Source organism: Quercus suber, unplaced genomic scaffold (genome assembly GCF_002906115.3).
Source record: "Quercus suber isolate HL8 unplaced genomic scaffold, Cork oak 2.0 scaffold_375, whole genome shotgun sequence".
In the NCBI taxonomy this organism is placed as follows: Eukaryota; Viridiplantae; Streptophyta; class Magnoliopsida; order Fagales; family Fagaceae; genus Quercus; species Quercus suber.
Window position 1 is genome coordinate 198,399 of NW_027069827.1, and position 72,089 is coordinate 270,487.

General features: G+C 37.6%; 3 protein-coding genes and 1 pseudogene across 3 annotated transcripts; 2 read left to right on the forward strand and 2 right to left on the reverse strand.

Annotated features, from left to right (window-relative positions):
• The first annotated feature begins 31,934 nt into the window (after positions 1 to 31,934).
• On the forward strand, positions 31,935 to 33,188 carry LOC136062038 (uncharacterized). Its single transcript, XM_065760623.1, has 2 exons — positions 31,935 to 32,074; positions 32,774 to 33,188. Exons 1-2 carry the CDS (start codon positions 31,935 to 31,937, stop codon positions 33,186 to 33,188), a joined length of 555 nt encoding a protein of 184 aa, XP_065616695.1.
• An 8,497-nt stretch (positions 33,189 to 41,685) lies between these two features.
• On the forward strand, positions 41,686 to 43,974 carry LOC112000433 (exocyst complex component EXO70B1). The gene has a single exon (XM_024032553.2). The coding sequence runs from the start codon at positions 41,938 to 41,940 to the stop codon at positions 43,828 to 43,830; it is 1,893 nt and encodes a 630-aa protein (XP_023888321.1). The 5' UTR covers positions 41,686 to 41,937; the 3' UTR covers positions 43,831 to 43,974.
• Positions 43,975 to 46,537: 2,563 nt separating this feature from the next.
• On the reverse strand, positions 46,538 to 48,117 carry LOC112000453 (GDSL esterase/lipase At2g30220-like; annotated as a pseudogene).
• Positions 48,118 to 65,451: 17,334 nt separating this feature from the next.
• Positions 65,452 to 66,865, reverse strand: LOC112000454 (GDSL esterase/lipase At2g30220). The gene is made up of 3 exons (XM_024032597.2): positions 66,251 to 66,865; positions 65,752 to 66,016; positions 65,452 to 65,672 (listed from the first exon to the last, which is right to left on the reverse strand). Exons 1-3 carry the CDS (start codon positions 66,863 to 66,865, stop codon positions 65,452 to 65,454), a joined length of 1,101 nt encoding a protein of 366 aa, XP_023888365.1.
• Positions 66,866 to 72,089: the final 5,224 nt, after the last annotated feature.

Here is a 72,089-nt window from a genome sequence, read left to right on the forward strand (position 1 = left end):
CAACATAGACCACAAAAGCAGAGCAAAATAGATAGAAACTCAAAAATCAGTAACAGGTTAGTAGTACTAAAAAGAACAGAAAATTATACCAACATTCAGTTCATACACAGTTCAGAAAAAATCATGGAATGAGAAAACTCAAATCAGAAAAGTACAGAACAATTTATCATCAATTTTTAGGCATAACACATTTTGACAATGAGCACAGAACCCATCATGAACAACTTAGGGTACACAGCCAAATACATACACCAACATGCAATAATCAACCATTGTGAAACAACCACACTCACAAACAGTGTATATCACATTAAACCCACAAAAATAGGCATATGTCTGTGAAACATATCTTAATGGGTATGAGATGATCAAACCAACACAGAACATTAAACCAACTCAAAATAGAAACTCAATCAAGATATCAATACTATCCATCATCCTAAAAATTAAGATCAATGAAACCCAAACATCCAATCACAACAAAATAGACTAAACCCATGATCGAACACCATAAATCTCAAGCCCTAATAACAACTCTAAAATCCGAGAACGCAGGGCTATAATCGTGAAATACTTAGCGAAAATAAGAAAACCCTTACCTTTTCTTGAATATACAGACAATGAACAGGCATAAATGTTCGAGGGAAAACTGAAAAGTTTTGAAAACTGCCCTTAAAGTACAAAACACGCAATTTTCGCGACTGAGTCAAGTCTCATTCAAGTAGCAAGGTAAGTCACGAGACACCTAGAAATCAAAAATTTTGAATTTTTTTTTTAAGTATTTTGCGCAACTGGAAGGTCTACCCGCGAGGAAGTCACGAGGTAAGTTGCAAAAATTTATGTTTACCCCTCACGACTGGACCTTCCACCCGCGAACAAGTCACCACACTGAACCGCGAGAAACATAAAAACCCAAATTTTGAAAAATATTCTAAGTATTTTTCGCAACTGGGACATTGACCCGCCAATGAGTCTTGAAAAATCTCTGTGTGGGCTCGCGATTGGGGCATGCGACTGGACCAACCTGCGACTGAGTCACCAGAACAGGGCAACATTGTTTTTGAAGATTTTGACAAATTTTACAAAAACAAAATACTTTCCAAAAATAACTAAAACACACAAAAATCTTTTTTTGTTTGATCAACAAGGATTGAGAATGTGAAAACACATTTAAACAAGTACAATCCCACAAATGAATAAGGCATTCATTGAATATAGACATGTGTGATGTGTGTGTGTACCAAAAATGAGATAATCCTTAGTCCAATGTGAAGCTTCAATGATCAATTCAACCAAAGTATACACAATTAGTACTAGATAGAGTGACCCATCTCAATTATAGAAATCAATTATAGAAATATGTATATATGATCTCCCACATAAACTTGATAACATAATTTTGAAGCTTTTCATTTGGCTTCATATACAACATATCATTTGATTTTTTTGAATCAATACATCTCATTGTAAGATTGACACCTGAAATTTTTGATATTTTAATTTGATGAGTAAGCCTTTGGCTTTTTGGGCATCATACATTTTATTTTTGGTCGCTTTCCCTTTTTCCTAGTTAAATACTAGTATGTACGATAGGCTTTTGCAGCTCAAAATCTCTTTTCATTTGGAGATTTACATTTGGTGAGCTCTTTAAGCTAAAAACAATAAAATAAAGAGTGGGAAGATATATAGGCACAAGTCTTTGCATGTCTCAAGATCAACAAAACCATTCACTAATTCATGACAAGGTTGAAGATCTATTTACAACAGTCACATAGATTTTAAGATTTCTCCCACAATGATATGAGTGCATAGGGAACAAGCTAAGCTCGTAGATGCACAGAGCCATTAGTACAAAGGTAAAAGACAAAACATGTTTTGAGACAAAACTCAACAATGTCGATCAAAATTTTTGGATTTTCTACTTTTTATGTGTTTTTAGATTTTTGACATAGAAGCAAGAAAAGACTGATCAAAGACAACAATGTAAAAACATTCAAAACAATTGCAAACAAACATACAAAATTTTCAGCACAAGCTGGACCAAAAACAAAAAGCACATAACCAATCAAAGTCACAAAGCATTGGAAGTATTAATGCACGGACATGTTATAATGCTTATGCATGAGTACCCTTCTTCACCCACATGTCACGTACGTTTGGGGTGATATCCCTATAGGATTGGGTACGAGAGTTAGGACTCTCAAACCTTCTAGGGAAGCTTTCCAAGCAACTGGTGAGTGCACCGATCATCTTCATCATGTCCATCACACTAGGATCACCATTTCGACCTCTTGATGACTTAATAGCCAAAGTCCTCTTGTCATTTCTTGGTCCTCTTGACCCTCAATCAGTTGCATTGTTCAATGCTCTAAGCTTATGACAATTTGGTCTGGTGTGTCCTTGAAGTCCACAATGATGGCAAAAATGGTTCGTTCTAGGACCTCTTTGTGATCTTGGAAAAGATTTCCCTTTAGCTTCAGGTTTGATCATTGATTGGTTACGGGGCTTATTCAACACCAGTTGGTCAGCCACATTCTTCTTCTTTTCATCCTCTACTTTCTTAGGTGTAGAGGCAGCCACTACTAGTTCTTTGGCTTGCACGAACTTCACTTCCTTGGTGATTTTGATAGCTGAACTACTTTCTCCGGTATATCCTAACCCGGATTTGTCTGAGAAATGTTTTTAAGAGGAAATGACATCATCTAGCTTCTTGGTAGAGACCTTCTCTACCTTGGCATTTGCTTGAACTACCTCAAGCTCAAGGAATCTAATTTTTAGGTAAGCTTCTGACAACTCTCCATTCAGCTTCTCTATCTCACACTTGGCCTCTTTATGTCACACTAGGAGACTTCTATAGTCCTCCTCTGCCTTTTTCATCTTTTTCACGGTTGCCTTGGCCACACGTGCATATTCTTCTGATTTATCAAGGAGTGAATTGAAGTTTTCTTGAAGACCCTCTGTACTCTCATCTTCTTCAACATTTGATTCTTCTATAATTCCCATTGATTCCTCATCACTATGCTCTCCAAGCTCTTGTACAAGCATATTCAAGTCCTCCAAAGACTCATCATGAGCAATAGTCATAAAAGCAGAGTAATTCCCTTCTCCGTCACAGCTTTCCTCAGAATCAGAATTAGATGAATCCGAGTCACTAAGAGTTGTAGCATACACCTTGCTCTTCATTCTCAAATAATTAGGACATTCTTTCTTGAAGTGTCCATGCCCGTTGCACTCGAAGCAAGTGATTCCTTATGTAGATTGGGATCCCTTTCCGTCTTTCCCTTTGAATTCCTTTTACTCCTTCCCGGAACTTTGGAATTTCCCTTTATCACCAAATTTTCCATTTTTCTTGAATTTCAAGAACTTTTGAAAATTCTTCACAAGATATACCATATCTTTGTCGACAACATCCTTATCCGATGAGTCATGAGTTTCAACCCTTTCATTAATTGTCTTAAGAGCAAGAGATTTGCTCTTCCTTTGTGTGGGCAATGACAGTTCATAAGTCTAAAGTGAACCAATCAATTCTTGGACTTTGATATCATCAAGGTCCTTACTCTTTTTGATTGCTGTCACCTTGGTACGGAAGCTTTCTAGTAATGACCGAAGGATCTTCCTCACTATCTTGGAATCCTCGATTTTCTTCCCCAAATTAAACTTGCCAATGACCACCTCATTCAGCTTGCTATAGAAAGAGTCAAATGACTCGTCCTCACTCATTTTTAGCTCCTCAAACCGAGTGGTCAGCATCTGCAACTTAGTATCTTTCACCTTCTTCATTCCTTCATAAGTGGTTTCCAATATCTGTCATGCCTCCTTGGTAATAGAGATGTGAGATATCCTGTGGAACTCATCTAGAGATACACTACAAAAAATAGCGTTCAGTGCTTTGCTATTTGCATTAGATGCCTCGAGGGTTGCCTTATCCCACGTGGATTTAGCAACCTCTGGACTAGTCCATCCAATATCCACCGCATCCCAAACGGTTTCATCCATTGAACACAAAAATGCCATCATCCTGACTTTCCAAAAGGCGTAGTTGCTACAATCAAAATATGGTGACGCATTTAAAGATTGAGACCGGTTCATCTCAATATGAGGTCAAGGATTGCACTATGATGTTTAAACCCCACGTGGATTTAGCAGCCTTCGGCCTGGTCCATCCAATATCCATCGCATCCCAAACGGTTTCATCCATTGAACACAAAAATGCCCTTATCCTGACTTTCCAAAAGGCATAGTTACTACAATCAAAATATGGTGGCGCATTTAAAGATTGAGACATATTCATCTCAATACGAGGTCAAGGACTGCATTACGGTGTTTAAATCATAAAGAGTGCACCCGTTCTGATACCAATTGAATGTTCAAATAGCATTTAAAATACTATGAACGTTTAGATCCCCAATTACAAAATTATCAATTCAAGCTTAATGTCAAACAATATATGTGCAGAAAATGAACATAAGCTAATAACAGAATTGATAAACAATCTAAACCAATTAAAATCACATCCACAGCAGAAATTAAATGGCAAAGATTAAGAAAAGATAGATGCAAATACAAGGACAACACAACGATATGTTATTGAAGAGGAAACTAAAGCCTTCGGTGTAAAACCTCTCTGCCGCCCTACAAGCGGTCAATAATCCACTAAAAAATGTAGTTGGGATACTTAAACAGCAATAAACCCTCCAAGCCTAATTTACTTAGTGTACCTAAGCCCTCTAAGCTTCTTGCTCCAACGAGGTTATGCCGACCCTTTGTCTTTTCTAGCTTACCGAATTCCGCTATAGCTCATAGCATCAACCAGTAATCATTGGTCCCTTCCTAACTGCTTCCCAAAGTGTCAAAAAACCTTCTCACAGATGTGGGTATGGTGAGAAAAGGATTTGCGTGATGAACCTCTCAAGGATGTAACAATGGAGATGGTGAGAGTTGAGGAATTTGAAGAGTCTTTATGTAAAGTGTGGATAAGTCAATCTTATTTTTTTTCTAGGGTTTCTCTCTCAAAATTCTCTCTGGAAGCTCTCTACATTTCATGGGTATAAGGGGTATTTATACTGGGGTGAGAAAGGAATGCGAAGAGTTAGTTTTTCCAAAACAGAGCTAGCTGGCGACTTAGCCTCGCGACTTGACTGAGTTGTGAGTTCAAGCCACAAGCTAACTAAATGGCCAGTCGGGATTTTTTGTCCTGTAGTGCTATAGCTGGCATGACGGTTCAGCTTCTCTGCATGCTTCACTCATGTGCATCTTCTGGCGGCTTGCCAGTCGCGAGCAACCCGCGAGATCCAATCACAAGTCCCTGCTTCATTGCACAGTCTTAAGCATTTCTTCACACTCTCTCACACACTAGCCTTACATGATTCCCACCTAAATACAGGGTTTCTAAATGCTGAATTACAAGTAAATTTGGCTCGGAATAAAGCCAACAAGATGGTTGGTTAAATTCAACCTTACAGTTTTAGTTTCCATAGATATGATGCTTTCTTTTTTATTTAAATAATCATTTTTCTCATATGTTATCACATGTTTCCTTTTGTTTTCAAAAAATTTCACATATGATTAGTTGATAAGCATGTCCAGATCTAGGGTTGAATCTTTCTTTAAGGTTTTATATCTGCAAATTTTCTCATGATTTTCTTAAACTAAAATCAATTTTGCAATTTTTCTCCATGTTTTTAAAAATTAAATATACATTTGAACATTTTTCTAAATAAAAATTGATCTGTACTTTCATTAAATACAAATATGAAAATTTTTATAGATAAAAACTAAACGATATTTTCATTAAATATAGATCTAAAATGTATTGTGAATAAAAAAAATGATCTATATTTTCATTACATACAAATCTGAAATTTTTTATATAAAAATTGATCTGTATTTTCATTAAATACAGATTTGAAATTTTTTTCTAGATTAAAAAAATCTGTATTTTCATTAAATATAGATTTTCAATTTTTTCTGCACATAAAAATAGATCTACATTTTCATTAAATAAAGATTTGAATTTTTTTGGCATAAAAAAAACTGGTCTGTATTTTCATTAAATAGAGATCTGAAATTTTTCTGCACATAAAAACATATATGTATTTTTATTAAATACAGATATGAATTTTTCTGCACACAAAACTGGTCTATATTTTCATTAAATACATGTCTGAATTTTTGTACCTATAAAAACTAATCTGTATTTTCATTAAATACAGATCTGAAATTTTTCATAATAATAATAAAAAAAATGTTCTCTTCAATATAAAATACCAACAATTTTTGTATTTCTTAAATAAAAATTGCAAATTTTGAATCCTTAAAGAGTGAATTAATCTTAAATTTAGGAATTTCAATACATAATTATAATGTCATGCATCATTTCAATGGGTATATAAATGGTCATTTAGAGTCTAGAAGACCAGACATCATCTGGGCAAAATAGTTGCCTAACATCTTCCCATTCTATAACCTAGCCCTCGAATCTTGATTTTGGTTCGTAGAGAATGCATTATCCTTTTCCTTTTTAGATTGTAATCTAGGAAGCAAAGTCTTGTAATTTTCCTTTTTTAGATTGTAATTTAGGAAACAAAGCTTTGTAATTTTTTACTAGATTGTAATCTAGGAAACAAAGCCATGTATATTTCATTTTATTAAATTGTAATTCATTTAAATAAATGAGAAGTTTTTTTATTCAAATATGTATAACATGTATTTTCTTTCTTTTTTCTTATTTTTTGTAACAAAAAATAAGTGGCAACTCCACACATAATCCTGAAAGGGGAAGGTGTCGATGCCTAACCCCTTTTCTGAGAGCACCCTTAGGTTTTTACTCTGGTCTCTCATAGTGGCGACACCACTGGGGATGTCAAGGGCTAAATTTCATGTTAGACTTTAAATGACCAATTATATACCCTTGTCTTTCGTATGATATTTTTTGTTTAGTTCTTTATGTCTTGTATTATTTGTATAGTAATTTGTTTGAAGTTGCCATGTTGATTGTTAAAAGCTTTCCTTAACTGTCATAGTATGTGCCATCAAAATAACAAATATGCATGTACCCATCTCAACATATGGTGGTAGTAAACATGGATCACCATTCTTCATTAGATTCGGATACCTAGTGGTGAACTCACCAACTCATAGCCCAAAGTCACTGGATCATTTCTTGTTGACTAAAAATGATAGACCATGCCGTTTGGACCAACGTAATGTTCATCATATTACAAGTTAAAAGGTATAACGTCCTAGCTATAGGAAACAATAAAACAACAAACCCACCCTACAATGGAATGACTTAGAACCTATCCTTAAGCTAGTCCATGTTAAAATTGCATTGCATTCCGTGTGTGTTTGTTTGGTTGATAGATTGATATAGATGGGGACCTAGCTTTGTTTGACCCAACCAAGCCTTTTCTTAAGGGAGAATTTGGTTAAGATTAGAGGGAAGACTCCAAAGAGAATCTAAGAATGATAGCCAACCTAGCAGCTCCAGTTCCAAGCTTATCACCATACTGAAGCCCGTAAGTATAGAAGGCACTCCACAGCTACAACATCTCAACCCTGTGTTTGACTTGCAAGACAACCCAAGCCATGAGAAATTCAAAGACTCTGTCACCATGGCAAAAGGGGAAGAGCACCCAAACACTAAAGAGCTAATGAACACTCAAGAGCTACTAAACACTATGGTGGGAATCTAGATTCAGTTAAGGGAAGACATGAATCTTATTGTACAGTAGTTTTAGAACCTAAAAGGTTTCCAAGAGAAAAACAAGACTGATCAGAATCCCCCTATCTCGAAGAGTGAGAAGAAGATTAATGAGAAGATAAGTAAGATGCAGGAGATGATCAAAAGGGCCCACAAGATGCAAGATGCCAGTCTTGGACAAGTTCGATGGCATAGGCTGCCCCAAATCCCACCTAAGGATGTACATGAGGGCTATGCAGCCCCTGGGAGCTACTGAAGAAATGTTTGCACAAGTGTTCCAAAACACCTTAACTAGCGTTGCTCTCAGATGGTTCCTTTATGTTAAAGACAATAGAGCAAGAAATTAGGAAGATATTTGTAGGGGGTTTCACAACTAGTACAAGTTCAATATAGAAGTGGACGTGACGATGAGAGATTTAGAGACCACTAAATAAGAGCCAAAAGAGTCCTTCTCTGACTTCATTGCCAAGTGGAGGTCTAAAGCCCCGTAGATGATGAATAGGCTGAATGAAGAAGAGCAATTAACCATGGCTGTAAAAAACTTGTTACCTATATACCATAAATATTTGTCTACTCAATACTTTCCGAATTTTAAAGCTTTAATTGCTGCTAGCACCTAAATTGAGGATGCATAAATAATGGAACCATAAAAAATAAAGATGCACCTAAGTTTAAAAGAATTTTGGGTCTAATTCTAAAACTGCAAAAGTATCTAATATATATAAAAATGATCCATGCCAACTTATTGCCCTAGTACAAATATCACAAGGGCCGCCTTCAAGGCCTAGGAGGGAATTCATGAGCTGTATATGTCAATAAGTCAAGTGTTTGAAAAATTGAAGGCAAAGGGGTTACTAAAACCCTTAGACCAAAAACCAGTACCAAACCCATTACTTGCAAGGTTTGATGTGAGTAAAAGGTGTGCCTATCACCAAGGCCCAGGCCATGACACTAACAGGTGTTATAACCTTTGTCATGCAATCCAAGATTTAATAGAAACTAAGGTGATTTCACCACCTACAAGGCCTAGTATCACCAACAACCCCTTGCCCAACCATAATTTTGGGAAAGGACCAAGGAGTAATTGTTTGATGTCTAAAGGAGAAGGGGAAGAGGACTCATCTAAGTTAATCTATGACCTACCTAAATGCTTTATTATGAATTCGGAAGAGCTAATGGGTATGACATTCACTACAGCGTATTGTTAGGTCATATGTGATTCACTTGTTAGAAACATATGTCACTATTTTATGTAGTTGGCCAATCTTTTGAGAAAACACACTTTACTTGTAATTGGGTAGACCTAGGATGTGTTTAATACTTCAAGAAACATGTTGTTCAAGTCTAGTATTAAAGCCATGAAGATTGGACCAAGAAACAAGTGAAGAAAAGCTGTTCAATAAAGCTAGATAGATAGCTCGACACCTGCGGACAGATAGCTCGATAACTGCTTGACACCTCTTGATAGCTAGGCTATCTATCGAGCTCTTCAGTTGACTGTTATCACAATCTTGACACCTTCTCAACAGCTGGTGGATCGATCAAGAAATCTTCTGTCCCATCGACAACTCCTCGATAGCTTCTCAATAGCTGTATATGTCGAAGTTTAAAGCTCGACACCTTTCAATCGATTGAGGTTACGAGAATTCAGATTTTAGATCTGATTTTTGGCCCATGATGACATGTATGTGTAAAGTTTCTTTTCTCACAACCCTAGACCTATATAAGGCTTATTTTAGAGGCTGTCACATAAGAGAATAGAAGGAGAACATATGCAAAAGGTGATTGATTCCTTATTCTCTTTAAAAGAAGCTACCGCATCTTTGTGCCTTAGGGTTTTGTAACCAAGTGCTTCTTGATTTTCATTGTTGATAAAGTAAAGAACTTTGTAGCCAACATCTTCTTCTAGTTAGTGTGTTAGTCACGTACTGGGAGCCATGCATCTTTGGTTAGTCACATACTGGGATTCGTGCATAAAAAAGGGTGGCGTTCATATATTGAAGAGTTCAGAGGTTTTGAAGCGGTAGAAGGTTTCTGCTATGAGTTCATCTACGGGGATTATAGAGTCTAGGGATATATGTTTTGTACTAGATCTGAAACTTCTCTTTACTATAGTGGATTGCTTTTTGGGAATGTTTCCCCCCAGGATTTTTTACTGTGAAACTAATTTGTTTCGTTGGTTTTCCTGAGTTATCATATCTTGTCTTATTTACTTTGTCGTTGCATGATTTTGACATGATATTGATGTTTGTTTGTTTTAACAAGTTTTATTCATAATAAATCTAATTAACAACTTGAGTTTAAAACTTGTTAATTCTATCAACCGGGGTCTAAATTTCCTAACACATATGATATAGGGAGTGAGCATACTATAGAAATCCCAACATTAACATATGGGGGGAGACACTTCAAACCCCAATCAAATTATCCAACATTCACATATGGGGGGAGACACTTCAAACCCCAATCAAATGACCTAACACCCATATACAAGGAGAGACACTTCAAACCTTAAGACACTAAATCAAATGACCCATAAAAAATTGCCCACATCATAAGGGTGGAGACATTTCGAACCCCTACATCTGGAGACAGACAATCCGATAGAGGCCTTGAACAAGTCTACCCAACAAACACCCAATGAAGAGGATGAGGTCCTCAAGCAATGGCAGAAGACGCAAGCCAATATATCTTTATGGGGTTTACTTATGGCCTCATATAAGCACCGCCAGAATTTGGTAGACCTCCTCGATCAAATCCAAGTCCCTACAACCACTACTTCTCAAGATCTAAATGCCATGATTAGGTCTGTAAGTAGGGAACTTACCATTTCCTACTCAGACAAAGATTTGACAAAGAAGGAGAAGCACCACAATGATCCATTGCACATTACTGTAGATGCCAAAGGCAAGAGGAACCCAATGGTCCTAATTGATGATGGAAGTTCCTTGAATATGTGCCTTTTAAAGACCGCAAGCTACCTAGGCTTGAGCATTGAGGATTTTGTGCCAACTAATCAGCATGTGAGAGCATATAACAATAATAGAAGGGAAGTTTTAGGACTTGTGACATTGGAGATCACCATAGGGCCAATGATCAAGAAAGTAGAATTCCAAGTGCTAAATATAGCTTCATGCTTCAATATGCTCCTTGGACAACCATAGATCAGCGATACAGAGGTTGTACCCTTCATCCCTATACCAAAAGGTTTGGTTTTTTCATGAAGGAGCCATAGTTAGCATATATGGCGATACTTTGACCATACCAAAGCCCATTTTTGGTATTGATTCTGAGAAGGAGCCATTAACCCTAGATGGCTTTGAGATTGAGAAACCTAGATTTGAAAGAAGCGAAGAAGAGGTTGAAAAGATTCCTATGAACTTTAATCCCGATAGCAATAATAATGTGGTGGAAATTATGAGAAAAATGAATTATTTTCTAGGGATGAACTTAGGGAAGACTGTGAAAGAGGCAACTGCTCAAGTTCTGACAATTCCTATTGTCACACCACCTTTTGGGCTAGGTTAAAAACCTACGAATGATGACTTGTTAGAAATGGAAGTGAGGAGGATGACCCATGCAAAGGCCAAAGCAAAGGACATCCTTATCCCTTAGAACCCTTGAAACCTTACACTTCCATTGAATGAAAAGTTTGTCAAAGCTGGAGATAATCGACACTATTGGGGATTCCTTGAACTGAGATACGATCCTGAGTTTAAAACAATGGTGCCTAGATTTGAGATATTCTTTTATTGTCACAACAAACTCCCAAATTTGAAAAAGGAAGACTTAAATTGGGTTCCGACTGATTGGGCTGATTATATGGATCCTGATGTAATGACTACGCTTTTGGGAGATGCTATCTGCAATATAGAGGAAGAAGAGTACTGGGAGGCTTGCCAACATGCCTTGAAAAACCCATATGACACAAGAATAGATGATGAAAATGAGGAAGGGGGAGAAGCCCTTAGTGATGATAATGAAGGTAGCAACAGCGAAAGTGATAATAGTGATGGTTGTAGCAGTAGTGACAACGGAGATAGTGGGGACAATAACAACAGTGATAGTGATAGTGAAAAGAGAAGTAGTGAAGATTATGATAACAAGATGGTGGTAATGATAGGGGAGAACTCCCTAGTGATAGAGAGGATGAAGAAAGGGGATCTTTTGTGAAGACCAGTTTGATGATGATGTGGATTACTATGATGGAGATATAGAGAATGATGCAGAAGCTAAGGATGAGGATATAAAGAATGATCCAGTTTGAATGTTTTTATTTCAGATATTGGAAAAGAAACTTTTAATAATGAGGAATTAAAACAAGGGCATGTAGAACCTATAAAAGAAGAAACCTAACCTGTTAACCTGGGAACTGATGATGAACCTAAGATGGTACAAATGGGTAATACCTTAGCCTCCTCTAAGAGAGATGCTTTAGTCGCACTGTTGAAGGAATTCAAAGAGATATTTGCATGGTCATACAAAGACATGCCTGGGATTGATACAGATATAGTGCAACATTATATTCCAACAGATCCAGCCATAAAGTTAATCAAGCAAAAGCTGAGAAGGATAAAGCTAGAGTGGACTCTTAAAATCAAAGAAGAAGTTGAGAAACAATACAATGCGGGATTTTTGAGGGTGGTGAACTACCCAGAATGGTTAGTTAATGTGATTCCAGTGCTGAAGAAGGATGGAAAGGTGAGAATGTGTCTAGACTTCAGAGACCTTAATAAAGCTAACTTGAAAGATGATTTTCCCTTGCCTCATATTAATATCCTAGTTGATAACACAGCAAGACATGCCTTGCTATCATTTATGGATGGCTTTTTGGGTTATAATCAAATAAAGATGGTTCCAAAAGAAATGGAGAAGACCTCCTTCATTATTCCATAGGGGACGTATTGCTATAAGGTCATGCCATTTGGCCTTAAGAATGCTAGTGCCACTTACCAGTGTGCAACCACTACTCTGTTGCATGATTCGATACACAAAGAAGTATAAGTTTATGTGGATGAAATGATAATGAATTCCAGAAATGGTGAAGGGCACACACCAGCTTTATGAAAGTTCTTTGAAAGAATCCAATTCTATAAGTTGCGGTTGAATCCAAAAAAGTGTACTTTCGGCATGACATCCGAGAAACTATTGAGATTCATGGTAAGTCTAAGGGGTATTGAAGTAGATCCTGACAAGATCAAGGCAATTGTGGAGATGAAGCCTTTGAGGACTAAGAAGGAGATTCGAGGGTTTTTAGGGAGGATACAATACATAAACAGATTCATAGCCCAGCTCACCATGACATGTGAGTCACTATTTCGACTGCTCAGGAAAGAAATTCCCATGGTATGGAATGAGCATTGCCAAGAAGCCTTTGAGAAGATTAAGAGTTATTTGATGAAGCCACCAATATTGGTTCCACCGGTACTTGAAAAGCCATTATTGTTATATCTTACAACCACAGATACAACAATGGGGGCTTTACTTGCTTAGTACCTAGAGGAGTCTAGAAATTCAATTTATCATACTAGCAAGAAGATGTTGGATTATGAAGAGAAGTATTCACCACTTGAGAAAACACGTATAGTGCTTGTATGGGCAACTCGAAAACTTAGACATTACATGCTTGCTTTCAAGGTCTTGTTGATTGCAAGAATAGACCCTTTGAAATATCTAATAGAGAAGCCGGTGCAAGATGGGAAGACGGCTAAAGGATATGGCGACTCGTGATAATCTCATTTTTCATTCTACTATCATGCGACTTCTTTTTTCTGTCTCCTATCTCGAGTCTCCCCACGTCACGTTCATGTGTGCCATCGATGCAGCTACCGTGAAGAGGAGTGTTGCACAGTTTTGCTCGAGGTGGACTCAAACCGAGACAGCCGCTCCTCCGACTTCTACCGCTCCATCCATCTCCGCTCCTTCGTCTTCAGCGGATGGAGTGACACTTGGATGCTCGCCTTGACACTCTCAGTGATGAGTTGGGTCAGGTGAACACCCGTGTTGGTCGTATCGCATGACGACAGGCTATCATGGGTGGTTTCATGGTTGCTTCTTCTCTATCTCCATCGGCATCTAAGGATAAGAGTGACGATGGCACCGGCAGTGATGATGCCAATGAGGATGATGATGCTGGCTTGCTTAGTGATAATGAGATGTCTACTTGATGTACTTACCCTGTAAAGTTATTATTTACAACTATATATTTTGTTGGCTTATATTCTGTGCCAAATTTGATTGTAATTATATTCAATCTATTGTACCCTTTATTTGTTGTGGGATTTCTTTGTAAGGGTTGTGTGTTAGAATAAGAGAGTGTGAAGACTCAAGTATTTGAAGACTGAAGATTTTTCACGGGTGTCTCGTGACTTAGCTTCTCGCGAAATGATTCATGTGCCCTGTACATGCTGGAATGCGAAGAGTCAGGCCAGGTGGAGACAGCTATGTCTCGCGAGTATCTCACAGGTAAGGCCTTCTCGCGAGACACCTGCGAGGCATTCTGTTCTGCCAGCTTGTACAGTCTGAGTCACACTTTCTGTGCCCACACTATTTATACCCACATTACCCACAAATTGAGGTGAGAGCCTCTGAGAGAAAACCCTAGCCAAACACCTTAAGAGTTAGAGATTATTATACCCACAATCCTCTACACATATGTTTTGGGAATTTCCTCATCTCCTACCTCTCCATTTCCATACCATTGAGAGGTTGATAGCCCAAACACTTACCATACCCTTTCAGAGTGTGAAGTGACGTTTTGATGCTACTGGGAAGCATTGGAAGAAGTTGATGATGGCAGATGCAACATGGAGCTTGTTGCGGGATCCAGAGAACTAAGACAAGACACGATTCCGAGAAGCCTTGTTGGAGTAGGAGCTTAGAGGGTTTAGGTACATTAGGTAGATTAGGCTTAGAGGGTCTCTTGCTAACCCATGTATCCCAACTGATTGTCTAGTGGATCGATTTTCACTTGGAGAGCGGCGGAGAGGTTTTTCGCCGAGTTCTTCAGTTTCCTCTTCGATAACACGTCTCGGTGTTATCTGTGTTTGCATCTCTCTTCCCTACTCTTGTTCATTTCATTTTTACTACTGTGTTGCTTTAAATATAGATTAGAGTAGTTTTTGTGCTTATACGCTTGTGTTTACACTATTCTGCACTTAGTATTAAGTTAGTGTAAAATCAACCAAGCTGTAACTTTAATTTGGGGGTCTAAACTGCTCGTGTGTTTTCAACACATTTTCGAGCTTTTATACCCCTTTGTCACTCGTGACAAAAAAGGGGAGCAGTTTTGAGATGAAAGTAGTCATACTCATAAGGGGAGGGTTAGTTTAGGAGATAAGGGGAGTGTTTATGAGGGATTTTTTGTATCTTTTCTTTTCTTTCTATTTTAGATACATTATCTCTTGTACATTGGTCTTGTGACCATTTGACATACATTGTACTTCTATTTGGTCTATATATTTTTTGATGTATGTTATTTCACCTATCTCTCCATGTGTTGTTTCTTTTCTCTCTTTATATGCATGTTTCTTATTTATTATATGCAATCTATTGTTTCTATTTCCTACTAAGATGCCATGATGAGTTTTGTTTAAAGTGTTTTAAAAATACAGGTTGTCAAAGTTTACTTGCCATAAACTCTCTTCTTGTAAAGTTTTTTAAGAGTTTGTGTTAGGATATATTTTATTGTATTCAACAAGTGAATATAAGTTGAGTTATTTATAACTTCTCTTATATGTTCATTTGTTTGTTGTGGTTTTGTCACAGATTGACAAAAGGGGGGATTGTTAGGACATCTGTGATTTGATGTTAGGAACATATGTTATCATTTTATGTAATTGGCTAATCCTTTGACAAAACACACTTTACTTGTAATTTGATAGATCTAGGATTTGTTTAATACTTCAAGGAACAAGGTTTCAAGTTGAAGTGTTAAAGTCATGCAAATCTGTCCAAGAAACAAGCGAGAAGTTACTAGATTTTAAAACTCGACAGCTAGCATCTATCGAGGTTTAAAAGCTACTGAACCCCATGGCTCGACAACTAGCTCGATAAATGGCAATCTATCGAGGTTTATTAAACTCAATTTTTTAGAGCTAATTTTCATCCAATCTGTAAGTATGTGTTTAGGTTTTCTTTTCTCACAACCTTAAACATATATAAGGATTGTTTTAAGGGCTGTCACATAGGATGCAACTCAATGCAGAAGGTTTTCACAAGCATATTGTTAACTAGAGACATATGCCCTAGTTCATCTTTCTCTTGAAGAAGCTACTGTGTTTGTATACCGTAGGGTTTTGTGACCAAAGAGCTTCTTGATCTTCATCATGTGATGAACTAAAGAACTTTGCAGCCAACATCCTTCTCAAGTTGGTGATTAAATTGCGTACTGGGATCCGTGCATCTATTGGTTAGTCATGTACTTGGAGTCGTGCATTGAAAATGAGAGATTGTCACTATAGAACAAGTCCAATTGGATATTAGGGTAAGGGTTCACTATAGGTTGGTATAAGGTATTGGGATTCCTTTACTTATAACCACTTGTTTTGATAATAGTGGATTCTCGGGAGTGGTGACCTTAAAATCACCCGGTGGGGTTTTTGCCATGTAGGTTTTCTCCATTCGTAAACAAATCACCGTATCAATTTAATTTCTACTGCATACTTAGTTATTTGGTGATTTGTTTGTGCTGCCATGTACATTGCATGTTAATTTGATTAATTAATAAACTTGGCTAATTAATCAATTAATATATCACAAGGGGTCAATACATTCTTGGCCTATCACATTACATACCATGGCTTCACCCTGGCCATTCTCTACATGGGGTATAGATATTATTGGGACGATTCACCCAACAGTATCAAATGGACATGACTTTATATTTGTTGCTATTGATAACCTCACTAAATGGTTGGAAGTTGCCTCATATAAGGTTTTGAATTAAAGAAAGATGCTCAGTTTATTCAAACTAATATCATTTGTAGATATGGGGCACCATATGAAATTATTTTAGACAATGAGTTGCATTTCAAGGGAGAAACAGAGAAACTACTTCGATAGTTCAATATTCGACACGATAAATCCTCACCCTACCGCCCTCAAACCAATGGAGTAGTTAAGGCTACAAACAAGAACATAGGGCAAATTTTGAAGGAAAGCATGAAGAACTACAAGGTTTGGCATCTATAGTTACCTTATGCACTTTAGGGGTATAAGACGTCAATTCGATCATCGACAAGAGCCACTCCTTTTTCATTGGTGTATGGGATAGAGGCAGTCCTTCCCATTGAAATGGGTGTTCGTTCAATGAGACCAATATTGGAGAGTGAAATTCCCAAAGTGGATTGATTGCAAAGTAGATATGACCAATTATGCATGATTGACAAGAAGAGACTCATGGCCTTGTACCATATTCAAGGTTACCAAAGAAGACTAAGAAAAGTTTTTGATAAGAAAGTAAGAGCTAGAGATTTGAAGTTGGGAGATTTAGTGTTGAAGGAGATTCGAGGCTCGATTCATGAAACAAATGGAAAATAAAGCAAAATTGGGCAGGTGCATATATTATCAAACAGATATGCTCTGGAGGAGCGGTAAGGTTGATGGACTTAGATGCATACCCCTTCACTAGGTTGACCAATACGGATCAATTAAAGAAATTCCACGTTTAAGGTGGTAGGCTGAAAACACCATGTTTGAAGTGGTTGTAAATTATGTTATTTTTGTTCCTAGGTTCAGCCAAAAAAAAAAAAGGTAGGTTGAAAACCCAAAACGGCGATCTATGGAAAATGAGAGTAAAAAAAAAAAAGAAAAAAAAAAGAAAAAAGTGAGAGAGCCTGTTAGGTTGAAAACCCGAAAGGGCGACCAAGGCAAAAGTTAAGGCAAATAAAATGAACTACGTGATGACCTGATTCTTCTGCCAAGGAGGTATGTAGGCAACCATATATTGGTCCGGTCATAATTTACCCAAACCCTTCATTTACCCATCAAGCAAAAAAAAAAAAAAAAAAAGGAAGAGAGAGAGGATAAAATTGTTGCCAAAATTTAACCATTTCATTAAACCATGCCATTACACAAACGGTAAAAAACCAAAACCCTAAACCAAGCCCTAAAAAGCCAAACCCTAAACTGAACCTTAAACTTGAAAGTCCTAAATAATTCCTAAACCTAAAAGTTTCACACTAACTTTTAAAATAAACATGTTTAAATCCAACAATAAGAGAATCATTTTTTTCTTTAGTCTTTTCTCCTTTGGTTGTCCACTGGTTCCATATGTAGTAGGTACTTTGTCATCTTTGTCTCTCCATTTGAAATCATAGTTGTTGTCCTTATGCTTGTCTTGATTATCTTTAAGAAATTGTTTCCTTATAGAAGTCGTGTCAACTTCTTTATGCGCAATGTTGTTCACCAGCCAGTTAGAATATTCCATGTCCATCCTATGAAAGTGAACCTTAACAAAAGATCAATCCACTCGGTAGGCCATGTCCATGCCCAACAGCATATTCCTTATAGAAGTAGGAGTTGTGTCCATAGGAGTGAAAGGTTTTCTCCCTCTACCACTAGGCATTCCCTGCTCATTCTGGAATTGTCTCAAGAGTCTATCAGCCTTATAGAAAGTTGCCATTCTTAATCCAACCAAGAAGATGTGATTTGATCTAGGAAACTGTAACAAAGGAGGTGGGCACTTCCACCAATAACAATCCCATCAAATTGAGATACTAGATTTCTTGTTTAGGAATTTCACCCAGTTACTTTCAATCTGACACTCAGTCTTAAGAATAGCCTGACTAAGGAAATTACTAGGGCCATAATTAGCAACAGTGGGAATAGTGATCGTGTCCAGTCTTTCCATCAACCATATCTACAAAGTTAAGGGACTCCTAAGAAATTGTTGCGACTCTCCACCAAGAAATATGAAGTTCGTCCCTAAAAGAGTTTCTGCCAAGATTAGAGAAGCAGGATTATCACCATCCTTAACTTGACTCACAATACCTATAGCTCGAGCATCCACAAAGCCAGGCCTTCTAGAGCAAAGCTTAATAAGCCTTGCAACAACTGCATGAAGATTCACCATATGGCCTTCAATCATGCTGCTAGTAATTGAGGTAGGAATCCCTAGAGCACCAGATAAGATCTCCCTATGTTTAGGTTCACAAGAAACTACTATAGATTTTTTACCAAGCTCATAGCCTAGAATAGCTGAAAATTCTTCAATTGTGGGACAAAGTTCATTAGTTTTAAACCGGAATACATGGTCTTCAGTATCCCAAAACTTCACGGCGGCGTAGAGAAAATCCCACTTGATCTTGACATTCCTTAGAGCCTTGATCCCCTCTAGCTTGTAGGCTGTGAAATTGCTTTTGGTGACAAAATCAAAGCTACGAACCCATCTGTTGATATCATGTGATTGAATGAGGAAAATTTTGACTGCTAGCAATGAACAATTCTTGTATGTGTTTGCTGTCTCTTGATAGCTTTGACGCAAAGATTTGTTTGCAGGTTTAATGCTAAAATAAGCTCTCCCAGTCCCTCACCAGGTTTAAATAAGTTTAAAGAGTTTGCGGCTGACTAGGAAAGTGTTTCATAGTCCAAACAGAGAATTTTTTTTTCAAAAAAACTCGAAAAAAACTAAAAACATGTCAGAAAAATGTGAGGAGTTGGGGCAAAATTAGATGTGCTTGCCGGCACCCTATGGTGCCAATTGGCACTCTAAGAGTGCCGATCAACACTCACCAAGTGCCGATTGGCACTCCAATAGTGCCGATTGGCTCCTAACCTAGCCACGACCAAATTGGCTTGTTTTGTGTTTTCGAGCATTTCTTGGGTCCGTTTTGGCTCTATTTTTCACTCCAAAAAATGGTTGTGCTATAAAGTTTCTCAAAAGATTTGCATGGATTGTCAAACTAGGGCATTAAGCCATGCTTTGTCCTTTTTTTTTTTTTTTTTCAAAAATCATCAGTTGCAACATTTGTTTCAAAAAAGAGAAGAGAAAATTAAACAAATCAAGATTTTTCAAATTCATGCATCAATTTTCTAAACTAGGGGCATTCGGCTATGCCTTGTCCCTTTTTTTTTGAAGCAAATCAAATCAATCAGCCCTTTTCATAAAAAAGAGGAGAGAATTTAAAAAAAAAAAAATGGAAAATCATCATGCATAAGTTTTCAGAGTAGGGGCATTCAGCTGTGCCTCATTTAGGCGAGAACAAATCACATTAGAAGTGGTTAGATAAATTTTTACTACAGAGCTTCATCAGGTGAATTCTAAACTTACCTCATCTAAGTTTCTACAAGGCTAAAAGCAATCCAAGGACAAAAAGCTAAAAGTGGAAGTTAGTACAAATTATTTGACTGAGGAATATTTTTGTCTTTGCAGGAAAATTAAAATTCAGGTCAAGCATCCTTCGAACTTTGAGTTTGCCTACAGGAAGATCCCCTAGACCCACCCCTAAAGGAACCACCTTCTGTGTCTCCTTCTTGACTTGTATAAAACTAAGATTCTTGTTGACAGTTCCGAAATTCAAGATTTCTAATTCTATCCTCCAAGGATCTTCTGCTGGCCTCAGCAATTACCATTTAGTTGTTCTAAAAAATCAACAGAGACAAGTGTTAAATTCATTACTATGGATTTCAAGCAAAAATCATTAAGGAAACATCATCTTTTACCCAATTCACTTCATTGAGCACATATTGAGAAGATTGAGTGCGTGCCACTAGTTGCAAACCTCCAATCATTTGCATGCTTTCCTCCACAAGATCAACACCAACCTGGGCACAAATTCGCAAGTTCTAGAGATAACTCAATGAATAAAAATAAGGACAGAGGACTAAAGGATTTAGGAATATACGGGGTCATTCTAAGGGACATTTGGGGTATACTTTAGCTGGTCTAGATTCACAGAGCTGAAAGATCCATCAAGGTTGATTACTTCATATTGCCATGCTAGGAAATGAGGATATGTCTCCATGAAAGAACTAGAAGAACCATCAGCAGTGCTAGGTGCAGGACTCTCCTCTTCAGAGGACGAAGCCTGAAAGTTGAACATGCAGATATTTCATAGAAGGAAAAATAAAGAAGATTGGAGATGATGAAGCAAGCCATGATGCAAATTGATATGGGAAAGAAAGAAAATTGCAAATGTTCTAGAGATGTCAACTAAGCAACCCTGCAATTGAGCCTGGACAAATTTAAGATAGTCTCCTGGTGTCCCCGAAACAACGTGGTTGACTTGAGCATGAGCAATTTCTTCATTAGTTAAAAGGTTTGCCAACTGGATGGAAGGAAAAGGAGGGGCGGGAATTGTCTGTAGAGGGTACACATGTTAAACCTGAGCCAATACCCGGTCACCAAGATACCAATATCTCCTATGGCCACACTCAAACAACACTTGACGACCATTCAACTCTTGAGCCCATGCACACTCTACATGCTCCTCACATCCAAGCCAAGGATTTAAAGCTATCTGAAAATCACAAAGAACCTAGAATGAAAAAAGCCATACCTACACACACACACACACACACACACACACACACACAAAACTCACATTATCGGTAGCTAAGTTATCAATTCCAAACCTGCAAAGAATGCTTGGGAGGCGCTGACAGACAATACTTAGGTAGCCAATGAGGAAACCTTGGAAACATATCATCCACATCTTCTAAGAGTTACAGACCAACCCCAAAATATTCATACATCTAGACCTAAAAAGAAATCAACACATATCATCAACACAAAACAATACAAATAATCCTACAAAATACATTTGACCAAGAATTTAAACCTCACCTACCAAACAAATGGCGCACCTTCTAGGCTTGAAAGACTCGCCGAGAAAGCTATGTCATAAAGTGCAAAAGGGTCGCATAAGCCATGCCGCCCCAATCATAATTTTTTATCTGGGTAATATCCCTCACTCCAAAAGTAACATAAACTCATAGTGCTCCCCAAGTCCAGGCATAAGAGAGATCCAATAAAGAGAACCTTGAACATACGAATGCCAGTTGCTATAGTCTTCCATTTATCAATATTAGAGTATAGTCACATAAGGGGTACATTCTTACTTTTGACTTTTGGAGGCATCACACCCAGAAGACCTCTAATTTCCACTAATGAGATGGAATCATTAACTTCAATTCTCTCACCACCCAATTTTAAACTAGTAATGGCTGAGAAGTCATAGGGAGTCACCATCACCTCACCAATACCTAGAAAATGAAAAGTGCAAATGGTATCCCAAAATCGCTCTGACAATGTGAGAAGCAATTGAAGGTCCTTATACTCATTAGTATCATGATCCAATAGAGCAGGGAAAAAGGTTTGAAAGCTGGCTTCATTAATGACATTTTTAATGTCTAGGGACAATGCCTCCCACCTGCACTTCAACATCTGAAGACTACCTCAACTCTTGAGATTCTACAAAACTAAGTTTATCCAATCATTTTGATATTCACAAAACGCCATGTTCCATAATGCTCACTCTAAAATCCCAACCAATGAAATAATGCCCCTAAGAAAAATTAGCAGAACCCCAAGTGTTGTTCCGCAAATTCAAAATTCCACGACATCCTAACAATATCCCAATCAACCCAAAAATATTTCATCTCCATGAATTCATTCAACAATGACTCAAACATATGTCCAACACAAATAAATTTCCATACTTATGAAAATAATACCCACAAAACTTCCATACACATGAAAATAATACCCACAAAAATTTCCATTCCCATGAAAATAATGCCTACTCATCAAATTCTCATAATTTCATACCCACACAAAAATAAAATCAAAATTCATCCAACAAGACCACAACCTACATGCAATGCAAAGTTTCATAAACCATCAACATTGTCCAAACTTCACAACCTCAAACAACTCAACAATTCAAAAATGTCCCCAAAAAAATAAACATGATCACACAAAGATTCTCCACCAAATCATACAATGTTCCAAAATTCCCACAAAAGCAAACAACAGCAAAATGACAATGCCTCATCATAAAGTAATCCACAAAACATAGAATCAACAAATTTACCCAAAAAAAAAAAAAAAACTCACCTCGAAATCTCTCTTAGATAAGTTTGGAGCAGGGTGGATTGGGTCTTGAGGGAGCCCCTCTTCATCATTCCACTCTAGGGATGGATGATACTTCTTCCCATTCAAAGTAAGAAAGTAAGTTTATCCATGTGGAGATGCCATGTAAATGCAGAGATGAAGATTTGGAAATGGGTTTCAAAAAAATGGTTTTTGCAATAATGCTTAATAACTTAAGATCTAAAGAGATATTTTAAGGGATGATAGAAATCAAGTTTAGAAGCCTAGAAAAGTGATTTTCCAGCAAGAAATGGTGTGGAAATGGAGAAAATGCAAAAGGAAGAAGCTTGTAAATAGTGACAATGGAGGAAGAAGAAGCAAAGAGAGAGAGAGAGAGAGAGAGAGAGAGAGAGAGAGAGAGAGAGAGATTGAGACAATGAAGGGGGCCAAAATTTGGCCCCCTCTCTTCAAATGGTTACATGAGTTGCTACTTATGTTTCACTAAGTTGACTCAATCAACTCACAGGAAAAAAAAAAAAAAAAAAAAAAAACTTTTCAAAAATTTCCAAAAATAAATGGTTTCAATTTCAAAGAAATTTTAGTAAAAGTAAGGAAAATAGAATGAAGAAATTTTTTCAAAAATAAAGGGTTCCAATTTTTAAAAGAAAATTTCAAATTTCAAAATAAAAAATGATGATGATGAATATATATATATATATATATATATATATATTTTCAAAGGACTCAGAAAATCAATGATTTTTCCTTTTAAAGAGAAATTGAGGTCTAAAAGGAAAGGGAAGAAAAAATAAAAATTGTACATCTCAAATAGTGGAGCGATAAAGCACCAATCATTCAAATTCTAATGTGAAACTTTTTGCAGGCAAAGTCCAGATCTTAAGATTAAGCCGAATATAGTTCTCAGTCGCCTCCATATATTCAGATTGAGCTGGATATAGTTCTCAGTCGCCTCCATATTTTCAGATTAAGTCGAATATAGTTCTCAGTCACCCCAGATATTCAGATTGAGCCGATTATAGTTCTCAGTCACCCCAGATATTCAAATTGAGTTGGATATAGTTCTTAGTCACTCCAGATATTCAGACCGAGCTGGATATAGTGCTCAGTCGCCCCAGATATTTAGATCGAGCCAAATATAGTTCTTAGTTGCCCCAGATATTTAGACCGAGTCGAATATAGTTCTCAGTCACCCCAGAAATTCTAATTGAGCCAGATATTGTTCTCAGTCGCCCCAGACCTTCAGATCGAGCTGGATATAGTTCTTAGTCACCCCAGATATTCAAATTAAGCTGAATATAGTTCTCAGTTTTTCCAGATATTTAGACCGAGCTGGATATACTCAGTTGCTCCAAATATTCAGACCGAGCCGAATAAAGTTCTTAGTCACCCCAGATATTCAGATCAAGCTGGATATAGTTCTCAATTGTCCCAGATATTTAGACCAAGCTGGATATAGTTCTCAGTTGCCCTAGATATTCAGACCGAGCCAGATGTAGTTCTCAATCGTCCCAAATTCAGATTGAGCTGGATATAGTTCTCAATTGCTCCAGATATTCAGACCAAGCCGAATATAGTTCTCAGTCGCCCCAGGTATTCAAACCAAGCCAGATACAGTTCTTAGTCGCCCCAGATATTCAGATTGAGCCAGATATAGTTCTTAGTTGCCCTAGATGGCTAAAATGACCATTTCATATACCCAAAAATCATAGTCACACGACATGCATTAATTCATTCATTGCATATCATAAGAATGATCTTGAGATTCTAACAATTGGGACGGTATGCCCAATTCCCAAATTGGATTGTCAGATTGAAAGATATCAGTAGAACAAATTTTCACGATCTGCATGCATTTTATGTAGATGGAACCGATCACGTGTAATTAATTTAAATTAATTCTGATTGGTTAAACAATTTAAATGAATTAAATAATTTTGTGATAGGTTGTTGGTTTTTGTTAGAAATAAGTCTGCTTGCATGGGAATAAAATGGGTAATCAGATAATAATGGAATTGTCGATAATTAATTCTTTTTAGAATATTTATTTATTAGATAATTATTGCTTTAAAGACCTGATTATCAAAATAAAAGGGATTAATTTTAAAAACATGAGTTAAAAATACATCTAGGTGCAATTCTCGACTTAGAAAATCACTAAAAAAAAGAGTCCAAATTGAACCAAAATTGGCAATTGGGCTTGGCACACGAAAGGGCCAATCGACACTCTTGGAGTGCCGATTGGCACATGGCAAGTGCCGACTGGCACAGACTCGAGGCCCAGCCCGAACACCCTCAAATTAAGATAAAACACAATTGTTTCAAATTTTTAGGGATAAAGACACAACCCAATTTGTATCTGATCTTATTCAACTTATTTTTCAAGCATCCAACCTCTATAAATAGGGGGAAAAAATCAAAAATCAAGACCCCTTTTTTTTTGGACTTCTCTCTCCTCTGACGTTAAAGAAGTTTTGGAAGCCCCAGTTTAGGAACTTCTTTTTTGTTAAGAAGCTTCACCTAAATCCTTAAAAAAAATTTCTCTTTGAAGAACTCTTTCCTTAAGGGTTAGGTTTGTACAGGTATAACTCTAACTTTGTTTTCATAACATGCTTTCATATGTGTTTTAGTTTCCATAGATATAATGCTTTCTTTTATGTTTAAATAATCATGTTTATCATATGTTATCACATGTTTTCTTTTTTCTTTTTTCAAAAAATTTCACATGATTAATTGATGAGCATGTCTAGATCTAGGGTTGAGTATTTCTCTAAGGTTTTAGATTTGCAATTTTTCTCATGATTTTCTTAGACTAAAATCAAATTCACAAATTTTCTCAATTTTTTTTAAAAATTAAATACTCATTTGAAAATTTTCATTAAATACAGATCTAAAAAATTTTCTAAATAAAAACTAATATGTATTTTCATTAAATACAGATCTGAAAATTTTTCTAAATAAAACTAATTTGTATTTTCATTAAATACAGTTCTGAATTTTTTTTTTTGAATAAAAAAAACTGATTTGTATTTTCATCAAATACAGATCTGAAATTTTTTTAAAATAAAATCTAATCTGCATTTTCGTTAAATACAATTCTGAATTTTATTCTAAATAAAAACTAAATTGTATTTTCATTAAATACAGATTTTTAATTTTTTTTGCACATAAAAATAGATCTACATTTTCATTAAATATATTGAAATTTTTCGGCATTAAAAAAAAAAAAAAACTTATTTGTATTTTCATTAAATACATATCTGAAATTTTTCTGCACATAAAAACAAATCTGTATTTTCATTAAATATAGATCTGAATTTTTCTACACACAAAACTGGTCTATATTTTCATTAAATATAGGTCTGAATTTTTCTACATATAAAAATTAATCTATTTTTTCATTAAATATAGATCTGAAATTTTTCATAATTAAAAATGTTCTCTTCAATATAAAATATCAACAATTTTTGTGTTTCTTCTTAAATAAAAATTGCAAATTTTGAATCATTACAGAGTGAATTAATCTCAAATTTAGGAATTTCTATACAGAATTGTATTGTCATGCATCATTTGAATGGGTATATAAATGGTCATTTAGAGTCTAGAAGACCAGACACCATCTGGGCAGAATGGGTGCCTAACACCTTTTCATTCTGTAATCTAGCCCCAGAATCTAGATTTTGGTTCGTAAATAGTGCATTATCCTTTTCCATTTTAGATTGTAATCTACGAAACAAAGCCTTGTAATTTTCCTTTTTTAGATTGTAATTTAGGAAACAAAGCTTTGTAATTTTTTAATAGATTGTAATCTAGGAAATAAAGCCATGTATATTTCATTTTATTAAATTGTAATTCATTTAAATAAATGAGAAGTTGTATTATTCAAATATATATCACATGTATTTTCTTTCTTTTTTCTTATTTTTTGTAACAAAAAATAAGTGGCGACTCCACACATAATCTTGAAAAGGGAAGGTACCGATGCCTAACCCCTTTTCTGAGAGCACCTATAGGTTTTTACCCCAATCTCTCACAACCCTCATGTTGGGAAATTTAGACCACGGTTGATAAAATTAACAAGTTTTAAACCTAAGTTGTTAATTAGATTTATTATGAATAAAACTTGTTAAAACCAACAAACAACAATATCATGTCAAAATCATGTAGCAAAAAAATAAATAAATAAGACAAGATATGATAACCCAAGAAAACCAATGAAACAAACTTGTTTCACAGTAAAAAACCTAGGGGGAAACCTTCCCGAAAAGCAATCCACTATAGTAAAGAGAAGATCTAGTACAAAACCTTTGTCCCTAGACTCTACAATCCCTGTAGATAAACTCACAGCTAAAACTTTCTACTGCTTCAGAACTTTTGAACTCTTCAATATATGAACGCCACCCTTTTTGATGATGCACGAATCCCAGTAAATGACTAACCAATTGTGTGGATCCCATTACGCGACTTAATCACCAACTAGAAGAAGATTATTGGTTACAAAGTTCTTCACTTCATCAACAATGAAGATCAAGAAACACTTGGTCACAAAACCCTAAGGCGCAAAGACGCAGTAGCTTTTTTCAGAGAGAATAAGGTGATGATGTTATAAAACAATTCAACTATTAAACTCGTCCATAAAACTCGTCCACAGGAAAGGGATTCCATTGATTATAAGCTCGTCCATCCGTCTATCAGATGGACGAGCTCGTCCAAGAATTGGTACGTCCATCAATCTAGTAAGATGGACGAGTGTTCTGGACATCTCCTTTTAAGCAGACTCCATTTTTCTATTAGACTAACCATTGCTTCTTTGAAAACGGTTATAGTCAACAGACCCCAAATAAAGTAACTTCCACAGCAATTATGGAAGTTACCTCTGAATCCTCCAAACTCCACAACGGTAGAAGAGATAACTGCCTCAAGCAAATACTATATAAAGTCTCTCCTACAGGAAGGTAAAGGATTCATTCAGAGATTTTCCATAAGAAAATATTTTTCTTTACTGAGAATTACAAACTCACTGAATTCATCATCGAAGGATCTTTGGCCGGCCTCCACTGGTCTCCTCTGACTTCTTGTTTGTTATTTTCAAGATTTTGCCTGTAGATCGTTAACGCCCGGAACTTTCAGCCCACTGATTCCTTGGATTCATCAGTTGGCGCCATCTATGGAAAAGATAGAATTTTTTGCGTTTGAATTTCATCGTTGAATTCTGCAATTTCTTTCTCTGACAAAAGGGCTGAAATGGTCTAAACAAGATCGAAGGCCACCAGTCTAGGCCCTCAACAGAGCAGGGACGCCTCCAACAACCCTCATCATGACCGTCAATCGGCGCCTACCATGCAGCCTTCATCGCTCCAACATGTGCAATCTATGGCTACCGCCATGGCAGAATTAACCCCCCAGAACCAGGAATTGAGAAGGGAAGTTAATCTCAGGGGGTAACGGCATGAGGTCTATGGAGAAGAGCATGGTCAGAGCCAAGGAGATGGAAGAAATGTAGAGTCAGAAAGCCAATCGAGGGGTACTGCACCAAGAAGGGTGCCACACTTAGAAAGGGAGATGGATCATATGAGGAAAATTATGGCTGAGATGAGGGAGAACATGAGAAGAACTAATCTTATAGAAGATCTTCATTGAACAAACTCCCCTTTCACAGCCTTTATCAATGGCCATCCTCTGCCTCCGAAATTTAAGATGCCTTCCTTGGATTCGTATGATGTGACGCGTGACCCATTTGACCATATCGCCACCTTCAAGACTACCATGCACCTTCAAGGGGTTCCAGATGAGATAATGTGTAGAGCCTTCCCTACCACCCTCAAGGGACCCGCGCGAGTCTGGTTTAGCAAAATACCCCCGAATTCAATAAGCTCTTTTGAGGAGTTAAGCAAATTGTTTGTAAATAATTTCATTGGAGGATAAAGACACAAGTGTTCCTCGTCCAGCTTATTGACTATAGAGCAAGGAGAGAATGAAATCCTGCATTCCTTCATCACGCGCTTCAATAGGGAGGCCTTGACCGTGGACGAGGTAGATGACAAGCTACTGTTGGCAGCTTTCTATAGCGGGGTTAACTCCGACTTGTTCATACACAAACTTTATGAAAAAGAACCTCAGTCCATAGCTGAACTCGTCCACTCGGCCCAAAATTTCATGAATGCAAAAGACGCGATCATAGCTAAGAAGAGGAAGAGAGCTGAAAGAATGGAAACAAATCCTTCTCATCATTCTGAATAGGGTCTTCGTCCAAAGAAGGGACGAACAGAAGATAAAAAGGACCGAGATAATAAAAAGCCAGGTTCTTCAACGCCGAATCAATAATATACCCCTTTGAATGTGCCACTTGAGCAAGTTCTTATGCAAATCAAGGACGATCCATCCTTGAAGTGGCTTGAGAAAATGAAGGGAGATCCCAACAAGCACAATAGGAACAAGTACTGTCGCTTCCATAGAGACCACGGGCATGACACGGACGAGTCTTTTGATTTAAAGTAGCAGATTGAGAATCTCATAAGGCAAGGGAAGCTAAGAAATTTCCTTGGACCAGACCACAAGGACGAGAAATTGAAAGGGAAGGTAGAGGAATCATCACGACCACTATTGGGCGAGATAAGAGTTATCATAGGAGGAAGTTTGACAAGACAGTCGTCCAAGTCAAAGAAGACGTACTTGAAAGTAGTGTAGAGTGTCCAAATTTCTGGACAATCACCAGGAGCTAGAACCACGGACAAGCAAGTAATCACTTTCACGAATGAAGATGCCAAGGGAATTCACCACCCTCACGATGATGCTATTGTCATCACCTTAGTTGTTGCTAACTACACAACTAGAAGGGTGTTGATAGACAATGGGAGTTCAGCGGACATTCTGTATTATGCAGCTTGTCACCAAATGAAGGTTGGACGAGACCAGCTCTGTCCAGTTCACTCGCCTCTAGTGGGTTTCAAAGGAATGAAGGTACAACCTGTTGGCACTGTCATGCTGCCAGTGGTAGTGGGGACATATCCACATCAGGTAACCAAAGATGTAAGCTTCCTTGTGGTAGATTGCTCATCTTCTTATAATGCCATAATTGGAAGACCAACTCTGAATAGTTGGAAGGCAATCACGTCCACTTACCACCTGTCAGTCAAGTTCCCTACGGAGTATGGGGTAGGACAAGTGCAAGGAGACCAATTGGCAGCAAGGGAGTGTTATTTGGCTATGCTCGCCATGGACGAGCAGCAGTAGACAATGAGCATTGAAGAAAGGAGAATTGTGGCCGAACCCATTAAAGTGTTAGAAGATGTTTCCTTGGATGATAGCAATCCTGAAAGATGTACTAGGGTTGACGCAGATCTAGAAGAAGAAATTAAGAAGGACCTCGTCTAGTTTCTAAGGAAAAACATTAATGTATTTGCTTGGAGTCATGAGGATATGCTAGGTATAGATCCCAATGTCATCACCCACCAACTAAATATGTGTCCTTCCTCCAAGTCAGTATGACAAAAGAGAAGAGTGTTCACCCCTGAGAGAGATAATGCTATTAAAGACGAAGTTCGGAAGCTGATAGAGGCGAAGTTTATACGGGAAGTGTACCATCTAGACTGGTTGGCCAACATAGTAATGGTTAAAAAGGCGAATGGCAAGTGGCGGATGTGTGTGGATTTTACCAACTTAAATAAGGCTTGCCCCAAGGACAACTATCCGTTACCGCGCATTGATCAACTAGTGGATTCTACTGCAGGCCACAAATTACTTAGTTTCATTGATGCTTTCTCAGGATACAACCAGATAAGGATGGATGAGGCTGACCAGGAGAAGACTTCCTTCGTTACCAGCCAAGGCTTATTCTATTATGAAGTAATGCCCTTTGGCTTGAAAAATGCTGGGGCAACGTATCAGTGACTGGTTCACCATATGTTTCATCCTCAGATCGAACGAAACGTAGAAGTTTATACGGATGACATGTTGGTAAAAAGCCTGGACGATGGAAAACATCTGGACGACTTGTAAGAGACCTTCGACACACTCAGACGTTACAGTATGAAGTTGAACCCCAGTAAATGCGCCTTCGGAGTAGCCTCAGGAAAATTCCTTGGATTCATGGTTTCACATAAAGGAATAGAGGCAAATCTGGAAAAGATTAAAGCAATTCTAGATATGAAGCCTCCGCGGAGTGTCAAAGAAGTTTAGTCTTTTACCGGGCAAGTTGCCGCCCTTAACAAGTTTGTTTCTAAAGCTACTGACAAGTGTTTGCCATTTTTCATGGTTCTAAAAAAGGCATTCAAGTGGACGGACGAGTGCCAAAGAGCCTTTTAAGATTTGAAGACATACCTCATTACGGCTCTGTTGTTGAGTCCTTCTGTGATGGGTGAAGAGTTGTTCTTATACTTAGCAGTGACCTCCCATGCTGTGAGCTCAGCATTGATAAGGGAGGAAATAAAAGTACAAATGCCAGTCTACTATACCAGCAAAGCCTTGAGGGGAGCGGAAGGACGATATCCAATGATAGAAAAGCTAGCTTTCGTGCTAATAACAGCTTCTAGGAAACTAAGGCATTACTCCCAAGCTCATGTCATTAACGTCATGACGGATCATCCACTTAAGAAGGCAATGAACAAGTTGGAAGCTGCAAGACGATTGATTCAATGGGCTATCGAGCTTAGTGAGTTTGACATAAAATACCAACCAAGGCATGCCATAAAAGCTCAAGCACTAGCAGACTTCATTGCAGAGTTTACCCCAACCCATGACAATATAGGAGAGATGGAAAACAAGAAATGGATCGTCCATGTGGATGGTTCATCTACACAGTATGCAGGGGGGATAGGTGTGGTTCTACAATCTCCAAAAGGGGATAAACAAAAACACAGGGTTCGCTTGCAGTACCAAGCTACTAATAATGAAGTCGAATATGAAGCTCTCCTCAAAGATCTGGAATTGGCTAAGTCTGTGGAAGTGAAGTCCATAGTTGTCTTGGGAGATTCTCAGTTAGTCATAGGCCAAGTGAGAGGGATGTATGAGGCTAAGGAAGAATGAATGAAGAAGTACCTTAATAAGGTGATGCACCTTATGAGAAAATTTGAGGAAACTAACTTTTTTCAAATCCCAAGGGAGGAGAACATAGATGCTGATGCCTTGGCGAAGGAAGCCTCAACGAATGAAGCCGTGGACAAGTTTGATGAAATTTAGTATATGCCAAGTATAGACATCCCAGAAGTACAACAAGTGGAGAGCAGAGGAAATTGGATGACTCCAATTATATCATACTTAAAAGATGAACAACTTCCAGAAGAGAATGACGAAGCTAAAAAGTTAAGGGTAAGGTCAGCCAGGTATGTACTTATGGACGAGGTGTTATATAAAATAGGCTTTTCACAGCCTTATCTTAGGTGTTTGGCTCCCGATGAAGCAAACTACATATTGAGAGAAATCTGTGAAGTGGCGTGTGGCAATCATTTGGGAGCCAGATCACTCGTTCACAAAGTTGTCCGTGCAAGATACTATTGGCCAAATATGCAAGCAGATGCAAAAGCTTATGCGAAGGTCTGTGATCAATGCCAATGATTTAGCAATATCCCCAGGCAACCATCGGAGTATCTAACCCTAATGACGGCCCCATGGCCCTTTGCGCAATGGAGACTAGACATCTTAGGTCCTTTTCCACTAGGTGTAAGGCAAATGAAGTTCCTCGTGGTTAGTATTGATTATTTCACTAAGTGGGTAGAAGCAGAACCCTTAGCTAATATCACACAACAAAATATCAAGAACTTCGTATGGAAAAACATTATGTGCAGTTTTGGAGTGCCCAGAGTGCTGATATCCGACAATGGACGACAATTTGACAATGCACTCTTCAAAGATTTTTGCATGCACTTCGAGATTCAGAATCACTACTCCTCCCCAGCCCATCCATAAGCAAACGGCCAGGCTGAAGTAACAAACCGATCCTTGTTAAAAATAATCAAGACTCGGCTTGAGGAGGCAAAGGGAGTATGACCAGATGAGTTACCAAGTGTTCTGTGGGCATATAGGACGACAGTAAGAACTCCGACAGGAGAAACTCCTTTCAAGCTAGCTTATGGAACTGAAGCAATCATACCCGCAGAAGTGCACATGGCCAATCATAGGGTGACAACCTATCAGGACAAAGATAATGTAAAGCAACTCTGTTTGAATCTCGATCTAATAGAGGAGGTGAGGATGAATGCTGAACAAAGAATGGCAAGGTACAAAAACCTTATGGCTAGGCAATATGATGCGATGGTGAAGCCAAGACGATTCAACATAGGAGACCTCGTCTTGAAAAGGGTATCTTTAGCAACAAAAAACCCAGCTCATGGGAAGTTGGGACCTAATTGGGAAGGCCCTTACAGAGTTATCAACTGCAAAAGACAAGGATCCTATTACTTGGAGGCCCTAGACGGGAGGAAGTTGGAGCATCCTTAGAATGTTAAGCACCTGAGGAGGTAACATCAATAAAATGCCAACCTGGATGAGCATAATTCTGGACAAGCCTGAAGACTACATAAGACTTAATTGTCTAATATTGCTTTGTTATTGTATTAAAGTTATAGACGAAGTTATGGTTTGGTTTGTATATATTTTCCTAGAAGGCATAAACTCCTAAGTACATGCCTCGTCTTTAAACAATCTTTTTATGTTATGTACATAATGTTGTGTGAATTACTGATTTTCATGTTGCTAAAAGCTGAAAAGCCCAAGACGAGAAAATTCTCTGGACGATGAGATGTATCGTCAAACTTTTCTTAAGAAAATTCAAGGCAAACTCATTCAAATAAAAAGACGAGTTAAAATTTATGCCATAAAGGCAAACTCGTCCAAATAAAAGGACGAGGTAGAGCTTATGCTGTAGCAAATCAAGTAAGACCAAAATTTACTCATCCGTGTAAGGGACAAAGTAAAGCATGATGCATGTCTCCATTATGGACGAGGAAACGCATAGACGTGTATTTTGAACACCAAAAACATTCCAGTCCATGGACGAGCAAAATGCAGAGTCTTATCATCATTAAACACAAAAATCAGCCAAGTCAAAGGACGAGTAATGCTGAATTACCATTTCATATGGATAAATCACACTTGGTGAAATTCCAATAAAAATGGTAAAAGTATATGAAATATAGACGAGCTAAGCATGAAGTCTAGTATATGAAAATAAGGACTCTCGTCCATGCATATATTAAAGAAAAGTAACAGCATTCATTCAACTGTTTCAAGGGCGGACAACTAACGTCCAAACACCCTTGTAAAATTAAAACTTGAGTTTTACAAAAGCTCGTCCTTAAACTATGGACAAGCCTAATGTACTTGCATTACATAAAAAGGTCCTAAACAGTGGACCAAAAAAAAAAGAAAGCACAAAACATTGAAATATTTTCTAAGTTTGGGGAGAATTCTCATTGGAGGCATCTTGAGGAGGAAGGATTGTGGCATCATCCTCAATATTAGCGTCCTCAGAACCGGTTTAAAGGAGAGAGCTGGTAGCAGCATTCAGGTTAAGTTTAATGGAGCTAAAGTCCGCTTCAGGGAAGTTTTCCATAGCCTCCATCCTAAAGTCTTCAAAGCCTGCTGCATAATTGGTGTCTAAAAGATCAGTGTATTGCTTGGACGCCTTGAACTCGGTCACTGCATCTTCTTTCGCCTGAGAAAGAAGGCTACTCAGCTCGTCATTCTTCTTCTACATATGATCAAGATGAGTATCTTTCTCCACCACATCAGCTCTCAACTCCTCAACCAGGTTTTGTGCCTCCTTCGTCTCTTCCTTAACTTTGGCAGCTACTTCAGCCCATTTTTTAGATTCGTCCTTTACTTCTTTAATCCTCGTTTCCAACATGATTCTCATTTTATCCAACCCAATAGCTTGCCTAGACGCTGCTATGAACTTGGACATGGCCTATAAAAATAATAATAATAATTGACAAATAAAAAGAGAGGAAAAAGATCTTGAAATGACAAAGACGAGGTAAAAATATAATTGCACACCTTAAAAAGATCATAAACACCAAAATGTTCAAAATTCTTCAAGGACATGTCATAGCAGGTGTTTATATCCTCGTCAGAGATGGCGTTCTGGAAACACTCCCATGCTAGATCTTCATTCTTAATAATGTTTGAAGATGCCTTTTGGGGAAGTTGGGACGAGGTAGATACAGTCATCTTAGGCGGAGGAGTCTTGGACGGAGTTACATCAACTGAAGTGGACGAATCCACATCAAACACTTGAGTAGGTTGCTGTGACGAAGGGAGTTTAGGCTTAATAATCTGGGACGAGTCAAGTTTTCCCTTTTTGCCTCATCGGTTAGGGAGGCTTCCCAAATCCAAATTCTTGGACAAAGTTTTCCTCTTCTCCCTAGCTGACGGACGAGGCTAAGCCTGAGTCTCAGGATGACTCCCTTCAACCAAAGTATCTTTTCCTTTGTTTTCCTTCAGTGTTGCCATTCCTAAAACAAATAAGAATAACAATAAGTGATGGGTTATAAGGAGTTGAATAGAAGTTAGAAAAATATAATGTAAAATACTTACTTTTTCGTACTGTAACCTCATGGGCAATAGCCTCGTCTGAGGGATCAGGACCAAATCCCCACTTGAAAAGATTGCGAAGATTAACTAAGAATGAAAATTCCTGTTAGCGTGAAGACGAGCCCTATGGACGCGGCCACGATGGAATTTGCTTAAGGACGGGCATTTAACACTTGTGAAACAAATAATACGAGCTAGAGACGTTGGGATGAGATATATATATATATACAAAAAAGAGGGAGAGAAAGGTAAGAGGGGAAGGACGTACTTTCAGGATGCAGGTTCCCTAAGTCTCCAGTGTAAGGAGCAAAATGGTCCCTTCCAACATCTACAAGATTTCCGGACCGAAAACCAGAGATGAAAATAAATTCCGTCTTCCAATTCCTGTCAGACAAGGCCAGGGACTTGATTAATCTACAATCCCTGCCCCTTGCTGTAAATTGGTGAAAGCCAAGAGATTGGCTTATCTCAGAAGGTTTATAACAAAAAAGAAACTCGTCCATAGTAAGAGGACGGTCCCTTCCAAATACTTCTTTCCACAAAATTTGCATTGAGATAATCAATCTCCATGCATTTGGATTGAACTGATATACACCTAAACCAAACCTAACTAACAAGTCTCTAGCAAATGAATTAAAAGGAAACCTAAGACCCCCCAAGAAGTAGGCTTCATAAATGCCTATTCCAAAACGGGGATTGTAGCACCATTCTTCACGGATGGCTAACCTTGGGTTAAATTCGTCCAGAATCTAATACCACGCCTTAAGATTGGAGAGCCTTTGCTCAGATGTTTTGGAGTGAACACCTACTGCACAACTACAGACAATCTCCTCTTCGTCCGTAAGGTTGGATGAAGGAACATTAGATGAGGTACCAACTTGGGAACCTGAAGCTTTCCTAAGCTGCTCCTGAAGAGCTTCTACAAGAAACCCAGGAACACCAGAGGTATATTCCTCGTCTGTAGAACCTCTTTTGCTACTATCACTACTAGTACTAGAACCACTATAAATGGAGCAATCCTGATACTCGTCTATAGCCCTTTCTGTACTATCGCTAGACGAAGAAACAACGGTTGTAGACATAGAAACAACGGTTGTAGACATTTTGAGGAAAAAGGAAAACCTAAAGGCAAGAAAGAAGAGAGTACCTGGCTCTAGACGAAAGGAGACTATGGACGCAGAGAGGCTTTTAGACGAGGCTCTAGATGAGGGATTTCAGGAAGAAAATTTCAGAAAATGTGAAGGGTACATGAGGGATTCCACTATTTATAGATAACCCAACAGGGCACTTAAAGCGACACAAACCAATTAGAAGAGACCATGTGACGTGTGCCTCAAAAGAATAAAACGATGCAACTAGAAACCAACAGAATTACAACACGTGGCACATCCAGTCATTAATGCAAATGCATCAAAAAAAAAAAAGAAGAAGAAAGTGATTTTGTTAGGTTCTAAGGTCTTAGGATTTTATGTAATTAGAACTCTAATTTGTAATGTTGGCAAACCATGATCAAAACATTGTATGGTGTCTTCTTTAGACTTGCTCAAAGTTGGTTTAATATTGTAAAGTTGGAATCGAGTGGCTGCAGAAGTACTTGGGACTCTCGGCCTGGCTCGATCGATCGAATAATAGACTCGATCGATCGAAAATCGCACAGGTTGAATTTTCTGCAGAATTTCCAACTCAGCCCTACTTCATTAAACGTTTAGGGTTTTATGTTTTTACCCTAGGTATATAAATAAAACCCTAGCCACGTTTTGGAGGGAGCCCATATTGTATTGTTGCTCATACATTGCTGTTTTGTGTGAATCTCGTGTGAGATCTTTGAGGAGCTTTCCTTTACACAAAACTTAGGGTTTTCATGGTGGAGATTATTTCAACATCTTGAAGATCATTATTGTTGCAACCATTGGAGATTAAAAGAAAAGCAAGCGGGGAGCTTGTAGCTGATTGAAGAATTCAAGAAAGAAGTAGTCCGTGGATTCGGAGCCTGCGCGTGGTCGTGTCAGGAAGTTCTACTGGTGGGTAGCATTAGGAAGTCGAGCGGGGAGCTTGTAGTCCTTTTGTACGAACTTCAATTCTTTCATAGTGAATTCAGGTTAGCCTTGAGGATCGGTGGGTCAAATCCTCCCCAGGTTTTTACCGTGTGGTTTCCTGGGTGATCATATCTTGTGTTATTTATTTTCCGCTGCATTATTATTCTTGATATGATTGTTTGATTGTTTTAACCTAGAATTGCTTAATTTGACTAAGTAACAACTTGGCTAATTAATCTAGGCTACGCAATCTGTGTGTTTTAAGGGGTCTAAAACCGTTCAAGTGGTATCAGAGCGTGGTAGCTCTTTTTGATTGAGATTCTTTAATCTCTGAGCTGATCCTTGACCCCTGTTGTCATGGAGCATGGACACTCTCTGTTTGTTCCTCCTCATTTTGATGGGAACAACTATGCCTATTGGAAAGTAAGGATGAAAGCATTCCTGAAATCCATTGATGAAAGGGTTTGGAACTCCGTTGAATACGGATGGGAGAAGCCCGCTACTCCTGTGAGTGAGTGGCAAACTTCTGAAAAAGAAGCAGCAAGCTTCAATAGCAAAGCTATGAATGCTATCTTTAATGCTGTTTCTATGGAGGAATTTAAGAGAATCTCTAATGTTGAGGTTGCTCATACTGCTTGGAAAATCCTCCAAACTGTGCATGAAGGCACAAAGGCAGTTAAGATAAACAAACTGCAGCAATTAACTTCTAGGTTTGAAAACATTAGGATGTCTGATGATGAATCCTTTGATGAATTTTATGCCAAACTGAATGATATTGTTAATTCTGCTTTTAATTTGGGTGAAATCTATGATCAACCTAAGATTGTTAGGAAGATTCTTAGATCTTTAACTGAAGACTTTAGACCCAAAGTGACTGCCATAACTGAAAGCAAGGATGTGGACTCCATCCCTGTTGATGAGCTTGTAGGATCTCTTCAATCCTATGAGTCTGACCTACCTAAAGTAAACAAATCCAAATCAATGGCTCTTAAGTCAGTTGATGATGTTGATGGTGGTGGATTTGATGATGAGCTCTCTGCTACAGAGATTGCCTATCTTGCCAAAAATTTTAAGAACTTTCTTAGGAATACAAATAGAAAGGCAAGAGGTACCTACACTGCTGAACCTAGAAATTTTAGGAAGAATGATCCCACTAAGGTTAACAATTTTGAAAAACCTAGAGAAAATTCTGGTCAATCTTCTAATAACTCTCTGGGTCCTCAGTGTTTTGGCTGTCAAGGGTATGGTCATGTGAAGTCTGAATGTCCTACATTCTTAAGGACTAAGGGTAAAGCTATGGCTGTAACCCTTAGTGATAATGAGGTTTCTGATGATGAGTCCGGTGGTGACGAGGATGGAAACTTCATTGCTTTCACGGCTACTGCTATAGTCAATGAAGGCATATCTGCTGAAGAGAACCCTTCTGATGGGGAACTCTCTGAAGATGCAGATCTTCAAGAGGCCTATAACAAACTTTGCAAAATTGCTGCAAAGGATGCTATGAAAGTTGAACTTGGCCTAAAGAAAATTGATTCTCTTGAGCTTGAAAAGAGAAATTTGCTTGTTAAACTGTTTGATGCAAATGAACTTTTGAACAATGTTAAATCTGAGAATATGCTTTTGCTTGATAAAGTTAGAACTTTGGAACATGATTTATCTGTTGCTAGATCTGCTAGTTCTAAACTTGATCACATGCTGAATGTTCAAAAGTATCCTTCTGATAAAACTGGGTTAGGATATGTTGAAAGCATCTTTGATACTGGACCACATTCCACTACTTTTGTTCCTTCTTCTTCTTCTGAACCTTCTGTGAGTGAGGTTGTGAGTGATACTGTCAAACCACCTGTGAGTGAGGTAGTTAAACCTGTTGAAGTTTCACCACCTAAGAAGACTAGGGTAGACTTAAGAGAATCTAAACCTAAGGAGCCTACCAAATCTAAGGACAAGATGCATGGTAAACCTGCGTGGGTTTGTCATTATTGTGGTAAGTCTGGACATATTCGTCCTAACTGTTACAAGCTTCAAGCTGATAAGAGAGCAAATAAACCAAAAGTGCCTGTGCCTCAAGCACAAGATCCTATGGCATTAATTGGTGAATTGGTAAAGGTGTTAAACCTTTATTCCAATCATGGAGTTGGGAATCACTCAATTGTGAATAAGAACTCCAATGCTCATGGTGCATCTAAAAAGTTTTGGATGCAAAAGACTCGAAATACTTGAGTCTTTCTGACATGGTCCTTGTGCTTCATTGCTCTATTCTTTTGTGACCATTGTTCTTTTTTTTANACCAACAAAATTACAAAACGTGGCACATCTAGTCATTAATGCAAATGCGTAAAAAAAAAAAAAAAAAAAAAGAGAAGAAAGTGATTTGCAAACATACATTTCCTTAGACGACCTATGGATTAGGGGCAACTGATGATGTTATAAAAAAGTTCAATTGTTAAACTCGTCCATATAGCTCGTCCATAGGAAAGGGATTCCATTGATTATAAGCTCGTCCATCCGTCTATCCAGATGGACGAGCTCGTCCAAGGATTCGTTCGTCCATCAATCTAGTAAGATGGACGAGTGTTCTGGACATCTCCCTTTAAGTAGACTCCATTTTTCTATTAGACTATAACCGTTCCTTCTTTGAAAACGGTTATAGTCAATAGACCCCAAATAAAGTGACTTCCATGGCAGTTATGGAAGTTACCTCCGAATTCTCCAAACTCCACAACAGTAGGAGAGATAACTGCCTTAAGAAAACACTATATAAAGGCTCTTCTATAGGAAGGTAAGGGATTCATTCAGAGATTTTCCATAAGAAAATATTTCTCTTTACTGAGAATTACAAACTCACTGACTTCATCATCAGAGGATCTTTGGCCGGCCTCCACCGGTCTCCTCTGACTTCTTGTTTGTTATTTTCAGGATTTTTCTTGTAGATTGTTAACATCCGGGACTTTCATCCCACTGATTCCTTGGATTCATCAGTAGTAATTGTAGATCTGCACTAAAAAGTAAAGAGATTGAGAGAGACTGAGAGTGAAGAGATCAAGAGAGGAGACACTTTAAAATGGTTGAAAAACCCTAACATATATTATTTCACGGTCAATTTGAGTGGCTCGAGTTTTGAAAGAGGAGACCCACCACTCAAACTGCCTACATAGGTTTGTGAAGGCGGAGATTTACCGTTGACTGCCAAAGAGTCGGATTTGATGGCAAATAGATTTAGTCTAATCGGGTGGTTTGAGTAGGTAGTTGGCTTGAATAGCTCTAATCAACAATTACACCAAGTTTTCAAAATAAAATAAATCTAAAAGAGATGTTAAAGAGAGACAATGGTATCAATTTAAAATCATCATTTGTAATTTAGAAAGCAAAAATCATCAAAATCTAAAGTTGAGCTACCGTTTAAATTTTTGGACCAATTGAATTTTTGATATGACACGAGGTTTTTGTTCTTTAGAACATTTTTTTTTAATTCAAAAAGTAAATAGTGAATTCTAACTACTAGTTTTACTATCTAGATCTCCATATCAATTTGGTCCTTTAAACTTACATATTTTTTTCCCAAAGATTGTAGAGTGATTATTCTGGCGTTCTAGATCCTAATTTTAACAACCACGATCATTATGTCACGGTGGAGGGTGTTTGGTCACCACGTTTGATCGGATGGATTGATTATAAGTCTATAACTTTAGAACATGGAAAAATTTGTCTTGAATCCAACAACCAAGGACAAACTCACAGATTCTAAAAAAAAAAAAAGAAAAAAAAAAAGAAAAAAGAAAAAAAAAGGACAAACTCACAAAAGCAAAACAAAGGAAGGAATTCCACCAAAAAAAGGAGAGGACAAAGAATTAACAACGTGAAGAGGACCAAATCAAAAGAAAAAAAGGCCCCAATTACAGACAGAGGCCCACTGAATTTGCAGAACTTTCAAAAGGGCTTAGGTTCAACAGGATTTTGCGAAGGGCCCGTTGTACTTGGTCTCCTTCCAAGATATCTTCCACACTCTTATTTATATTACCGTATAAAATGGTGATAGAAACTAGAAAGGAAAGTCTCCGCTTCAAAAGTTCAACCCAATCCGGACCACCGCCCTGTTTACTCATAATTTCGTATGCAGTTTCCATTCATTCAATTCAACCTTCTATAATAATAATAATAAAAAATTATTTTTAAAATTTTCAAAGTTGGAATTATAATAGTCTTTTTTCCAAAAGGCATTCAACGTTCCTGTCCCTCTAGTCTCACACACACACACAAAAACAAACAAAACACAAACTCGTCCCTTCTTCATTACTGACTGTTTCTTCTTTTTATATATCTCTCTCTTCCTACTTTATCCTCTTTTACTTTTCTTTATCTTTTGTCGACTCACAAGTCACAACCTCAAACCGCGTTTCTCGAAGGACATTTCCGTAAATACAACAACTTGACTGCCCCTACTTCTCACCCCCTTCTCCTCAGTTTCCTCAATGGCCCCCATCCTCGCTAGTTAACGCCTCCTCCTCTTTCTTTCTCACTTCTTCTACTTAGCTTCTTCATATTTTCATTAACCCCACTCTCTACGATTCTTCTGACTCACGCTAATAAATAAATCAAAACCTTATTACCTTTATTTATTTATGGCCGAGAACGGTGAGGAGAAATTACTAGCCATGGCGCGACACATAGCGAAGACGCTAGGCCGAAACGATACCATGGCGGACGATATTTTGCAGATTTTCTCCACTTTCGACGGCAGGTTTTCTCGCGAGAAGTTGTCTGAGAAAGACGGGGAGGAGGATGCTAGAGTGAGCGCCTCTCTTGAGCACAGCCTCAAGTTGCTGGACCGTCAGATCTCTCAGTACGTCGCGGCGGAGCATCCGATCTGGGCTGACTCCGCTGACTCCTCCGCTTTTCTCGACGCCATCGACGAGTTGATAGCTACTATCAGGGACTGGAGCCCCATGGCGGGAGAGAAGTCCGTCGGCGCGTGTATTGTACGCGCCGAGGACCTTATGCAGCAGGCTATGTTCCGCGTGGAGGAAGAGTTCCGGTCCCTGATGGAACGCGGCGGCGAGTCGTTTGAGCTCAGTCGCGAGTACGGAAGCGGCGATCCGTTTGACTCGGACGACGACGAAGACGAAGACGAAGATGGAGGAATAGTAGGAGGTATCGGAAACGATGAGGAAAACCGAATCCCTGTGGCGCAGCCAATCACGGACTACAACATCATCATCGATGTTCTTCCTTCTGGTACGATCAACGACCTCCATGAGATCGCGAAGCGAATGGTGGCGGCCGGGTTTGGCAAGGAGTGTTCACATGTGTACAGCAGCTTTAGGCGTGAGTTTCTCGAGGAGAGCATGTCGAGGCTAGGGTTGAAGAAGCTGAGCATTGAGGAAGTTCACAAAATGCCATGGCAGGACCTCGAGGACGAGATCGAACGCTGGATCAAAGCTGCCAATGTCTCTCTTCGCATCCTCTTCCCTAGCGAGCGGCGACTCTGCGATCGCGTCTTCTTCGGCTTCTCCTCCGCCTCCGATCTCTCTTTCATGGAGGTCTGCAGAGGATCCACGATTCAGCTCTTGAATTTCGCCGACGCTGTCGCCATCGGAAGCCGGTCGCCGGAGCGGTTGTTCAAAATCCTCGACGTGTTCGAAACTCTGAGAGACTTAATGCCAGAATTCGAGTCTGTGTTTTCTGATCAGTACTGTGTGGTTTTGAGGAACGAAGCTATAACGATTTGGAAGAGGTTAGGTGAAGCGATCAGAGGGATTTTCATGGAACTGGAGAATTTGATCCGTCGGGACCCGGCTAAGGCCGCCGTACCAGGCGGCGGTCTCCATCCAATAACTCGATACGTGATGAATTATCTCAGAGCCGCTTGTCGATCTTGCCAAACCCTCGAACAAGTCTTCGACGAGAATGTGGTTCCGTCAAAAGGAGTGTCATCCTCTTCGTCTTCTTCGCTGTCAGTTCAAATGGATTGGATTATGGAGCTGTTGGAGAGTAATTTGGAGGCAAAGTCGAAGATTTACAAGGACTCTGCTTTGTCCTCTGTTTTCATGATGAATAACGGGAGGTACATAGTTCAGAAAGTAAAGGATAGTGAATTGGGAGCCTTATTAGGAGACGATTGGATTAGAAAACACAATGCCAAGGTTCGGCAATGCTACTCGAGCTACCAGAGAAGCTCGTGGAATAAGGTTTTAGGAGCATTGAAAGTAGACAGTAGCTCCTTAGCTCCTAATGCGGCCTCAAAGACATTGAAAGAGAAATTGAAATTGTTTAATGTTTACTTTGAGGAGATATGTAAAGTTCAAACTAGTTGGGCCATTTATGATGATCAGATGAGGGAGGAGTTGAGAATCTCGGTAACTAAGATATTGTTGCCTGCGTATGGCAACTTTATCGGGCGGTTTAATAGTGTGTCTGAACTAGGGAAGAATGCGGATAGGCTTATTAAGTATGGTTTGGAAGAAGTGGAGGCTCGGATTGGCGACTTGTTTCAAGGTAATGGTGGCCGGAAATGAAGGTAACCCACCGGAAGCCGTGTTGTATGTATTTATTTAGTGCAGGTTTTGTTGCAAATTTTTGTGTTGTAGTATGAATGTAGTCCAGATGATTTGTGACTTTGTACTAGATGTTTGTATGTGATCAGCATAGCTTTTCTTTTCTTTTCTTTCTCTCTCTCTTTTTTTTTTTTTCAACCCAACTTGTGAATGAAAATCACGGGATAGATTAATCAGAGTGTTTGTTACAAGTTTAGTTATCCAAATGTTGTATTGGATACTAGTGGATTGGGAAATTACTTTAAACACTTGTTGTGGAAACTATTGAATTTGGAAATTGATGTTTAAATTAGTATTTTGGTTATTATCTGATTCCATAATTACTAGATGCCTAAAATAGCATAGGATCTTAACTTAAATTTTAACAGACGTTAACAGCCCACTTCCAATAAATCCATTTACCTAAAAAAGGAAAATGATAGCAACTTGACATGATGGTGCAGATTCATGCTAGTTTTAAGTTTTTGCAGATATAGCTAAAATGCAAGAGAACATTTTATCTCCTCGTTTAAGCTCGGGTTAACGTAATTTGGATTGTGAATGACTTCAACAATGCCATGCTAGAAAGAGTTGCAAGGAATCCAGCACTACTAGAAGGTGAAGCAAGAGCTTATTTAAATCTTTTCTTCTATGGTCATCCCTGTGTATCTTGATATAACTATCAACAATACACTGCAGTTGTACTTTCTCTGTATTTTTTGGATCAATTGAAGTTACACTTACATATTCAATTGGAATACTTATTCAATTCGTTTGGACTTTGGATGACCTTATTTCCATAACTTATTATTATTTTTGGTTAAGATATTTCCATACCTTATTTTGTTTATTTATGAAGTGCAGCTTTCTAAAACTTCAAAATTTTTTAGGTACAATTGTATTTTTATAAAAGAAGATAAACTCTTTTTTTGGTGCTAAAAATATAAACAAGATAAACAAGTTAAGACGATGAAAATAAGTGAGTTTGGATAGCACTAATACGTTGGTGTTTGGTGTATTTTTGGGGTCCCATGGTACTATTCATGGACTCAGTACTATTCATGGACTCAGGAAAAATGCGTATTCCCATGCATTTTTGGGTTCCACAGTACTATTCACATTTTTAAAAATTATTTTGCTACTGTGTTTTCAGTAATAAGTTTTCTGTTTTCAGCAATAAGCGGTATCTAAACAGACTTTATGCTCATTTAAACGCAGACATCAACAAAGTTGATTTTACCACATGCTTAGAAAACAAAAGACTGACGCGCAATGTATATTGATATAGATATAGATATAGAAAATTCATTTGTTTATTTAGTGTTCTAGAAAACCAAACAAGTGCTTATTCCCTTTTTTTAGTAGGTTGATGTCAGGAAGTGAAGTCTATTTTTGGGGTAAGTTTTGGCTTCATTGCTCCAATGCACACAATTTAGATGCATGTTTGTATTGTGTCGGCTCCAATGCATTGGAGTTCTAGAGATAAGTCCTTTTTTTATGCAATGAAGCACATTCCAGATTGTCAGGATATCTACCTAGTAAGTATTATCTAGTGGCAAATTTGATTAGTCACTCTTACCTAGTAGATTTTGCCTTTTGGGTTTAGTTTGATTGAAGTGATTTAAAACTAAATATATTTTCTTGCCCATTGGGAGGGCAATTAATGTCTAATATGGCACAAACATGAAAGAAAGGATCTTTATTATTTAACTCAAACTACTTAAATGGGAAATAATCCCCACTTTTAACAGTGATTGTCCCTTCTTTTTCTTTTGCTTCTAACCATATCTATTAAGCTTGATATGGAAAAAAGGAAGATCCATTTCCATTAAATTGTTCATTTGTATTATTGAATATATCAAAGGCCATGATGTTTTAACAGGAGGGGAAGGACTGTCTTCTTTAGGTACTTAGCAACATGCTGGTACCCTGCTTGGCTAGGATGTGCACTATCCCAAAACAAGAAATGGGAAAGGTTTCCACACGGTGGAGTGTTTATGTTACACAATGAAGCTGTTTCCACAAACCCAGTTCCACAACAGCCTCTGTTAGTTTCCACAAAGCCTGTTTCACCAAAAAAAAAAAGGTCTCAGTCCTAAATTACACAATAGTACAAGTTTAAAAAATTATGTGAGAATGCCTTACCATATTTTTGTGGATTGTTGATCATGTCCATTAGCGGCTTATACGTATCTGCGTATAAGAGTAGACTCCCTGGAAGTGATTTTTGGAGTTTAGGTAGTAGTTTAGCTATCTTCTTATTATAATTTTGAGAATCTAAGGCCTCGTTTGGTTCGATGTAAATTGAATTCCGAGCATAAAATGAATGCAGGGGAAAATATTTTCGGGAAATGAAAATATTTTCAAGTGTTTGGTTGCATTCCAAAAAATGCTTTGGAAAATATAAGGATGTGTTTGATGTAAATTCAATTCCGAGCATAAAATGAATGCAGGGGAAAATATTTTCGGAAAAGGAAAATATTTTCAAGTGTTTGGTTGCATTCCAAAAAATGCTTTGGAAAATGTTTTCTAGTGTTTAGTTGTGTTCCTGAAAATGCTCTAGAAAGCCCATTTTTATCATGTTTCTCACATTTTCTTAGGATCTAAACAAATATTATTATAGAGAATCAAAATATATAAACAATCAAAGAAACAAAAAAATCAAAATCCCAAGACCAATCGTGAGAGAGGGACTTCAGTGAGAGAGAGAGAGAGAGATTGGTTTGTGGGTTGCTCACACGGTGGGTTGATCTAAAGGTGGTAGCTCGATCTAGGAGTGGGTCACTCACTGGGTGGTCGAATCTAGTAGTGGGTTGCTCACACGATGGACAAATCGGCTCAGGGGTGGGTTGCTCATGGCGGTCCAATTGGCTTAGGGGTGGGTTGTTTACTAGGTCGATGACGATGAGGAATGGGTCGGTGGAGTGGGATGGGTCGCCAAAGTGGGATGGGTCTTCTTTCTCTGGATGTGAGTTCGACGAGGATGTGCGTCAGGTGGGTCGTCTTTCTCTCTCTCTCTCTCTCTCTCTCTGGGTGTCTGTGAGTTCGATGAGCTTTGGGTCAAGAACGAGAACGGTGGTGAGCTTTGGGTCGCGATCTCGGGGGTGCTTCAGGCGGTGCGAGCTCACCGGTGCTGGTGCTGGGGTGCGGCTCTCTCTCTCTCTCTCTCAGGTAGGCTGAAAATGGGTGTAATTAGTTTGAAGGTAAAATAGAAGTGGAATTGATTTTACATTAAATTGCTTGATATTTTACGGTCAATGGAAATCATTTTCCGTTTGACTGAATTTTCCGGCCGTTCCCAAACACGCCCCGTGGTGTAAAATATTTTTCGGATTCCTTTTACTGCCGAAACAAACGCAGCCTAAATTTTGATCCTGCAAACATTTTCAGTCATTGAAATATTTGCATCTTGCTGTTATCTGAATGGGCAGACAACCCATTGGAGGAAGCCCACCTATAAGCATAGAACGCAATCCTAGTTTATAAAGTTCCTATAAATTTACAAAACAAAGAAGAGTGTAACAATTAACATCAGTATAGTAATGTTGGGGGAAATTGTGTTCTTAGATGAAAAACATGATGCATGTTTTACCTTGACAAAGTCTTTCAACTTTTCCATCACAAAATTTGGTACTGATTAATAGTGAACTGCTGACTCCTTATGGGAAAATTATAGAAACTGATACCAAAGTCATTAGTTCCTGCACTAATAGAGACGATGGAACCATGGATTATCTTGAAAGCCTTCTCTTCCCCTACAACCCCTTTAAGCCTCACGATATAATTCTTAAAGAGTTTAATCTGCGTTGAGATTGGTATGACCCCAGATGCAGCAGTCGTCAAATCGTCGAATCCTGATCCAGCCGATGCAAAACAGACACTGGTGCGGAGTTCATAATTTGAAAGGTTTGGATTTAGAAAGCGAGGAACACTCTCTTTGATCCCCAGCATGTTTGCTAGTAGATCAGAAGGGAGCTTTCCATCAGAAAACCTTCCTGTGGGGACTTGACCAGGAAAATTTATACCATAAGGGTAATGATTGCTCTGAAAAATGGTGTTGATATAGTTATAATTACCAGTATCTACTGATGAATCACCAAATATAAGAATTGCTGGGAATTTTGGCAAGGTTGAGGCTTTGCATGTTTTGGTAGTAATGGTTAAAATTTGAACAAATATGATGAAGAAAGGCAGTAGTAAGATATGCATTTTTATTTGAAATCTGAAATACCTTGCGTGTGGTTTTTGGTGAATGACCCTGCAAGTTAGATAAATATGAGCACCCACAGTAGATGTGGGATCCTACACCAAACCCAATTTGAGGCCATTTAGCAGATGTGGGATATTGTATTTTTTTTGCAACATTGAATAGTACCGTGGCAAATTTGTCACGGTACGGAATGCATGTGGTAAAATTTTTAATGTGTTGATTGTGTTGATGAGTTGTAATAAATATTATTTTAATGTGTAGTAAATATTATTTTAATGTATAGAATTGAATTATAAAACATCTGATAAATGGGATGTTGTAAAATGATGTGGTAAAATAATAAAGTAGGCTTTTGATGTGGTAAAATGGCATAATTTTTAAAACATCTGCTACGGATGCTAAATGGAAGTGGAAATTTTAAGGTAAGTTTTTGGGGTGTTGGTTTCACTGTTGTTAAGCCATATATGGTAGGGTAATAAAGTTTATTTAGTGTAGTTTACCATAAAAAAGAGTTTAATTGTTCATCAAAAAAAAAAAAAAAAAAGAGCTTAATTTAATTGCCAACTTTTATGAGTAATAATGAAGGCAGACAGTAATAAAAATACATCCAACTGAATTTGTTTTAAGTTAGTTTGTTTTGGGTTCCGATTGGTTGAGCTTTAATATCTAATAGCTGTCAATTAGTAACTTGAAATAAATGTCAAGGAGAAACGATAAATATAACTTGAAGGGGTATTTGACTAATCATAAACCTAGTTGAATTTTAATTATTGTTGGTATTTTTTTCACCAAAGACCGATTTGACTTATGGGATATATGGAGAGTACCTTATTCAATTCCTAAAACTTTCATGTAAGTGAGATTTCATATTTTCTTATTTAAGGACAAAAAAAACTTTAGTAATTATCTAAAGTTGTATTTATATTATATAATATACTTAACTTTTACTAAGAACTTTGTAATACTACTGCATACCTTTGGTGCGATAGTCACTTCACAAGTATAAATGCTTGTAGGGTGTGGATTGTGGAGGGCAAGGGCCATGGTTCAAGTTTTCAGGAGGAAACTTCACACATATATACACTTAGATTAAGTTAGAGTAGAATTTTATCTTGTATTAAAAAAAAAAAGATCTTTGTAATTAATTGGTAGACAACTTTTAATATTTTCAAAATCGGTTCAAATGCACTTTCCTTAACTATCAAATTATCAAAATTAAAAAAAAAAAACTTAACTTTTACAAATTACACACATGTTTTCAATTTAATCTTTTAAACTTTATTTCTCTCCAAATTCCTCTTATTTGGAAGAATTAAAAAAGATGGATTAAGAATGTAAAGTATCTGTCCAAATCTCTCTCCCTCCCCCTTTAAACAAACATTAAAACAAGGTTCATTCACCACTACCCCTTCCCTTCCCTCTACCCCCTCTCCATCCGGTCAGATTGTTGTACTTGGTTTAGCCCGACTCATTTATAATCCTACACTTGACTAGTAATTTAGGCCAAACCATACCCTTCCATTTGGTTTAAAGAGTACTACTTACGCCAAAAGTTTAGAAAAATTATACTTTATCACTCTAAACTATGCTCCAAATTATACTTTGTACTCTAAAATCTAAATTATTCGGATGCACAGTTTGCACCCTAAACTATAATCCTTGTTACACTTTGCATCTTGGAAATATGAAGCATGTGACTTGCTTAAGTGGGACAAACATAAAAGGTCAAAAAAGCCTACTTCCCAATCAATTAAAAACAATTTTTTTTCATCTCTCTCTTAACACCACCATAGATTCATAAAGAATATAAAATTTTTTAGACTGTAGTCTACACAAGGAGATGGGAACAAAATTGGGCCAGTCTTCGCAAGATCTCTAAATTGTGTTATGTAATTGGATTGAATTTTGGATTTAGACATTTTATGGGGAACTATACTTTGTTCACTTGCTATTCTGGTTGGTGCTTGTTGTAGCCATGAAAATTGAAATTGGTCCTTGAATGGTTTATGAGTCTCATTTTATATGGAACACTACCTACATGTTGGTTTTTTAAAATTTTAATTGCTTATGTGAGTCCCACTCGGCTTTTTCGTATCCACCTAGCCACTTTGTAAGTTCCTTTGTATCACTGTGATGTCCAGCATTATTAATGGCATGGTGACCAACAACAATCTTCAACTTTGCAATGGATTCCGTTGATTCTGCCTCCTATTACAAATATTTATAAAGAACACGAACATAGATTTAGGGATTTCATCAAACAATGGTGATGCTGAAGATGATTTTGCTTTGGGGATTTTGGGTCGTGGGGATTTTGATTTGAGGAGAGGAGTTGATATGCATGATAGAGTTGAAAAAAAAAGTTTTCTTTTTAATTGATTGGGAGGAGGGATTTTTTGGTGTTTTTTGTCTGTCCCACTTAAGCAATACACATGTGCAAGTCACATGCTTTATATTTCCATTCAACTTAATAGCAAAACTAACGTTAGGGTGCAAAGTGTAACAATAGTCATAGTTTAGAGTGTAAATTGTGCATCTGAATAATTTAGTGTGCAAAGTATAATTGAGAGCATACTTTAGGGTGGTAAAATGTAATATCCTCTGAAAATTTAGTTGTGATCCAATAATTCAAATTAAATATTATAAATATAAAAATAAATATAGTATCACTTCATTTAAGATTTCAAATGACTTGTCATCTTGTGTAATGTTGACTGTAGGAAATAAAATCCTAACAGTAAAACAGTAAAGCGTACTCTTTTCATTTCAAATAAAATGGATTGGATCTTTTTCCGATCCAATGATGCATACACTTAAGTTCTTACTCTCTAAATTTTGTTTGGGCACAATTTCTTGGGCTACATGGCAACTACGTTGAAGTCTTAAATGCCAAAATTCATGGACTAAAATACAAATACGGCCCAAGTTAACTAGGACTTTCGTTTTAAGGGCCCAATTGTTACATATGGATGTGCCGTTTGCTAATGGATTACAGTTAAGAGTTTTATTTATTTATTTATTATATATTATATATTTTTTTGTTAGGTTCTAAAAGTTTAGAATAATTGATAAACCTTGAGTATAAACTTGTCTAGATATAGATCTGAGAGTTTATAGGGTATATTAGACAATGCTCAATGTGATACAAGTCAAGAATCAAGAATGTACAAGCGGCAAAAAGAAGAATTGAAAAATTTCCTAGCTCGACCGATCGATAAGAGAGTTTGACAGATCGAGATGCGTTTCTACAGAATTTAATTTTGGCCTAACAGCTCATTAAGCCTATTAAGTGATTAGGGTTTCAAATATATTTTACTAAGTATTTAAAGGAAACCCTAAGACATGTTTTGTTACGACTTTGGAGCTTCTCTTTTGAGATTTAAAAGGTACTGAGCATTTTCCTTTTAAAGTCACTACCAGAATTCTATCTACACATTATTAGAACCAGTAGATTTGAAGTTGCTGCAACAAGATCATACATAGTTAATGATTTAAAGTTTTGAGTGGGATCTCAAAGTCACAAATGTGGGTGTTTGTGTTCAACAAATTTGGATAGAAGAGTCTGTGAATTCGGAGTTACGTGTGGTCACGTAAGTAAGCATTATAAGATGTAGCTTTAGATTTAGGAAAAAATCTATTGTAAAATTTTCATTCTATTTAGTGAATTTGTTGCCTTGAGGATAGTTTAGACTAAATCCTTTCTAGGTTTTTTACTTTGAAACTGAACAGTTTCATTGGTTTTCCTAGGTCATCATATTACTTGTTTTATTTACTTTTTTGCTATATGTGATATGATTGTTTGTGTTTAACTTAGATCTGCATAATAAACCTAAGTAATAACTTGGTTAATTAATTAGGTTAAACAATCTGAGTGTATAAGGGTCTAAATAATCCAACATTTTTTATTATTAAAGTTTCAAAAATTTATATATAATTCAAATAAAATGAAAATAAGCTCTCCGAAAAGAACTCTAAGTCTCTAATACACTTTGAAATATTCTCACATTTTTTCTCTCTCTTAGTTTTCTTATGGTATTCCTATTTTTGTAAGACACAAAAACACATCATCAACCATTATTAATTAACTCATTTACTAACATGATATTTACCTAATGGAATGACATTGTATCTTGTGCTCATTTGAAATTTTAGGAACTAATATTGCTTCCTTAGTAAACTTTAAGAACCAACAATATTAGTCAATTTTGTAAACTTTAGGCTTTTTTATTTTTTTATATATAAATTTGAAAACTTAGAAAACCTAAACTAGGTTGTTTTAAATATGTGTGTGTTTCTCAAATAAAAAAAAAGGGCCAGGGCCTATCCGCACCTTCTTAAAAAAAGGGAAAAAAGAGGGGAGGGGGAGGGGGTATTGGCGCAATTTGGATCTAAACAAAATGACTAAATTGAAAATTGGATAAATGTTAAAGGAAAGAAATGTGCCAAAAAAAAAAAAAATCAATTAGAAATATGAAAAAAAAATCCATGCGTTGTTTATAAAGTTTTACTGAAAATACTTGTAATAGTAAACTATTTCAAAAATTAAAATTGATAAAATCTTAGAATCGATAATGTCATAAGAAGATAAATGGGATTAATATAAATTCAAAAGGAGATGTGTGGGGCCCGTGGGCCTGACAGCCACAGCCCATCGCATAGTAGGCCCAAGGCCAGCGCCGAGGAAGACTGACCAGCCAAGGCTAAGTTGGGGAAAGCCTCTTTTTTGACCCACGCCGAGGACCTCTTCGTCCTCGGCATACTAAGGATAATTTTTGGGAGGGGACAAGCCCAGAGCAAGCTGTCACATTCACACTTAATGTATTCACCTAACCCCTCTGGCCGCATTAATGGGGATATAACCCCTTAACAGGGTAACGTTGATCAGAGTGAACCACTTGAGTACCGATAAGGCCTCTGATGGGACGGACGGCCAGAAGAGAGGCGAATGGATAATCAACAGATGGAAGAAGGAGATAGGAAGATGAAGACTATATAAGAAAAGCAAGTAAAGTAAAAAAAAGGAGAGGGGGGAAAAAGAGAAGAAGAGGGGCTCCTCGGCCATGGGCCGAGGAGCATCCCCCCAGTTGTAGAGAAACTCTAAGTATTTTCTTTTATAAAAAAGAGTTCATGCTTGATGAACGACGGACAGCGCTTAAACCTTTAACCCACTCTCTATAAATTTATTGTTTGGGCTTGTTGGGCTGAAAACCCATTGATACTCAAGGTCAAATCCAAACTGAGTCCCTACAATTGGCGTCGTCTGTGGGGAGGATTAGGGTGCTGGCTGGTGCACCAGGTGATTGTGCTAAGCAGTCGTTTTACAGTAGGTTGGCGAAGTAAAAAAAAAAAAAAATTTTGACAGCGAAAAGAGAAATCTTGATATTATTATTTCATAAATAGAAACAGTACAAATTACAATCAGAGGCTCAGGCAGGCGTATTTCACAAACAAATTTACAAGCTAATCCTACCAGCTAGTTCTACAATCAGAGGCCCAGGTGGAGCCACCCTGAAAAAGCTAGCCAAAGGGAAGTGTCAAGCCGTGCTTTTATTGGTATAAAGAGAATGGGAGAGCTTGACACAAAAAGCAGGGAAGGGGGAGGGCCATCTTGTTTCCAGGCCACCAACAACTCCCTTCTCGGCGCGGCGGAGCTGGAACAAAGAGAGGAGCAGATGCAGGGGCTTCGGGATACCTTCCCTCATGATGTTCCCTCGGTTCTCTCCAATCCTCACGAGTGTTGGCCGTTGGAGACGACAACACTTGAGTACCGCCCATGAGATGAATTCACACGTCTTCTTCGTTAGGGGTGCGCTCCGAGGAGAGACGTTAGGTACTCTAACAACATCCCTCCGGGCCACCTTGTATGGCGCCATCGGGGTTACGCCTAGACTCTGCCGCACCGGAAGCCCAGTGGGGGCTGCGGCCATAATGGTTCTTGGCACGGATGTTCTCACACCCGCCCAAAGCCACCTCATATTTGCCAACTCCAGTCACAATTTCGGCGGGGTTGTTAAAAGGGATTGGGGAGCTGAAAGGATATGTTTTTCTTTTTGTTTGTGTTGGGAGGTTCATGGATTGTGGAGAAACCATCTCCCCACCTTATAAAGGGGACGAGGGTTGGTAAGAATTAATTCATGCAGAATTCGAAAAGAGAATTATCAGCTGGGCTAATAATGAAGCTACCAATTTCCAAAGAGGCCATAGACCGTTGGACTCGTGTTAATTCACGAGGACATTAATGAAGGCGCGTTTCGCGCACCGAAGCGTCAAGCGCGGAACACGAACGGACAAAGGGCGCTTCATAAATGAAAAAGATGGGGCCATGAGCTGGAGGTGAGATCAACGCCATGTGTAAAGATCATAATCCGACCCAAGGAGGAATCATCTCCAGTAAAGCGGTCCGAGGACAAAACAATACTTACAGAAAAATAGAAGTGGTAGACAGAACCAAGGTATTGCATGGTCCTCGGGCCCAAGCCTATGGTAAAACTATTCACACCATTATACCTGGGTACTAGACAGAACCGAGGTATTGCATGGTCCTTGGACCCAAACCTATGGGGAAACTAGATACTTACAGAAAAATAGAAGTGGTAGACAGAACCAAGGTATTGCATGGTCCTCGGGCCCAAGCCTATGGTAAAACTATTCACACCATTATACCTGGGTATTAGACAGAACCGAGGTATTGCATGGTCCTCGGACCCAAACCTATGGGGAAACTAGATACTTACAGAAAAATAGAAGTGGTAGACAAAACCAAGGTATTGCATGGTCCTCGGACCCAAGCCTATGGTAAAACTATTCACACCATTATACCTGGGTACTAGATAGAACCAAGGTATTGCATGGTCCTCGAACTCAAACCTATGGGGAAACTAGATACTCACAGAAAAATAGAAGTGGTAGACAGAACCAAGGTATTGCATGGTCCTCGGGCCCAAGCCTATGGTAAAACTATTCACACCATTATACCTGGGTACTAGACAGAACCGAGGTATTGCATGGTCCTCAGACCCAAACCTATGGAGAAACTAGATACTTACAGAAAAATAGAAGTGGTAGACAGAACCAAGGTATTGCATGGTCCTCGGACCCAAGCCTATGGTAAAACTATTCACACCATTATACCTGGGTACTAGACAGAACTAAGGTATTGCATGGTCCTCGGACTCAAACCTATGGGGAAACTAGATACTCACAGAAAAATAGAAGTGGTAGACAGAACCAAGGTATTGCATGGTCCTCGGACCCAAGCCTATGGTAAAACTATTCATACCATTATACCTGGGTACTAGACAGAACCGAGGTATTGCATGGTCCTCGGACCCAAACCTATGGAGAAACTAGATACTTACAAAAAAATAGAAGTGGTAGACAGAACCAAGGTATTGCATGGTCCTCGGACCCAAGCCTATGGTAAAACTATTCACACCATTATACCTGGGTACTAGACAGAACCAAGGTATTGCATGGTCCTACATGGTCCTCGGACCCAAACCTATGGGGAAACTAGATACTTACAGAAAAATAGAAGTGGTAGACAGAACCAAGGTATTGCATGGTCCTCGGACCCAAACCTATGGTAAAACTATACACACCATTATACCTGGGTACTAGACGGAACCAAGGTATTGCATGGTCCTCGGACCCAAACCTATGGGGAAACTAGATACTTATAAAAAAATGGAAGTACTAGACGGAACCAAGGTATTGCATGGTCCTCGGACCCAAACCTATGGGGAAACTAGATACTTATAAAAAAATGAAAGTACTAGACGGAACCAAGGTATTGCATGGTTCTCGGACCCAAACCTATAGGAAACTAGATACTTATAGAAAAATGGAAGTATTAGACATAACCAAGGTATTGTATGGTCCTCGGACCCAAGCCTATGGAAAACTAGACACTTATAGAAAAATGGAAGTACTAGGCATAACCAGGGTATTGCATGGTCCTCGGACTCGAACCCATGGAGAAAATAACTATCTGAAGAAAAATCAAAGCGTTACTTAGAGTCAAGCTATAATACGATCTTTAGATTTGTATTTGAAGGATAACAGATGGTTTCATAAGGCTAACTCCAGAATAGAATACGAATATTGAGCAGAATACAGTAGTAAAGCAAATAAAAGAAAATATCATTAGTTGAAAGCAAAGTATTAAGTATTCAGTTCAAACGGAAAGTACACAATTTCCTTACAACGCCACTAAGGCAAGAAACAAAATGAAATAAAAGAGAAAATAAACAAAATTATCCTATGTCGTATACTAGTCTCCCCAACTCAGTAGGTAAATTAATCCGATGAGCAAATCAAAAGGCTTTAGCCAAGGCCTAAGGTCTTGGTCTCGAAGGTTCCACCGTAGGCCTCGCTACGTCTTGTGGTATTTCCTAACCCTCGGTTATAACTTCCCCTAACGTTCTCTGGGGCTCAACCTCCTCGGATGGTTGGTCAGTTAATGATGTATCCTCGGCCATCTTATCGTGACTCTCAACCGCTGGTAATGAGGATCCCTCCTCGGGAGCAGCAGATGCAACCTCGCGAATGGCAATAGGGTAATATACCCTGTCTTCCCTTCTAAGATCAGATGAGGTATCAATCCCTGCTTGGTTGAGGGCTTCATGCCAGGTTTGAGAACAGTAATGCCTGCACACTGCAAGAACTTGAGCCCGAAGGGTGGCTTCAGTTTTAGCCACCCCATCTGTGAAAGCATCCTCCTCCGCCTTTTCCACAGAGCGCTCAGCATCTATTTTTGCAAATACCGCCTCCTCTTTGGCTCTCACAGCCTCGTCCCTAGCATACTCGGCAACACCTTTTTCATGGATTGCCTTGGTCAACTTCTCCTTCATATAGGTAATGTCCTCTTTGACAGTTTGTAATTGACCCTCAACGTCTTGCAAGCGATTAGTTTGATCCTCAGCTTGCTTCCTGGCCACGGCTAGGTCGGAGATAGCAGTATCCCTGGCCTTCGTCATTTCTGCCAGATCCTCGGTCGCCTTTTTTAGGTCGGCCTCAGATCTCTTCAGAGTATTGGCAGCCTCCAAGAACTTGTCACGCTCTTGCGCTAAGGCATTGCTATGGTCATCGACCTCCTCGCCTAACCTGAAAAGGGCCTGGATAACCTGCCAATAAAAACAAGTAACTCCGTAAAGAGAAAGGAAGGTATTAAGTGACAAACTTTGAATAAAGTGAATAGGTGCCAAAGGACCCACCATCCCTAGATACTTCTTAAGGTCGAGGACAACCTCTACCCCAGTCATATTTCTTAGCTCGGCCATGTCAGTGGGAAGAAGAAGAGATTTCTCCAGGGCCTCGGCTACAAGAGCCCCCTCGGCTCCTTGAGATTCCCGCATCGACGCGTTATCCATCAGGGGCTGATTATGGAGCATGGCAGCGGGCAGCCAGGCTTGAGCCTCGGACTGCTGGCTGGCCTTCTTACTCTTCCGTTGATCACCGAGCTTCAGTTGCTTCGGAGGCCTGCGAAACCTACCCTCCTCGGGCGGGGAATGGGACTTGCCCCCATCCATTGGCTCTTTACCCTAGAAAGCCTTTTCCTTTTCTGGACAGGAGACTCAGTCTGGGGGTCTGATACTATGGGGACAGAGGACGACCTGGTTTGCACAGTTAAAATTTGGGGCGGAGGTGCTGGGGGCTGCGACTCTTCCGATACACCTTTCTTGGAACAGCCTTCGAGCAGGTCAAGAAGATTGGTTTGGGGCTGTCTTTTTAAACCCATCTCAGTTGGAGTACTAACTCTTAGGGACTGGAGATCGGTTTCGGATAAATGAGGGTCTCCCAGATCACCAGAGGGATCCTCGGATTGATCAGCTAGGTCGAATACACTATATTCGTCCTCAGAAGAATTCAGTTCAACCACCTCCCGTGCCTTCGTAGATAGTCCTTCCTCGGCCACTGTTACTTGCTAGGATGAGGAGGGACCTGCTAGCGAAATGCCTTCAGGTATATAAGACCCCTCAGTAAATGCAAAACCGTCTTCCACCACGGTGATCTGCGTAAGCCGAGGGTCACGAGCTCTAATTACGTGCTTCGGGACTGAGAATGATTTCTGAGCTGGGTCGCATCCGAGGATGTGATGAGCAGCTCTGACCTGTTTATCGGTTTCGTTTAAGAAAAGGTCCGACCTAAGAACGGTTTCCAAATCCGCTTTGTTAACCAGGTAGAAATGACGTGCAAAGGCGTGCGGATCTGCGAAAAGAAAAAGTGAAACTCCTATGGTTAATCAACCAAATCAAATATACGGTTATAAAACTTGAAAATACTGAAACCTAGATTGTCTTTTACTTCGGATATCCTACCTGGCTCCCCCTCTACTGTTGGGCAATGAAAACTGTTGTGCCACTCTCCCGACACTATGAGGAAATCTTGGGTTAACCCCTTATTGGAATCAGGAAGACACTGGATAAGACGAACCCTATCGTCCCTTGTCTTCATATAGTACGTCTTACCCCTCAGGTGATGAAGGTTGTAACACCAGTTCACATCGTGATGAGTCAGTCTCAGCCCCATTTTCTCATTCAGAGTATCTACACACTCTAATATCCTAAATACATTCACGGCACACTGAGTAGGAGCCAGGCGAAAATGCCTAAGGTAATTGAGAGTTACTGGCCTCATAGGGATTCTCATCCCCCCTTCTACAAAAGCGACTATTGGGATCACAACTTCACCCTCTCTCCTCTTAAGGTACCACTCTCCTTCTTCACAGTACTTCAAACTCACATTATTGGGTATTCCATAGTCGACAATGAATTTGTTCATCATCTCGTCGGACTCAACCAATTTCTTAAACTTACCCATTCCCCAAAGACAACTAAAGGTTCTAAAAGAAGAAAAGGAGGAGTAAAATCAAAGAAATTTAGGGTCGATAGAAAAAGAAGACTTACAGAAGTATGACGGTACTCTTCAGATAATGTACAAGTCCAACTAGATTCAAATCATACGCGTCAACAATTGTAAGCGCGAAAATGATGAAATCGAGCGGTTCAAACAGGTACTTATACTCCCCCTTAGGTTCCCCAAATGTAACCGCTTGCTCATAAAAGCAAAAGATCATTCCGTTGAAAGTGGGAAACGTGGTGCCGCCAAAATTTAATGTAGGCACCCATTAAGTCTTGAAACGCTAAAAACGCGCATCGGGCAGTCAAAAAGCCGCCAGCATTAGCACAAACCCAAGTGGGGCGAATCGTCTAGAGAGCCCGCAGGTATCAAAACCCTCCTCCCCGTCCGAGGGAACGTGCAGCAGGGTTTTGAGGGGCTATTGTGGGGCCCGTGGGCCTGATAGCCTCAGCCCATTGGGTAATAGGCCCAAGGCCAACGCCGAGGAGAACTGACCAGCCAAGGTTAAGTTAGACAAAGCCTCTTTTGTGACCCACGCCGAGGACCTGTTCGTCCTCGGCATTCTAAGGATAATTTTTGAGAGGGGACAAGCTCAGAGCAAGCTGTCACATTCGCACTTAATGCATTCACCTAACCCTTCTGACTGCATTAATGGGGATATAACCCCTTAGCAGGGTAACGTTGGTCAGAGTGAACCACTTGAGTACTGATAAGGCCTTTGATGGGACAGACGACCAGAAGAGAGGCAAATGGATGATCAACAGATGGAAGAAGGAGATAGGAAGATGAAGACTATATAAGTAAAGCGAGTAAAGTAAAGAGGGAGGGGAGAAAAGAGAGAGAACAAAAAGGCCTCCTCGGCCACAGGCCGAGGAGCATTCCCTCATTTGTAAAGAAACTCTTAGTATTTTTTATAAAGAAGGTTCATGCTTGATGAACGACGGCCAGCGCCTAAACCTTTAACCCACTCTCTACAAATTTATTGTTTGGGCTTGATTGGGCTGAAAACTCATTCATACTCTACTCAGGGTCAATCCAAATTGAGTCCCTACACCATTAATTTGAGTTTGACATCATTTGTGTGATGTCAGGAATAGATTTATTAATTTAATTTAATTTAATTAGAGAACTGAATGACTATGGATAGAGATGTATTTAAGTTTTTGCATTATTTATGATTTTTAGATAACTCAATTAATAAAGTTTGTTATTTATACCAAAATGTTTATTAGTATGATAATAAAAAACAACGGTTGATGTTAGAAAAAAATATTTTACATTAAATAATACCACGCCTCCATCTAAAAAAAAATAATGCCACGTCATTTGTATCAAATTCTAATAAAAGAGAAATTCTAATAAAAGAGAGAGATACGTGCAAAAATATCTAAGTAACTAATAACACCATTGAACTGAAAGATGTTATGTCCATTTTTACCTTTACTTATATTTTTGAAAGTGACAGAGCTCTTCTTTTCCCTCCTTCTTCTCCTTCTCCCTTCACTTTACTGATTCATCTCTCCTTCTCTCTGCCACATTTCAGTTCCTCAAACTTCACCACCTCCCCTCTCTTTGTTTTGAGTATTTTGGAAAAGTATCAGAGACGTTGAAGGTAAAAAAAAACTTTAATATCGTTTCTCTTTGTTTCTTCAATGCCCATTATTGGGGTTTTCATTAAACTTAAAAACCATGTTTTTATTGAATTTAATTTCAAGTCTGAGGATTTTCATGTTGATGTTGATAGGGAAACTATAGAGCTGGTGAAATTTTCTGATTGCATCTGGGTTTTTACTGAAACCCCAGAATCCCTAAATTTAATATTGGGGCTTTTCTATTTTGATTGAGGGCTTGTTTGTGGTTTACATATCTTGTAATTGGTACTTTGGGGAGTTGCATGAGAGATTATAGTGATTTGTGGGTTCATTTGGTTAGGATTGTGGAATTCCTGTAAGATCCGGAACCTAAGCTTGAGTAATTGAGATTTTTATTTTTATATATTTTTGGCCTGAAAAGGCTTTGTTTAATGCTTGTATTTGAGTAATTTATGTTTTTAAAATCTTTATTAAAACACCCATATGCTTCCTTTGTACAATTAGTTTAATGATTGTGTCTGTGTTTAGTGTCATATGTTTTGTTCAAAACCAGTCCCAAAAACTTACGAGGCTTGCGATAAGTTCACAGCTAGTGTAAAATTTAGTCCTTTTATTATGAAGTGATCTAGTATTGATATAAGTTGGGTCATCCACTATGCAAATGGCTGAGTCTAATTGTACAAGGCTAAGTTGGGGAAAACCTCTTTTTTGACCCACGCCGAGGACCTCTTCGTCCTCGGCATACTAAAGATAATTTTTGGGAGGGGACAAGCCCAGAGCAAGCTGTCACATTCACACTTAATGTATTCACCTAACCCCTCTGGCCGCATTAATGGGGATATAACCCCTTAGCAGGGTAACGTTGATCAGAGTGAACCACTTGAGTACCGATAAGGCCTCTGATGGGACGGACGGCCAGAAGAGAGGCGAATGGATGATCAATAGATGGAAGAAGGAGATAGGAAGATGAAGACTATATAAGAAAAGCAAGTAAAGTAAAAAAAAGGAGAGGGGGGAAAAAGAGAAGAAGAGGGGCTCCTCGGCCATGGGCCGAGGAGCATCCCTCCAGTTGTAGAGAAACTCTAAGTATTTTCTTTTATAAAAAAGAGTTCATGCTTGATGAACGACGAGCAGCGCCTAAACCTTTAACCCACTCTCTATAAATTTATTGTTTGGGCTTGTTGGGCTGAAAACCCATTGATACTCAGGGTCAAATCCAAACTGAGTCCCTACAAGATGCTATCAATTTTTTTTTTTTGGTTGAGAAAAAGATGCTAGCAAAATTAAATACAAAAACTTTATTAGTAATTTTGCATCTCAAAAAGCAATAACATAGCTTTTTTTTTAATCAAACAAAATAAAGTATAGATTAAGTAAAGATTATTTGATTGATTTCATATATTATATAAAAAAAGATGGATCAAATAAGTCATGATTGTGCCAAATGAATATCCTATTTAATTTCCACGTCTTTGTGTCAAGTGGATATATAAAATTTAATTGCCACTTGTAAGGAGGAAAATAAGATCGAAGAAGAAAACTAAATTAGTTAATTAACTATCCAATAAAGTTACTACAACTCATAAAAATGTTTAATTTCATTCTTATCCAAAGTTATATATACCTACAATCTAATCCTTTCTGATTTTTTCTAGTTAGCAGTTGACAAGTTCTCATCACGCCTGACATTAATAAGAACTACGTTGACATGAATGAGTACCTCGCCTTCACTGACCTTTAGGTAAGTCTTTTTTAACACTGACAATTAGTTTGGAATTGATGATACATAAATTATATAATAATCATTCATTTCATTTTTATTTTTAAATTATATAAAAATAATAATTATTTTAAAATAAAATTATATATTTTATGTAGATCCATGATTAAAACCTTGTGTAGGGACTCAGTTTGGATTTGACCCTGAGTATCAATGGGTTTTCAGTCCAACAAGCCCAAACAATAAATTTATAGAGAGTGGGTTAAAGGTTTAGGCGCTGCTCGTCGTTCATCAAGCATGAACTCTTTTTTATAAAAGAAAATACTTAGAGTTTCTCTACAACTGGAGGGATGCTCCTCGGCCCATGGCCGAGGAGCCCCTCTTCTTCTCTTTTTCTCCCCTCCCTTTTTTTTGCTTTACTTGCTTTTCTTATATAGTCTTCATCTTCCTATCTCCTTCTTCCATCTGTTGATCATCCATTCGCCTCTCTTCTGGCCGTCCGTCCCATCAGAGGCCTTATCGGTACTCAAGTGGTTCACTCTGATCAACGTTACCCTGCTAAGGGGTTATATCCCCATTAATGCGGCCAGAGGGGTTAGGTGAATACATTAAGTGTGAATGTGACAGCTTGCTCTGGGCTTGTCCCCTCCCAAAAATTATCCTTAGTATGCCGAGGACGAAGAGGTCCTCGGCGTGGGTCAAAACCTGCTAAGGGGTTATATCCCCATTAATGCGGCCAGAGGGGTTAGGTGAATACATTAAGTGTGAATGTGACAGCTTGCTCTGGGCTTGTCCCCTCCCAAAAATTATCCTTAGTATGCCGAGGACGAAGAGGTCCTCGGCGTGGGTCAAAAAAGAGGCTTTCCCCAACTTAGCCTTGGCTGGTCAGTCTTCCTCGGCGCTGGCCTTGGGCCTACTATGCGATGGGCTGTGGCTGTCAGGCCCACGGGCCCCACACCTTGTAATGCACAAACCTTCAACTAGCTTACTTATAAAAGAAGTTCTATTTATTTATTTATTTTTTTGATGAACAAAATAAGTTCTATTTAAAGTTGTCACTGAAGACACACTATATCGAGTACATGTGAGCTAGGTAATGGACATGCTCCTTGGTAGATTTCAAAGACTCGAGGAAATAGAAAATCAGTTGATCCACAATGTTTATCTTAGTTTAATAAACAGAGGACTAACAAAGGCTACACAACTTAAGCACGTGTAGTAACAATTGTAAATGACTAAATTTCAAGTTTGAAATAAAGTTAAACAAGTAAAATAGTTTCACAAGTGTGAATTTGTATTGATCAATGTGTGGTATAATTATTTGTGATTACAAAAAGAGTGATCTTCTAATTTGATCTCCTTGAAAGATTTGCTGATTGGAATTGTGATAATGTGATTTTGATTCAAATATCAAATTAATATCCTTCAATTTGTTTGAGGAATGAATTGAAGATCTTTGAAACAGAATTACAACGAATTTTTGGCTATAAGTTTGTTAGAAATCTTTTATTCTTCGAGTTCTTCGTGTGTTCTTTGTGTTCTTCATGTGTTCTTTGTCTTTGAAGATTTGCAGTGGAAAAACTTTGGGACTTTGGAGGCTTGAATTTGTAGAGAGTTTCACCAATTTGTGGTTTTTTAAAGTTTCTAGAGACTTTTAAACTTGATTCCAGTGAATTAATTTTGAGATCTAGGAAGATGATTTGGATGATTTCTATTTGAATGTTCTTTGTATTTGAAAGTTGAAGTTTTTGGAGGCTTTAGGGCTTGATTCCAGCCGTATTTCTGTACTTCTATATCTTCTTGATGCTGCTTGTGGTGTGGATGTCTTCCTCAATGTTTTGGTTTGTAGAAACGCCTTAGAAAGACTTTTATTTATAGGAGTTTGGGAGTAGTTAATTGACACGTGGCAGAATCTAATTGGTGACACATGTCACAACCTGAATGGAGGAGCTTTAAAACTTTTTTTACAAGACACATGCCATTATTTGATTGGTAGAAATGTCTTGATTTTCAAGATGACACATGTCAACACCCGATTGAATTGCTTATGTCATTGCTAGCATATGTTAGTGACACTTGACAGATTTCTGTTGGTTTCTGAATAATGACAGTAGAACCTAGTAGTAGTACGTGGTGCTTCCAATTGACCGTACTTTATAGATTTGGTAGTATGATGTGGCAGCTTATGATAAGTCTGAAAAATTCCCATCTCTTAAACAACTACCCATTTCCCATTACAACTGATTGATTTTAACCTTTTGAGAACTAATTGTATATGCAATGAAAAATATCTTGAACCATTAGGATATATATCAATTATCTTGTGCCAAATTTGATTAAAAATTATTATTATTTTTGTGGATTTTGCTTACTTGGTGAATACAAGTTAGATTGAGGTGATTTATAGAATGACATGATTTCTTTCCCATTACGAGCGCAATAAGAGGCTGCTTGGATGGCCAATTCTCATGACTCAACTCTCAGTTTTTATAACTCAATTCTCAAAAATGGTGGGATCCATAGCAAAATACTCGTTTGCCTGCACCAATACTCTATTTCCATAACTCTGTTTCCAATACTCAATTCTCTAATTTTTGAGTTATGAGTTATGGAAACTAAAAACAGTTTTTGGCTGTTTTCAGTTTTCAATTCTCATAACTCAATGACATTTTTGTAGATAACACTATATGAGGGACCCACTGCCATACTTTTAGTCACAACTTTTGACCATCTATTTTTTTTTTCTTCTTTCTTTACTGGGGTTCACCGTCTTCCTTTTTTTTTTTTTTTCCTAGGGTTCGGGTTTGTGGGTACTCTGAAAGAAAAAAAAAAAAGCTGCAGTGGTGACAGAAATGGGGCCCACAAATAGTATGAAAAATATTGAGTGATGAGAAATGAGTGATGTGCCAAACAGGTATTAATTTTAGAGTGATGGATGATGAGTGATGATTATTGAGTTATGAGTGATGAGCGATGAGTGACGGAAATTGAGTGACGAAAATTGAGTGATCAAAAAAAGGTGGCCAAACAGCCTCTAAATGTCTGACATTGATACACACTGAAAAAAGGGGGTGGGGGTGGGAGAAGGAAATGATATTTATTTATTTAGTCTAAATATGACATTTATTTAACTTAAACATGACTGTGAAGTTTGATACAAAATAAATGAAAAGATTCCCATAATATATATTGCAAATTTTTATGGTTGAATAAATCAACGGCTATGGTGTTTGATAGGAAGGGAATGGTGTTTTAAACAGATGTGAAAGGATTTTCTTTACCAGGTCATTACTAAGGTACTGGTACCCTGCTTGGCTTGGATGTATGCAATCCCAAAACAAGTACTGGGAAGCATTTGCACATAATTTACTATATTCATTACATAATGGACCTGTTTCCACAAACCCAGTTCCGCAGCAGCCTCTATTAGTTTGCACAAAGCCTGTTGGACCACAAAAAAATGAGTCCTAAGTTACACAATTGTACATGTTAAGAAAACTTTGAGAGGGTGCCTTACGTACCATATTTTTGTGGATTGTTGATCATGTCATTTAGGGGCTCATACACATCTGCATATGCAAATAATGTCCCCGGAAGGGATTCTTGCAATTTGGGCAACAGTTTCACTAACTTTTGATTATGAGTTCGAGAATGTAAATTTTCGCTCTCCAAACATCTTCTATCATTCGGAAGTAGTTTAAATCTTGTAGTTATTTGAATGGGCAGACAACCTATCGGAGGAAGCCCTGCTATAATCATAGTACGCAATCCCAGGTTGTATAGCTCCTATAGATATACAAAACAAAGAAGAGAGTAATGCTTTAATAGCAGAATAATAATCATGGGGGAAAAATAACCCTAATGCTAGGCACATAGCATCATGACCTGTTGTGATCACAACATACTGTATCAGTAGTTTTGAAATAAAATTATGAAAAATGTTGTGTCTCTAAACTTATTCGGCAAACAAATGTTATTTAGGTACGACATTCCAGGAGGAAGGGCAGATGCATGTTTTACCTTAACAAAGTTTTTCATCCCTTCCAGCAAAAAATCTTGGTATTCATCAATGGTGAACTCTAGCCTCCTTGAGGGTATATCATAGAAATTAAAGATAAAGTCATTAGTTCCCGCACTAATAAGGACCAAAGAACCATTGATTATCTTCATAGCCTCGTCATTCCCGACAAACCCTTTTAGCCTTTCCATATAATTTTTGAAGTAGTCAATTTGCTTCATCACTGGGATGACATTTGATATGTCAACTGTCCAATTATCATAACCTGATCCAGCTGATGCAAAACAAACACCAGTGCGGAGTTCATCATTTGTTATGTTTGGATCAAGAAAAGGAGGGACATTATCTTTGATTCCTAGCAAGTTTGCTACTAGGTCAGGAATCAGTTTCCCATTAGAAAACCTTCCTGCAGGGACTTGACTATCTTTACCATATGGGGCATGATTGGCTTTCAAAACGGTATGAATGTAGTTGTTATTCCCAGTATCTACGGTTGAATCACCAAAGATTAAAACGGCTTGGAATTTTGGCAAGGTTAGGGATTTGCTTGTGGTGGTACTAATGGATAAAATATGAATGAATATGATGATGGAGAAAGGTGGTAGTAAGATTTTCATTTTTTCGAGTGGTTTACATTATCCTATAAAGTAGCTTTAGTATATATAAAAGTGGAACATTTAATTTATGGCCATTTTCAAGTTGCGAAAACATTCAGATGTCAAATCTTGTTAATTAAAGAAAATTAATCTCCCCATGAGGTGCATAATCTTGATAGATATCAAGTTATTTAATCTTGTTGATTTAATGAAATTAATCTCTAATCGAGATGTATAATGGAGTTAATAACTTGACAAATTATTGTTAGCCAAAAAATTGTCAAATTACGAAACATTGCTCGAGAATAAATGTATAAACAATGAAAGAAATAAGAAAATTTAATGACGAATATGAAAATTGAATAATTCTAGAGATACAAATTATTTTACAATTTTTTTTACAAACTGCTAATATGGTGACTGATTATTGGTAAATGAAAAATTGTTATTAATGATGGGCCTAAATAAAAACCAATAAGAGATTGACTACATCAACATTTTGTAAAAATGTTGTAAAATAGTTTGTGACTGTAGTATTACTGATGAAAATTTTAAAGAATTGGAAGCATAATTGAATTTCTTTTCTTAGACAATATTTGTCTCCATGTAAGTGTTGTTAGGAGTGCTGAATTGAATGACTAATTTGTCGAATTATTGTAAACCAAAGTTGTCAAATTACATAAAATTGCTGGAGAATAAAGGGTAACAAATGAAAGAAAGAAGGAAATTTAATGAACAATATGGAGATTTTGATGGCTTGGAGGCACAATAGAATTTCTTTCCTTACACAATATTTGTATCCATATAAGTGTTGTTAGAGGTGCAAAATTGAGTTATGCTTTGTTTGTTTTAGCATTAATATTTTTTGAAAAATGGATAATTTTCTGGAAAACTATCTTATTTTTTGGAAAACTATCTCATTTTCCTGTATTTGATAATGACATTTAAAATGAGCTTGATAACGTTTTCTAGTATTTGACATGCACAGTTATTTTTTATAAAATTCCTTGTGCAATTTAAAACATGTATAACATGTGTATTTTGTAAATCAACTAATGTAGTCAATTTAAATAAAAAAACCAAGTATGAATTTGGTTTTTAAACTAAAAATTTGACAAAGGATACAATCAAAATTAGTTGTCCAATTTTCATGATCTCTACCACTCATTTTGTTTGTTCGTTTAGACCCTTAAAACTAGATTGTTTAACCTATTATATTAACAAAGTGATTACTTAGAATAATTATTTAGATCTAGATTAAACACAAATAAATCATATCATGCAAAGTAGCGGAAAAGTTAATAACACCACGATATGATGACCTAGGAAAACCGATGAAACGAACAATTTCAAGGTAAAAACTTAGAGATGATTTGGCCTAAATATCCTTAAGGTAAACAAATCCACTATAAGAGAATTGAAGTTTTTACAATCAGATTTAATCTTAAATCTATTGCTACCTCATGTAGTAACTTACTGACGCGACCATATGCAAGGACTCCTTCTCTTCTTGGATTTACACCAACAAAAGCTGCCTTACTTGTGACTTTGAGATCCCACTCAAAAGTTTCAGATCACTATCAATAATGATCTTGATGCATCAACTATGTTCTACCAACGCTTGATTGTAGTTCTTACTCTGGCAGATTCTTGTATAGTTAGAAGGTACAAAACCTCTTAGATCTCACAAAGAGTAACACATAAGTCTTCTCAAAAGTTTGAAAAACATAGCTAGAGTTTCCCTTTTATATGTGGAGAAGTTTAAATGAAACCCTAAACGTTTTCGCAGGCTTGGACCTGTTCAAAAATTCTGAAGAAAACTTATGCTTGCGATTTTTGATCGGCCGAGCCTAATTCTCGATCGGTCGAGTTTGATAGAAATTTTCTTCCTTTCTCCTGTTAGCTAAACTTGAAACTTGAAACCAACACTCTTAAGCATTGCCTAATATATGAACTAGACATGTTTTGCTCTTGGTTTGCCAATACAATAAAAACATGATTCTAAACATTTAAACCTAAATCTTTAGAACCTAACACATTTTGCTCATATATATGAATACAACGCTCAATGGTAATGAATACAACAACGGTAGTGGATACTGATGGATATAAGCATGTACGCAGCGGAAAATTAACGGATCTACTTCATTCTCAATCTATAACACGCAGTATGTAAATTTCAAAATTCGAGTACAAGAGAGCGTATCTTGGTGCGGTGAAATTCAAAACCGAAGATCAGAAGTTCTTGGGAGACTTTTAATCTTCACTCCAATTTCACTTGATGCCCAAGATGTGTGGTCTCTTAATTAGTTTCCAAGGAGAGAATAATGAGTGTCCAACACTCACATATAAATCATTTCATTTCTTATGAGAAATCTCATGAAAACACTTAATGAAAAGTCTCTTGAAGAAGCCCTTAATGAAATTCTGTATGTTACTCTCCTTATATACAACTGATTATCTAATTGGGCTAGCCTTTTGGGCCATTCCAATTGGGCTCTAGTATGTGGTTTGGAGTGGGACCAAAAGGGACCAACAAGACTTTAACTCCAATGGGCCTTGGGCTTTTCTGTCAACTCTTGACTAGTCCAAAGTTACCATTAACTATATTTAATACCACTATATAAATATAGTTGCACTCTAGGCCTTATCTATAAATTATATCCTAAGACTTTATTATATATTCAACTCCTTCATTAAAATATTCGTAGTAATACAAAGTCATAAATGTTGACCGCCACTTTGTAGATTACTACATCTTAATCCTTGAGTACCCGGTTTAATCCTTTATGTTATTCAATATATATTTATGAAATCCAATTCCATAAATATATACTTTAGTAATTCCTTACTAAAGTGGTTGGGTCCAACATTCTGAATAACTAAACCCATTAAACTTATCTCAAGAGAATATTTTATATCTCCGTTAAGAGACTATGAATTCCATCTTGAGAATATATGTTCCATCAATATTAAATGCGGTTGCCTAACATACTAAGGTTTTGACCGTTACTTATAGATCTCACTCCTGATATATCAAGGCAACTTACATCTCATGATCAGATCCATTATTCTCTCAGGATTTAGAGTTGATGTAAATAGAAGTCGTGAAATTTATTATTCATTTGACCGTCACTATAAGAATAATAAATCTCATAGCGGTCCAGTTCAATATGCCTTAACTCTTAAAACATATCAACATATCAACTAGAAGTGTTCACTTTCATGATTAAGACAAATCATCTTAGTTGATATGATATAGTTTTCGCAGATGAAATGCCCAATTTCATCACCGACTACGAATTAAAATTCTGAGTTTACAAAGAACTTGTGATTTACATCTTCTGTGACTTTTCACATAAATCACATACTATGCATCTCATGGACTAAGATAACATTCCATTAGTTCATAAATAGATAGTCTCATTTAATTAAACAACTTAATTATTCATGACATACAAACCAATTGGATTTTAGGGCATAAACCCTAACAATCTCCCACTTGCCCTCAAAGACAATTTACCATGTATCCGACACTTATCTCCCTTTAGAGTAACTCATAGTCACTCTAAGGCAAGGTTTGGAAGCAAGTTTCAGCCAGTTATTACATAAATTATCTTTTTCTACTACTACTTCTCACGTACTTATATCTCTCTAATGAGATGATACTTACGCTTAATGTGTATCTTCAATACCTAGGATGAACACATATCTTGAAGTCCAACTTCATGAATCACAATCAAACTACAAGTCAGTATTTGTACATCCAGTAAGTATCAAATCCTCACTTTGGTGGACAAGCATATAATCCATCATTCTCCTAAGATATTTGAGTATATGCTTTACTCCCACTAAATTAAGTAATCTTTGATTTAATTGATATTTGCTTACCATGCCCACCGCAAAATAGATATTTAGCATAGTATATAGCATAGCACAAAGACTTCCTATAAATTTTATATAAAGAACCGTCTTAGTATGCTCTTCCTTTTATATGTCTTAGGACTATAGTCCTATATAAAGGAACTTCAAACTTAAAAGGAAAGAATCATTTCTTAAAGTATTTCATGCTATACTTGGCTAGAATCTAATCTATTTAAGCAGTTTGAGATAGACCCAACATCCTAATTTCTGAATTTTAACAAAGTTATAATTCTTAAGATGTAGCTAGTCTTTCCCAAGTACTTTATATCAAACTGGACTAGACAACCAAAAATTCTATTGATGACAACAATTCTACATCATTCTAAATGATTAGAATGTCATCAATACACATTAAGAGATTTATTATTCTATATAGCTTTACACCCTTAAGGCTTTTAAATACTTGATCAAAATTAAATAATTTGATTGCTTGATCAAAGATGATATTTTATGATTTAAATGCTTACTTTAGTCCATAAATGGACTTTAAGCAACTTACATACTAATCACTATTGGTTCTTTGCTATGTACAAGTCTAGGTACATCATATAGACGTCTTCCTCAAGATTGCTACTAAAAGAAGCTTTCTTGATATCCATTGCCATATTTCATCCAAATGAACTATAATGGATAAGAGAATCTAGATAGAGTCAAACTTGACTATTAGTGAAAAAAAAAATCTTTTCATAATCGAACCATTTCTTTCTGAATAAATATTTTCACCACTAGTCTTGACTTTGAAGGTTTGCACCTTCAAATCTATTAATCTCATTTCCTTGTAGACCTATTTGAGAACAATAGGTTGAATGCCAATAGGCGATTCTATAAGTTCTAGACTTTAAATAGAATATAATTCTATTCACATATCCTTGATCCAATAATTCATATTCATATCATCTATGGCCTCTACGTAGGACCAAGGATCAGATTTATATCCTTGTGGAATAACTTCAAAAGTTTATCCCAAAAGTATGAATTTACAATCCTCCCACTACGATATTGTACCGGTGTACTAGCTATACATATATATATATATATATAGAATAATACTTTGTGGTGTATCTAATACAATCATCTCATTTCTAAATGTATTTTATAGTTGTCTTACAAAAAATTCAGACATTTTCTTCTAGAGCATTTCTTTAAGATTATTCACATAGTCATCATCAAGAACTTTGTATTTGTACTTTACAAACATCTTGTAAGAACTTTATGACCACTAAAATAATCTTATGCAATTTCTTTTGGATAACCATCATAAACACATATTTTCTACCTTTTGATTTCAATTTGTCAGACTTCCTTTCTAGCATAAGTGTTG

Bases quoted from the DNA above. Each gene is read 5' to 3' on its own strand.
- LOC112000454 (XM_024032597.2), bottom strand. From the start codon at position 66,865: ATGAAAATCTTACTACCACCTTTCTCCATCATCATATTCATTCATATT. The intron at 66,017-66,250 runs GTAAAACATGCA...GTATATCTATAG, and splicing joins GGATGAAAAACTTTGTTAAG to GAGCTATACAACCTGGGATT. The intron at 65,673-65,751 runs GTACGTAAGGCA...GTGGTCCAACAG, and splicing joins CAACAATCCACAAAAATATG to GCTTTGTGCAAACTAATAGA.
- LOC136062038 (XM_065760623.1), top strand. From the start codon at position 31,935: ATGCCAAGTATAGACATCCCAGAAGTACAACAAGTGGAGAGCAGAGGA. The intron at 32,075-32,773 runs GTATGTACTTAT...GTGGGCATATAG, and splicing joins TTAAGGGTAAGGTCAGCCAG to GACGACAGTAAGAACTCCGA.
- LOC112000433 (XM_024032553.2), top strand. From the start codon at position 41,938: ATGGCCGAGAACGGTGAGGAGAAATTACTAGCCATGGCGCGACACATA.